This window comes from Diuraphis noxia, unplaced genomic scaffold, assembly GCF_037042655.1.
Source record: "Diuraphis noxia isolate RWA-SAM2 unplaced genomic scaffold, SU_Dnox_SAM2 contig0001, whole genome shotgun sequence".
Taxonomy (NCBI): Eukaryota; Metazoa; Arthropoda; class Insecta; order Hemiptera; family Aphididae; genus Diuraphis; species Diuraphis noxia.
The window spans coordinates 11,246,519-11,318,607 of record NW_028301711.1 but is presented as its reverse complement, the minus strand read 5'-3'; the positions used below and the strand labels follow the sequence as shown (position 1 = coordinate 11,318,607).

At 23.5% G+C, this 72,089-nt stretch overlaps 1 protein-coding gene across 1 annotated transcript; it reads right to left on the bottom strand.

The window, feature by feature from the left end:
• Window positions 1-58,305: 58,305 nt before the first annotated feature.
• On the bottom strand, window positions 58,306-67,368 carry jhamt (juvenile hormone acid methyltransferase). The gene is made up of 4 exons (XM_089215028.1): window positions 67,007-67,368; window positions 66,602-66,904; window positions 64,741-64,876; window positions 58,306-58,586 (listed from the first exon to the last, which is right to left on the bottom strand). The coding sequence occupies exons 1-4, from the start codon at window positions 67,193-67,195 to the stop codon at window positions 58,411-58,413; spliced, it is 804 nt and encodes a 267-aa protein (XP_089071154.1). The 5' UTR covers window positions 67,196-67,368; the 3' UTR covers window positions 58,306-58,410.
• Between the last annotated feature and the right edge of the window lie 4,721 nt (window positions 67,369-72,089).

Here is a 72,089-nt window from a genome sequence, read left to right as displayed (position 1 = left end):
AAATTTGATCATTTGATCTAGTGCATCATTTATCAATAACTTAAAAGTTATTTATTTTAGTAAAGAATTGCTTTAGTTTTATATATTCTTATGTTATTTCACAAGTACCTATCAACTTTTCTTGAATAAATTCTCCATTTAGTCAATAAAGAATTGGTGTATTATTATATATAATTATGCTATAACCCGTGAAAGAGAAGATTTAAAATGTTGATGGATTTTAACCATAGTTCTGCTTCAATATTAAAAGGTCTATAATATTCCAATTTAAACAACAGAAACATCATTCATATATAAATGAATATATTTGAATGATTATTTTTTTTAAACATTGTTATACTTGTTGATTATTGTAGTATTATTTAATATTGTAAGTTCACAATAAAAATCATTTAGTCTGATCAGTAATCCTATCGTGCCTACCCATAAAATAACTTTTATTTGTATATGTTTATACCAACATAACGTTAATGTTATATATTTCTCATTATATCTAATGTTTTTTTTCTTTTTTTTTTTTTAGTTTAATCATCAAAAAATTCCTGAATATTTGATTCAAACATGAAGCATCAGACAGTAGACACATTTGATGTTAAATGAAAAGATTATACCTTGACCATGTATATTCCTAATGTCCATCAAGAAATTTGAACATACCGAGAGGTAATTACTCAAAACACAAACCTATGATTGCTATATGCCAAATGAGACATAAATTCTAGTATTAAATTATATTTTTAACAAACTTATTAATCTGTTGCTAGTGCAATGCCTATAACTATTAAATTATCCAATATCCTTTTAAGGTTTAAACTCTTTTGTCACACTAACAATTGAGGATAGTTAAATCTACAATTCAGCTATCGAAATCTATAGTTATTAAGTTTTTAAAAATGTTTAGACACTAGATGTATTATTTACATCAATGTTATTTTTTTATTGTAATATCATTTCATATTCATTGTACTTTATTAATTATTAAATTTGATCATTTGATCTAGTGCATCATTGTATCAATAACTTAAAAATTATTTATTTTAGTAAAGAATTGCTTTAGTTTTATATATTCTTATGTTATTTCACAAGTACCTATCAACTTTTCTTGAATAAATTCTCCATTTAGTCAATAAAGAATTGGTGTACTATTATATATAATTATGCTATGACCCGTGAAAGAGAAGATTTAAAATATTGATGGATTTTAACCATAGTTCTGCTGCAATATAATAAGGTCTATAATTTTTCAATTTAAACAACAGAAACATCATTCATATACAAATGAATATATGTGAATGATTATTTTTTTAAAACATTGTTTTACTTGTTGATTATTGTAGTATTATTTAATATTGTAAGTTCACAATAAAAATCATTTAGTCTGATCAGTAATCCTATTGTGCCAACCAAAAAAATTACTTTTATTTGTATATGTTTTTACCAACATAACGTTAATGTTATATATTTCTCATTATATCTAATGTTTTTTTCTTTTTTCTTTTTTTTTTAATTTAATCGTCAAAAAATTCCTGAATATTTGATTCAAACATGAAGTATCAGACAGTAGACACATTTGATGTTAAATGAAAAGATTATACCATGACCATGTATATTCCTAATGTCCATCAAGAAATTGAATCATTCCGAGAGGTAATTACTCAATACACAAACCTATGATTGCTATATGCCAAATGTGACATAATTTCTAGTATTAAATTATAATTTTAACAAACTTATTAATCTGTTCCTAGTGCAATGCCTATGATTATTAAAGTATCCAATATCCTTTTAAGGTTTAAACTCTTTTTTCACACTAACAATTGAGGATAGTTAACTCTACAATTCAGCTTTCAAAATCTATAGTTATTAAGTTTTTAAAAATGTTTAGACACTAGATGTATTATTTACATCAATGTTATTTTTTTATTGTAATATCATTTCAAATTCATTGTACTTTATTATTTATTAAATTTGATCATTTGATCTAGTGCATCATTGTAACAATAACTTAAAAATTATTTATTTTAGTAAAGAATTGATTTAGTTTTATATATTCTTATGTTATTTCACAAGTACCTATCAAATTTTCTTGAATAAATTCTCCATTTAGTCAATAAAGAATTGGTGTATTATTATATATAATTATTCTATAACCCATAAAAGAGAAGATTTAAAATGTTGATGGATTTTAACCATAGTTATGCTGCAATAGTAAAAGGTCTATAATTTTCCAATTTAAACAACAGAATCCTCATTCGTATGTAAATGAATATATTTGAATGATTATTTTTTTTAAACATTGTTTTACTTGTTGATTATTGTAGTATTATTTAATATTGTAAGTTCACAATAAAAATCATTTAGTCTGATCACTAATCCTATTGTGCCAACCCATAAAATAACTTTTTTTGTATATGTTTATACCAACATAACGTTAATGTTATATATTTCTCATTATATCTAATGTTTTTTTCTTTTTTCTTTTTTTTAGTTTAATCATCAAAAAATTCCTGAATATTTGATTCAATCATGAAGCATCAGACAGTAGACACATTTGATGTTAAATGAAAAGATTATACCATGACCATGTATATTCCTAATGTCCTTCAAGAAATTGAATCATTCCGAGAGGTAATTACTCAATACACAAACCTATGATTGCTATATGCCAAATGTGACATAAATTTAGTATTAAATTATAATTTTAACAAACTTATTAATCTGTTGCTAGTGCAATGCCTATGAATATTAAAGTATCCAATATCCTTTTAAGGTTTAAACTCTTTTTTCACACTAACAATTGAGGATAGTTAACTCTACAATTCAGCTATCAAAATCTATAGTTATTAAGTTTTTAAAAATGTTTAGACACTAAATGTATTATTTACATTAATGTTATTTTTTTATTGTAATATCATTACATATACATTGTACATTATTATTTATTAAATTTGATCATTTGATCTAGTGCATCATTGTATCAATAACTTAAAAATTATTTATTTTAGTAAAGAATTGCTTTAGTTTTATATATTCTTATGTTATTTCACAAGTACCTATCAACTTTTCTTGAATAAATTCTCCATTTAGTCAATAAAGAATTGGTGTAATATTATATATAATTATGCTATAACCCGTGAATGAGAAGATTTAAAATGTTGATGGATTTTAACCATAGTTCTGCTGCAAATTTTTAAAAGGTCTATAATATTCCAATTTAAACAACAGAAACATCATTCATATATAAATGAATATATTTGAATGATTATTTTTTTTAAACATTGTTTTACTTGTTGATTATTGTAGTATTATTTAATATTGTAAGTTCACAATAAAAATCATTTAGTCTGATCACTAATCCTATTGTGCCAACCCATAAAATAACTTTTTTTGTATATGTTTATACCAACATAACGTTAATGTTATATATTTCTCATTATATCTAATGTTTTTTTCTTTTTTCTTTTTTTTAGTTTAATCATCAAAAAATTCCTGAATATTTGATTCAAACATGAAGCATCAGACAGTAGACACATTTGATGTTAAATGAAAAGATTATACCATGACCATGTATATTCCTAATGTCCTTCAAGAAATTGAATCATTCCGAGAGGTAATTACTCAATACACAAACCTATGATTGCTATATGCCAAATGTGACATAAATTTAGTATTAAATTATAATTTTAACAAACTTATTAATCTGTTGCTAGTGCAATGCCTATGAATATTAAAGTATCCAATATCCTTTTAAGGTTTAAACTCTTTTTTCACACTAACAATTGAGGATAGTTAACTCTACAATTCAGCTTTCAAAATCTATAGTTATTAAGTTTTTAAAAATGTTTAGACACTAGATGTATTATTTACATCAATGTTATTTTTTTTATTGTAATATCATTTCATATTCACTGTACTTTATTATTTATTGAATATGATCATTTGATCTAGTGCATCAATATATCAATAACTTAAAAATTATTTATTTTGGTACAGAATTGCTTTAGTTTTATATATTCTTATGTTATTTCACAAGTACCTATCAACTTTTCTTGAATAAATTCTCCATTTAGTCAATAAAGAATTGGTGTACTATTATATATAATTATGCTATGACCCGTGAAAGAGAAGATTTAAAATATTGATGGATTTTAACCATAGTTCTGCTGCAATATAATAAGGTCTATAATTTTTCAATTTAAACAACAGAAACATCATTCATATACAAATGAATATATGTGAATTATTATTTTTTTAAAACATTGTTTTACTTGTTGATTATTGTAGTATTATTTAATATTGTAAGTTCACAATAAAAATCATTTAGTCTGATCAGTAATCCTATTGTGCCAACCAAAAAAATTACTTTTATTTGTATATGTTTTTACCAACATAACGTTAATGTTATATATTTCTCATTATATCTAATGTTTTTTTCTTTTTTCTTTTTTTTTTAATTTAATCGTCAAAAAATTCCTGAATATTTGATTCAAACATGAAGTATCAGACAGTAGACACATTTGATGTTAAATGAAAAGATTATACCATGACCATGTATATTCCTAATGTCCATCAAGAAATTGAGTCATTCCGAGAGGTAATTACTCAATACACAAACCTATGATTGCTATATGCCAAATGTGACATAAATTTAGTATTAAATTATAATTTTAACAAACTTATTAATCTGTTGCTAGTGCAATGCCTATGAATATTAAAGTATCCAATATCCTTTTAAGGTTTAAACTCTTTTTTCACACTAACAATTGAGGATAGTTAACTCTACAATTCAGCTATGAAAATCTATAGTTATTAAGTTTTTAAAAATGTTTAGACACTAAATGTATTATTTACATCAATGTTATTTTTTTATTGTAATATCATTACATATACATTGTACATTATTATTTATTAAATTTGATCATTTGATCTAGTGCATCATTGTATCAATAACTTAAAAATTATTTATTTTAGTAAAGAATTGCTTTAGTTTTATATATTCTTATGTTATTTCACAAGTACCTATCAACTTTTCTTGAATAAATTCTCCATTTAGTCAATAAAGAATTGGTGTAATATTATATATAATTATGCTATAACCCGTGAATGAGAAGATTTAAAATGTTGATGGATTTTAACCATAGTTCTGCTGCAAATTTTTAAAAGGTCTATAATATTCCAATTTAAACAACAGAAACATCATTCATATATAAATGAATATATTTGAATGATTATTTTTTTTAAACATTGTTTTAATTGTTGATTATTGTAGTATTATTTAATATTGTAAGTTCACAATAAAAATCATTTAGTCTGATCACTAATCCTATTGTGCCAACCCATAAAATAAATTTTATTTGTATATGTTTATACCAACATAACGCTAATGTTATATATTTCTCATTATATCTAATGTTTTTTCTTTTTTCTTTTTTTTTAGTTTTATCATCAAAAAATTCCTGAATATTTGATTTAAACATGAAGTTTCAGACAGTAGACACATTTGATGTTAAATGAAAATATTATACCTTGACCATGTATATTCCTAATGTCCATCAAGACATTTGAACATACCGAGAGGTAATTACTCATTACACAAACCTATGATTGCTGTATGCCAAATGAGACATAATTTCTAGTATTAAATTATAATTTTAACAAACTTATTAATCTGTTGCTAGTACAATGCCTATAACTATTAAATTTTCCAATATCCTTTTAAGGTTTAAACTCTTTTGTCACACTAACAATTGAGGATAGTTAAATCTACAATTCAGCTATCAAAATCTATAGTTATTAAGTTTTTAAAAATGTTTAGACACTATATGTATTATTTACATCAATGTTATTTTTTTATTGTAATATCATTACATATTCATTGTACTTTATATTTATTAAATTTGATCATTTGATCTAGTGCATCATTGTATCAATAACTTAAAAATTATTTATTTTAGTAAAGAATTGCTTTAGTTTTATATATTCTTATGTTGTTTCACAAGTACCTATCAACTTTTCTTGAATAAATTCTCCATTTAGTCAATAAAGAATTGGTGTAAAATTATATATAATTATGCTATAACCCGTGAAAGAGAAGATTTAAAATGTTAATGGATTTTAACCATAGTTCTGCTGCAAATTATTAAAAGGTCTATAATATTCCAATTTAAACAACAGAAACATCATTCATATATAAATGAATATATTTGAATGATTATTTTTTTTAAACATTGTTATACTTGTTGATTATTGTAGTATTATTTAATATTGTAAGTTCACAATAAAAATCATTTAGTCTGATCAGTAATCCTATTGTGCCTACCCATAAAATAACTTTTATTTGTATATGTTTATACCAACATAACGTTAATGTTATATATTTCTCATTATATCTAATGATTTTTTCTTTTTTCTTTTTTTTTAGTTTAATCATCAAAATATTCCTGAATATTTGATTTAAACATGAAGCATCAGACAGTAGACACATTTGATGTTAAATGAAAATATTATACCATGACCATGTATATTCCTAATGTCCATCAAGAAATTGAATCATTCCGAGAGGTAATTACTCAATACACAAACCTATGATTGCTATATGCCAAATGAGACATAATTTCTAGTATTAAATTATAATTTTATCAAACTTATTAATCTGTTGCTAGTGCAATGCCTATGACTATTAAATTATCCAATATCCTTTTAAGGTTTAAACTCTTTTATCACACTAACAATTGAGGATAGTTAACTCTACAATTCAGCTTTCAAAATCTATAGTTATTAAGTTTTTAAAAATGTTTAGACACTAGATGTATTATTTACATCAATGTTATTTTTTTATTGTAATATCATTTCAAATTCATTGTACTTTATTATTTATTAAATTTGATCATTTGATCTAGTGCATCATTGTAACAATAACTTAAAAATTATTTATTTTAGTAAAGAATTGATTTAGTTTTATATATTCTTATGTTATTTCACAAGTACCTATCAAATTTTCTTGAATAAATTCTCCATTTAGTCAATAAAGAATTGGTGTATTATTATATATAATTATTCTATAACCCATAAAAGAGAAGATTTAAAATGTTGATGGATTTTAACCATAGTTATGCTGCAATAGTAAAAGGTCTATAATTTTCCAATTTAAACAACAGAATCCTCATTTGTATATAAATGAATATATTTGAATGATTATTTTTTTTAAACATTGTTTTAATTGTTGATTATTGTAGTATTATTTAATATTGTAAGTTCACAATAAAAATCATTTAGTCTGATCACTAATCCTATTGTGCCAACCCATAAAATAAATTTTATTTGTATATGTTTATACCAACATAACGCTAATGTTATATATTTCTCATTATATCTAATGTTTTTTCTTTTTTCTTTTTTTTTAGTTTTATCATCAAAAAATTCCTGAATATTTGATTTAAACATGAAGTTTCAGACAGTAGACACATTTGATGTTAAATGAAAATATTATACCTTGACCATGTATATTCCTAATGTCCATCAAGACATTTGAACATACCGAGAGGTAATTACTCATTACACAAACCTATGATTGCTGTATGCCAAATGAGACATAATTTCTAGTATTAAATTATAATTTTAACAAACTTATTAATCTGTTGCTAGTACAATGCCTATAACTATTAAATTTTCCAATATCCTTTTAAGGTTTAAACTCTTTTGTCACACTAACAATTGAGGATAGTTAAATCTACAATTCAGCTATCAAAATCTATAGTTATTAAGTTTTTAAAAATGTTTAGACACTATATGTATTATTTACATCAATGTTATTTTTTTATTGTAATATCATTACATATTCATTGTACTTTATATTTATTAACTTTGATCATTTGATCTAGTGCATCATTGTATCAATAACTTAAAAATTATTTATTTTAGTAAAGAATTGCTTTAGTTTTATATATTCTTATGTTGTTTCACAAGTACCTATCAACTTTTCTTGAATAAATTCTCCATTTAGTCAATAAAGAATTGGTGTAAAATTATATATAATTATGCTATAACCCGTGAAAGAGAAGATTTAAAATGTTAATGGATTTTAACCATAGTTCTGCTGCAAATTATTAAAAGGTCTATAATATTCCAATTTAAACAACAGAAACATCATTCATATATAAATGAATATATTTGAATGATTATTTTTTTTAAACATTGTTATACTTGTTGATTATTGTAGTATTATTTAATATTGTAAGTTCACAATAAAAATCATTTAGTCTGATCAGTAATCCTATTGTGCCTACCCATAAAATAACTTTTATTTGTATATGTTTATACCAACATAACGTTAATGTTATATATTTCTCATTATATCTAATGATTTTTTCTTTTTTCTTTTTTTTTAGTTTAATCATCAAAATATTCCTGAATATTTGATTTAAACATGAAGCATCAGACAGTAGACACATTTGATGTTAAATGAAAATATTATACCTTGACCATGTATATTCCTAATGTCCATCAAGACATTTGAACATACCGAGAGGTAATTACTCATTACACAAACCTATGATTGCTGTATGCCAAATGAGACATAATTTCTAGTATTAAATTATAATTTTAACAAACTTATTAATCTGTTGCTAGTACAATGCCTATAACTATTAAATTTTCCAATATCCTTTTAAGGTTTAAACTCTTTTGTCACACTAACAATTGAGGATAGTTAAATCTACAATTCAGCTATCAAAATCTATAGTTATTAAGTTTTTAAAAATGTTTAGACACTATATGTATTATTTACATCAATGTTATTTTTTTATTGTAATATCATTACATATTCATTGTACTTTATATTTATTAAATTTGATCATTTGATCTAGTGCATCATTGTATCAATAACTTAAAAATTATTTATTTTAGTAAAGAATTGCTTTAGTTTTATATATTCTTATGTTGTTTCACAAGTACCTATCAACTTTTCTTGAATAAATTCTCCATTTAGTCAATAAAGAATTGGTGTAAAATTATATATAATTATGCTATAACCCGTGAAAGAGAAGATTTAAAATGTTAATGGATTTTAACCATAGTTCTGCTGCAAATTATTAAAAGGTCTATAATATTCCAATTTAAACAACAGAAACATCATTCATATATAAATGAATATATTTGAATGATTATTTTTTTAAAACATTGTTTTACTTGTTGATTATTGTAGTATTATTTAATATTGTAAGTTCACAATAAAAATCATTTAGTCTGATCAGTAATCCTATTGTGCCTACCCATAAAATAACTTTTATTTGTATATGTTTATACCAACATAACGTTAATGTTATATATTTCTCATTATATCTAATGATTTTTTCTTTTTTCTTTTTTTTTAGTTTAATCATCAAAATATTCCTGAATATTTGATTTAAACATGAAGCATCAGACAGTAGACACATTTGATGTTAAATGAAAATATTATACCATGACCATGTATATTCCTAATGTCCATCAAGAAATTGAATCATTCCGAGAGGTAATTACTCAATACACAAACCTATGATTGCTATATGCCAAATGAGACATAATTTCTAGTATTAAATTATAATTTTATCAAACTTATTAATCTGTTGCTAATGCAATGCCTATGACTATTAAATTATCCAATATCCTTTTAAGGTTTAAACTCTTTTATCACACTAACAATTGAGGATAGTTAACTCTACAATTCAGCTTTCAAAATCTATAGTTATTAAGTTTTTAAAAATGTTTAGACACTAGATGTATTATTTACATCAATGTTATTTTTTTATTGTAATATCATTTCAAATTCATTGTACTTTATTATTTATTAAATTTGATCATTTGATCTAGTGCATCATTGTAACAATAACTTAAAAATTATTTATTTTAGTAAAGAATTGATTTAGTTTTATATATTCTTATGTTATTTCACAAGTACCTATCAAATTTTCTTGAATAAATTCTCCATTTAGTCAATAAAGAATTGGTGTATTATTATATATAATTATTCTATAACCCATAAAAGAGAAGATTTAAAATGTTGATGGATTTTAACCATAGTTATGCTGCAATAGTAAAAGGTCTATAATTTTCCAATTTAAACAACAGAATCCTCATTTGTATATAAATGAATATATTTGAATGATTATTTTTTTTAAACATTGTTTTAATTGTTGATTATTGTAGTATTATTTAATATTGTAAGTTCACAATAAAAATCATTTAGTCTGATCACTAATCCTATTGTGCCAACCCATAAAATAAATTTTATTTGTATATGTTTATACCAACATAACGCTAATGTTATATATTTCTCATTATATCTAATGTTTTTTCTTTTTTCTTTTTTTTTAGTTTTATCATCAAAAAATTCCTGAATATTTGATTTAAACATGAAGTTTCAGACAGTAGACACATTTGATGTTAAATGAAAATATTATACCTTGACCATGTATATTCCTAATGTCCATCAAGAAATTTGAACATACCGAGAGGTAATTACTCATTACACAAACCTATGATTGCTGTATGCCAAATGAGACATAATTTCTAGTATTAAATTATAATTTTAACAAACTTATTAATCTGTTGCTAGTACAATGCCTACAACTATTAAATTTTCCAATATCCTTTTAAGGTTTAAACGCTTTTGTCACACTAACAATTGAGGATAGTTAAATCTACAATTCAGCTATCAAAATCTATAGTTATTAAGTTTTTAAAAATGTTTAGACACTATATGTATTATTTACATCAATGTTATTTTTTTATTGTAATATCATTTCATATTCATTGTACTTTATTATTTATTGAATTTGATCATTTGATCTAGTGCATCATTATATCAAATAACTTAAAAATTATTTATTTTGGTACAGAATTGCTTTAGTTTTATATATTCTTATGTTATTTCACAAGTACCTATCAACATTTCTTGAATAAATTCTCCATTTAGTCAATAATGAATTGGTGTAAAATTATATATAATTATGCTATAACCCGTGAAAGAGAAGATTTAAAATGTTAATGGATTTTAACCATAGTTCTGCTGCAAATTATTAAAAGGTCTATAATATTCCAATTTAAACAACAGAAACATCATTCATATATAAATGAATATATTTGAATGATTATTTTTTTTAAACATTGTTATACTTGTTGATTATTGTAGTATTATTTAATATTGTAAGTTCACAATAAAAATCATTTAGTCTGATCAGTAATCCTATTGTGCCTACCCATAAAATAACTTTTATTTGTATATGTTTATACCAACATAACGTTAATGTTATATATTTCTCATTATATCTAATGATTTTTTCTTTTTTCTTTTTTTTTAGTTTAATCATCAAAATATTCCTGAATATTTGATTCAAACATGAACCATCAGACAGTAGACACATTTGATGTTAAATGAAAAGATTATACCTTGACCATGTATATTCCTAATGTCCATCAAGAAATTTGAACATACCGAGAGGTAATTACTCAATACACAAACCTATGATTGCTATATGCCAAATGAGACATAATTTCTAGACTTAAATTATAATTTTAACAAACTTAATAATCTGTTGCTAGTGCAATGCCTATGAATATTAAAGTATCCAATATCCTTTTAAGGTTTAAACTCTTTTTTCACACTAACAATTAAGGATAGTTAACTATACAATTCAGCTTTCAAAATCTATAGTTATTAAGTTTTTAAAAATGTTTAGACACTAGATGTATTATTTACATCAATGTTATTTTTTTATTGTAATATCATTTCATATTCATTGTACTTTATTATTTATTAAATTTGATCATTTGATCTAGTGCATCATTGTATCAATAACTTAAAAATTATTTATTTTGGTACAGAATTGCTTGAGTTTTATATATTCTTATGCTATTTCACAAGTACCTATCAACTTTTCTTGAATAAATTCTCCATTTAATCAATAAAGAATTGGTGTATTATTATATATAATTATGCTATTACCTGTGAAAGAGAAGATTTAAAATGTTGATGGATTTTAACCATAATTCTGCTGCAATATAAAAAGGTCTATAATTTTCCAATTTAAACAACAGAAACATCATTCATATATAAATGAATATATTTGAATGATTATTTTTTTAAAACATTGTTTTACTTGTTGATTATTGTAGTATTATTTAATATTGTAAGTTCACAATAAAAATCATTTAGTCTGATCAGTAATCCTATTGTGCCAACCCATAAAATAACTTTTATTTGTATATGTTTATACCAACATAACATTAATGTTATATATTTCTCATTATATCTAATGTTTTTTTCTTTTTTCTTTTTTTTTTAGTTTAATCATCAAAAAATTCCTGAATATTTGATTCAAACATGAACCATCAGACAGTAGACACATTTGATATTAAATGAAAAGATTAAACCTTGACCATGTATATTCCTAATGTCCATCAAGAAATTTGAACATACCGAGAGGTAATTACTCAATACACAAACCAATCATTGCTATATGCCAAATGAGACATAATTTCTAGTATTAAATTATAATTTTAACAAACTTATTAATCTGTTGCTAGTGCAATGCCTATGAATATTAAATTGTCCAATTTCCTTTTAAGGTTTAAACTCTTTTGTCACACTAACAATTGAGGATAGTTAACTCTACAATTCAGCTTTCAAAATCTATAGTTATTAAGTTTTTAAAAATGTTTAGACACTAGATGTATTATTTACATCAATGTTATTTTTTTATTGTAATATCATTTCAAATTCATTGTACTTTATTATTTATTAAATTTGATCATTTGATGTAGTGCATCATTGTATCAATAACTTAAAAATTATTTATTTTGGTACAGAATTGCTTGAGTTTTATATATTCTTATGTTATTTCACAAGTACCTATCAACTTTTCTTGAATAAATTCTCCATTTAGTCAATAAATAATTGGTGTATTATTATATATAATTATGCTATTACCTGTGAAAGAGAAGATTTAAAATATTGATGGATTTTAACCATAATTCTGCTGCAATATAAAAAGGTCTATAATTTTCCAATTTAAACAACAGAAACATCATTCATATATAAATGAATATATTTGAATGATTATTTTTTTAAAACATTGTTTTACTTGTTGATTATTGTAGTATTATTTAATATTGTAAGTTCACAATAAAAATCATTTAGTCTGATCAGTAATCCTATTGTGCCAACCCATAAAATAACTTTTATTTGTATATGTTTATACCAACATAACGTTAATGTTATATATTTCTCATTATATCTAATGTTTTTTTCTTTTTTCTTTTTTTTTTAGTTTAATCATCAAAAAATTCCTGAATATTTGATTCAAACATGAACCATCAGACAGTAGACACATTTGATGTTAAATGATAAGATTATACCTTGACCATGTATATTCCTAATGTCCATCAAGAAATTTGAACATACCGAGAGGTAATTACTCAATACACAAACCTATGATTGCTATATGCCAAATGAGACATAATTTCTAGACTTAAATTATAATTTTAACAAACTTATTAATCTGTTGCTAGTGCAATGCCTATGAATATTAAAGTATCCAATATCCTTTTAAGGTTTAAACTCTTTTGTCACACTAACAATTGAGGATAGTTAACTCTACAATTCAGCTTTCAAAATCTATAGTTATTAAGTTTTTAAAAATGTTTAGACACTAGATGTATTATTTACATCAATGTTATTTTTTTATTGTAATATCATTTCATATTCATTGTACTTTATTATTTATTAAATTTGATCATTTGATCTAGTGCATCATTGTATCAATAACTTAAAAATTATTTATTTTGGTACAGAATTGCTTGAGTTTTATATATTCTTATGTTATTTCACAAGTACCTATCAACTTTTCTTGAATAAATTCTCCATTTATTCAATAAAGAATTGGTGTATTATTTTATATAATTATGCTATAACCCGTGAAAGAGAAGATTTAAAATTTTGATGGATTTTAACCATAGTTCTACTGCAATATAAAAATGTCTATAATTTTCCAATTTAAACAACAGAAACATCATTCATATATAAATGAGTATATTTGAATGATTATTTTATTAAAACATTGTTTTACTTGTTGATTATTGTAGTTTTATTTAATATTGTAAGTTCACAATAAAAATCATTTAGTCTGATCACTAATCCTATTGTGCCAAACCAATAAAATAACGTTTATTTGTATATGTTTATACCAACATAACGTTAATGTTATATATTTCTCATTATTTCTAATGTTTTTTTCTTTTTTCTTTTTTTTAGTTTAATCATCAAAAAATTCCTGAATATTTGATTCAAACATGAACCATCAGACAGTAGACACATTTGATGTTAAATGAAAAGATTATACCTTGACCATGTATATTCCTAATGTCCATCAAGAAATTTGAACATACCGAGAGGTAATTACTCAATACACAAACCTATGATTGCTATATGCCAAATGAGACATAATTTCTAGACTTAAATTATAATTTTAACAAAATTAATAATCTGTTGCTAGTGCAATGCCTATGAATATTAAAGTATCCAATATCCTTTTAAGGTTTAAACTCTTTTTTCACACTAACAATTAAGGATAGTTAACTATACAATTCAGCTTTCAAAATCTATAGTTATTAAGTTTTTAAAAATGTTTAGACACTAGATGTATTATTTACATCAATGTTATTTTTTTATTGTAATATCATTTCATATTCATTGTACTTTATTATTTATTAAATTTGATCATTTGATCTAGTGCATCATTGTATCAATAACTTAAAAATTATTTATTTTGGTACAGAATTGCTTGAGTTTTATATATTCTTATGTTATTTCACAAGTACCTATCAACTTTTCTTGAATAAATTCTCCATTTAGTCAATAAAGAATTGGTGTATTATTATATATAATTATGCTGTTACCTGTGAAAGAGAAGATTTAAAATGTTGATGGATTTTAACCATAATTCTGCTGCAATATAAAAAGGTCTATAATTTTCCAATTTAAACAACAGAAACATCATTCATATATAAATGAGTATATTTGAATGATTATTTTATTAAAACATTGTTTTACTTGTTGATTATTGTAGTTTTATTTAATATTGTAAGTTCACAATAAAAATCATTTAGTCTGATCACTAATCCTATTGTGCCAACCCATAAAATAACTTTTATTTGTATATGTTTATACCAACATAACGTAAATGTTATATATTTCTCATTATATCTAATGTTTTTTTCTTTTTTCTTTTTTTTTTAGTTTAATCATCAAAAAATTCCTGAATATTTGATTCAAACATGAACCATCAGACAGTAGACACATTTGATGTTAAATGAAAAGATTATACCTTGACCATGTATATTCCTAATGTCCATCAAGAAATTTGAACATACCGAGAGGTAATTACTCAATACACAAACCTATGATTGCTATATGCCAAATGAGACATAATTTCTAGACTTAAATTATAATTTTAACAAACTTATTAATCTGTTGCTAGTGCAATGCCTATGAATATTAAAGTATCCAATATCCTTTTAAGGTTTAAACTCTTTTGTCACACTAACAATTGAGGATAGTTAACTCTACAATTCAGCTTTCAAAATCTATAGTTATTAAGTTTTTAAAAATGTTTAGACACTAGATGTATTATTTACATCAATGTTATTTTTTTATTGTAATATCATTTCATATTCATTGTACTTTATTATTTATTAAATTTGATCATTTGATCTAGTGCATCATTGTATCAATAACTTAAAAATTATTTATTTTGGTACAGAATTGCTTGAGTTTTATATATTCTTATGTTATTTCACAAGTACCTATCAACTTTTCTTGAATAAATTCTCCATTTATTCAATAAAGAATTGGTGTATTATTTTATATAATTATGCTATAACCCGTGAAAGAGAAGATTTAAAATTTTGATGGATTTTAACCATAGTTCTACTGCAATATAAAAATGTCTATAATTTTCCAATTTAAACAACAGAAACATCATTCATATATAAATGAGTATATTTGAATGATTATTTTATTAAAACATTGTTTTACTTGTTGATTATTGTAGTTTTATTTAATATTGTAAGTTCACAATAAAAATCATTTAGTCTGATCACTAATCCTATTGTGCCAAACCAATAAAATAACGTTTATTTGTATATGTTTATACCAACATAACGTTAATGTTATATATTTCTCATTATTTCTAATGTTTTTTTCTTTTTTCTTTTTTTTAGTTTAATCATCAAAAAATTCCTGAATATTTGATTCAAACATGAACCATCAGACAGTAGACACATTTGATGTTAAATGAAAAGATTATACCTTGACCATGTATATTCCTAATGTCCATCAAGAAATTTGAACATACCGAGAGGTAATTACTCAATACACAAACCTATGATTGCTATATGCCAAATGAGACATAATTTCTAGACTTAAATTATAATTTTAACAAACTTAATAATCTGTTGCTAGTGCAATGCCTATGAATATTAAAGTATCCAATATCCTTTTAAGGTTTAAACTCTTTTTTCACACTAACAATTAAGGAGAGTTAACTATACAATTCAGCTTTCAAAATCTATAGTTATTAAGTTTTTAAAAATGTTTAGACACTAGATGTATTATTTACATCAATGTTATTTTTTTATTGTAATATCATTTCATATTCATTGTACTTTATTATTTATTAAATTTGATCATTTGATCTAGTGCATCATTGTATCAATAACTTAAAAATTATTTATTTTGGTACAGAATTGCTTGAGTTTTATATATTCTTATGCTATTTCACAAGTACCTATCAACTTTTCTTGAATAAATTCTCCATTTAGTCAATAAAGAATTGGTGTATTATTATATATAATTATGCTATTACCCGTGAAAGAGAAGATTTAAAATGTTGATGGATTTTAACCATAATTCTGCTGCAATATAATAAGGTCTATAATTTTCCAATTTAAACATCAGAAACATCATTCATATATAAATGAGTATATTTGAATGATTATTTTATTAAAACTTTGTTTTACTTGTTGTTTATTGTAGTTTTATTTAATATTGTAAGTTCACAATTAAAATCATTTAGTCTGATCACTAATCCTATTGTGCCAACCCATAAAATAACGTTTATTTGTATATGTTTATACCAACATAACGTTAATGTTATAAATTTCTCATTATATCTAATCTTTTTTTCTTTTTTTTTTTTAGTTGAATCATCAAAAAATTCCTGAATATTTGATTCAAACATGAACCATCAGACAGTAGACACATTTGATGTTAAATGAAAAGATTATACCTTGACCATGTATATTCCTAATGTCCATCAAGAAATTTGAACATACCGAGAGGTAATTACTCAATACACAATCCTATGATTGCTATATGCCAAATGAGACATAATTTCTAGACTTAAATTATAATTTTAACAAACTTAATAATCTGTTGCTAGTGCAATGCCTATGAATATTAAAGTATCCAATATCCTTTTAAGGTTTAAACTCTTTTTTCACACTAACAATTAAGGATAGTTAACTATACAATTCAGCTTTCAAAATCTATAGTTATTAAGTTTTTAAAAATGTTTAGACACTAGATGTATTATTTACATCAATGTTATTTTTTTATTGTAATATCATTTCATATTCATTGTACTTTATTATTTATTAAATTTGATCATTTGATCTAGTGCATCATTGTATCAATAACTTAAAAATTATTTATTTTGGTACAGAATTGCTTGAGTTTTATATATTCTTATGTTATTTCACAAGTACCTATCAACTTTTCTTGAATAAATTCTCCATTTAGTCAATAAAGAATTGGTGTATTATTATATATAATTATGCTGTTACCTGTGAAAGAGAAGATTTAAAATGTTGATGGATTTTAACCATAATTCTGCTGCAATATAAAAAGGTCTATAATTTTCCAATTTAAACAACAGAAACATCATTCATATATAAATGAGTATATTTGAATGATTATTTTATTAAAACATTGTTTTACTTGTTGATTATTGTAGTTTTATTTAATATTGTAAGTTCACAATAAAAATCATTTAGTCTGATCACTAATCCTATTGTGCCAACCCATAAAATAACTTTTATTTGTATATGTTTATACCAACATAACGTAAATGTTATATATTTCTCATTATATCTAATGTTTTTTTCTTTTTTCTTTTTTTTTTAGTTTAATCATCAAAAAATTCCTGAATATTTGATTCAAACATGAACCATCAGACAGTAGACACATTTGATGTTAAATGAAAAGATTATACCTTGACCATGTATATTCCTAATGTCCATCAAGAAATTTGAACATACCGAGAGGTAATTACTCAATACACAAACCTATGATTGCTATATGCCAAATGAGACATAATTTCTAGACTTAAATTATAATTTTAACAAACTTATTAATCTGTTGCTAGTGCAATGCCTATGAATATTAAAGTATCCAATATCCTTTTAAGGTTTAAACTCTTTTGTCACACTAACAATTGAGGATAGTTAACTCTACAATTCAGCTTTCAAAATCTATAGTTATTAAGTTTTTAAAAATGTTTAGACACTAGATGTATTATTTACATCAATGTTATTTTTTTATTGTAATATCATTTCATATTCATTGTACTTTATTATTTATTAAATTTGATCATTTGATCTAGTGCATCATTGTATCAATAACTTAAAAATTATTTATTTTGGTACAGAATTGCTTGAGTTTTATATATTCTTATGTTATTTCACAAGTACCTATCAACTTTTCTTGAATAAATTCTCCATTTATTCAATAAAGAATTGGTGTATTATTTTATATAATTATGCTATAACCCGTGAAAGAGAAGATTTAAAATTTTGATGGATTTTAACCATAGTTCTACTGCAATATAAAAATGTCTATAATTTTCCAATTTAAACAACAGAAACATCATTCATATATAAATGAGTATATTTGAATGATTATTTTATTAAAACATTGTTTTACTTGTTGATTATTGTAGTTTTATTTAATATTGTAAGTTCACAATAAAAATCATTTAGTCTGATCACTAATCCTATTGTGCCAAACCAATAAAATAACGTTTATTTGTATATGTTTATACCAACATAACGTTAATGTTATATATTTCTCATTATTTCTAATGTTTTTTTCTTTTTTCTTTTTTTTAGTTTAATCATCAAAAAATTCCTGAATATTTGATTCAAACATGAACCATCAGACAGTAGACACATTTGATGTTAAATGAAAAGATTATACCTTGACCATGTATATTCCTAATGTCCATCAAGAAATTTGAACATACCGAGAGGTAATTACTCAATACACAAACCTATGATTGCTATATGCCAAATGAGACATAATTTCTAGACTTAAATTATAATTTTAACAAACTTAATAATCTGTTGCTAGTGCAATGCCTATGAATATTAAAGTATCCAATATCCTTTAAAGGTTTAAACTCTTTTTTCACACTAACAATTAAGGATAGTTAACTATACAATTCAGCTTTCAAAATCTATAGTTATTAAGTTTTTAAAAATGTTTAGACACTAGATGTATTATTTACATCAATGTTATTTTTTTATTGTAATATCATTTCATATTCATTGTACTTTATTATTTATTAAATTTGATCATTTGATCTAGTGCATCATTGTATCAATAACTTAAAAATTATTTATTTTGGTACAGAATTGCTTGAGTTTTATATATTCTTATGTTATTTCACAAGTACCTATCAACTTTTCTTGAATAAATTCTCCATTTAGTCAATAAAGAATTGGTGTATTATTATATATAATTATGCTGTTACCTGTGAAAGAGAAGATTTAAAATGTTGATGGATTTTAACCATAATTCTGCTGCAATATAAAAAGGTCTATAATTTTCCAATTTAAACAACAGAAACATCATTCATATATAAATGAGTATATTTGAATGATTATTTTATTAAAACATTGTTTTACTTGTTGATTATTGTAGTTTTATTTAATATTGTAAGTTCACAATAAAAATCATTTAGTCTGATCACTAATCCTATTGTGCCAAACCAATAAAATAACGTTTATTTGTATATGTTTATACCAACATAACGTTAATGTTATATATTTCTCATTATTTCTAATGTTTTTTCTTTTTTCTTTTTTTTAGTTTAATCATCAAAAAATTCCTGAATATTTGATTCAAACATGAACCATCAGACAGTAGACACATTTGATGTTAAATGAAAAGATTATACCTTGACCATGTATATTCCTAATGTCCATCAAGAAATTTGAACATACCGAGAGGTAATTACTCAATACACAAACCTATGATTGCTATATGCCAAATGAGACATAATTTCTAGACTTAAATTATAATTTTAACAAACTTAATAATCTGTTGCTAGTGCAATGCCTATGAATATTAAAGTATCCAATATCCTTTTAAGGTTTAAACTCTTTTTTCACACTAACAATTAAGGAGAGTTAACTATACAATTCAGCTTTCAAAATCTATAGTTATTAAGTTTTTAAAAATGTTTAGACACTAGATGTATTATTTACATCAATGTTATTTTTTTATTGTAATATCATTTCATATTCATTGTACTTTATTATTTATTAAATTTGATCATTTGATCTAGTGCATCATTGTATCAATAACTTAAAAATTATTTATTTTGGTACAGAATTGCTTGAGTTTTATATATTCTTATGCTATTTCACAAGTACCTATCAACTTTTCTTGAATAAATTCTCCATTTAGTCAATAAAGAATTGGTGTATTATTATATATAATTATGCTATTACCCGTGAAAGAGAAGATTTAAAATGTTGATGGATTTTAACCATAATTCTGCTGCAATATAATAAGGTCTATAATTTTCCAATTTAAACATCAGAAACATCATTCATATATAAATGAGTATATTTGAATGATTATTTTATTAAAACTTTGTTTTACTTGTTGTTTATTGTAGTTTTATTTAATATTGTAAGTTCACAATTAAAATCATTTAGTCTGATCACTAATCCTATTGTGCCAACCCATAAAATAACGTTTATTTGTATATGTTTATACCAACATAACGTTAATGTTATAAATTTCTCATTATATCTAATCTTTTTTTCTTTTTTTTTTTTAGTTGAATCATCAAAAAATTCCTGAATATTTGATTCAAACATGAACCATCAGACAGTAGACACATTTGATGTTAAATGAAAAGATTATACCTTGACCATGTATATTCCTAATGTCCATCAAGAAATTTGAACATACCGAGAGGTAATTACTCAATACACAAACCTATGATTGCTATATGCCAAATGAGACATAATTTCTAGACTTAAATTATAATTTTAACAAACTTAATAATCTGTTGCTAGTGCAATGCCTATGAATATTAAAGTATCCAATATCCTTTTAAGGTTTAAACTCTTTTTTCACACTAACAATTAAGGAGAGTTAACTATACAATTCAGCTTTCAAAATCTATAGTTATTAAGTTTTTAAAAATGTTTAGACACTAGATGTATTATTTACATCAATGTTATTTTTTTATTGTAATATCATTTCATATTCATTGTACTTTATTATTTATTAAATTTGATCATTTGATCTAGTGCATCATTGTATCAATAACTTAAAAATTATTTATTTTGGTACAGAATTGCTTGAGTTTTATATATTCTTATGCTATTTCACAAGTACCTATCAACTTTTCTTGAATAAATTCTCCATTTAATCAATAAAGAATTGGTGTATTATTATATATAATTATGCTATTACCTGTGAAAGAGAAGATTTAAAATGTTGATGGATTTTAACCATAATTCTGCTGCAATATAAAAAGGTCTATAATTTTCCAATTTAAACAACAGAAACATCATTCATATATAAATGAATATATTTGAATGATTATTTTTTTAAAACATTGTTTTACTTGTTGATTATTGTAGTATTATTTAATATTGTAAGTTCACAATAAAAATCATTTAGTCTGATCAGTAATCCTATTGTGCCAACCCATAAAATAACTTTTATTTGTATATGTTTATACCAACATAACATTAATGTTATATATTTCTCATTATATCTAATGTTTTTTTCTTTTTTCTTTTTTTTTTAGTTTAATCATCAAAAAATTCCTGAATATTTGATTCAAACATGAACCATCAGACAGTAGACACATTTGATATTAAATGAAAAGATTAAACCTTGACCATGTATATTTCTAATGTCCATCAAGAAATTTGAACATACCGAGAGGTAATTACTCAATACACAAACCAATCATTGCTATATGCCAAATGAGACATAATTTCTAGTATTAAATTATAATTTTAACAAACTTATTAATCTGTTGCTAGTGCAATGCCTATGAATATTAAATTGTCCAATTTCCTTTTAAGGTTTAAACTCTTTTGTCACACTAACAATTGAGGATAGTTAACTCTACAATTCAGCTTTCAAAATCTATAGTTATTAAGTTTTTAAAAATGTTTAGACACTAGATGTATTATTTACATCAATGTTATTTTTTTATTGTAATATCATTTCAAATTCATTGTACTTTATTATTTATTAAATTTGATCATTTGATCTAGTGCATCATTGTATCAATAACTTAAAAATTATTTATTTTGGTACAGAATTGCTTGAGTTTTATATATTCTTATGTTATTTCACAAGTACCTATCAACTTTTCTTGAATAAATTCTCCATTTAGTCAATAAATAATTGGTGTATTATTATATATAATTATGCTATTACCTGTGAAAGAGAAGATTTAAAATATTGATGGATTTTAACCATAATTCTGCTGCAATATAAAAAGGTCTATAATTTTCCAATTTAAACAACAGAAACATCATTCATATATAAATGAATATATTTGAATGATTATTTTTTTAAAACATTGTTTTACTTGTTGATTATTGTAGTATTATTTAATATTGTAAGTTCACAATAAAAATAATTTAGTCTGATCAGTAATCCTATTGTGCCAACCCATAAAATAACTTTTATTTGTATATGTTTATACCAACATAACATTAATGTTATATATTTCTCATTATATCTAATGCTTTTTTTCTTTTTTCTTTTTTTTTTAGTTTAATCATCAAAAAATTCCTGAATATTTGATTCAAACATGAACCATCAGACAGTAGACACATTTGATGTTAAATGAAAAGATTATACCTTGACCATGTATATTCCTAATGTCCATCAAGAAATTTGAACATACCGAGAGGTAATTACTCAATACACAAACCTATCATTGCTATATGCCAAATGAGACATAATTTCTAGACTTAAATTATAATTTTAACAAACTTAATAATCTGTTGCTAGTGCAATGCCTATGAATATTAAAGTATCCAATATCCTTTTAAGGTTTAAAATCTTTTTTCACACTAACAATTGAGGATAGTTAACTCTACAATTCAGCTTTCAAAATCTATAGTTATTAAGTTTTTAAAAATGTTTAGACACTAGATGTATTATTTACATCAATGTTATTTTTTTATTGTAATATCATTTCATATTCATTGTACTTTATTATTTATTAAATTTGATCATTTGATCTAGTGCATCATTGTATCAATAACTTAAAAATTATTTATTTTGGTACAGAATTGCTTGAGTTTTATATATTCTCATGTTATTTCACAAGTTCCTATCAACTTTTCTTGAATAAATTCTCCATTTAGTCAATAAAGAATTGGTGTATTATTATATATAATTATGCTATTACCCGTGAAAGAGAAGATTTAAAATTTTGATGGATTTTAACCATAGTTCTACTGCAATATAAAAATGTCTATAATTTTCCAATTTAAACAACAGAAACATCATTCATATATAAATGAATATATTTGAATGATTATTTTTTTAAAACATTGTTTTACTTGTTGATTATTGTAGTATTATTTAATATTGTAAGTTCATAATAAAAATCATTTAGTCTGATCAGTTATCCTATTGTGCCAACCCATAAAATAACTTTTATTTGTATATGTTTATACCAACATAACGTTAATGTTATATATTTCTCATTATATCTAATGTTTTTTTCTTTTTTCTTTTTTTTTTAGTTTAATCATCATAAAATTCCTGAATATTTGATTCAAACATGAACCATCAGACAGTAGACACATTTGATGTTAAATGAAAAGATTATACCTTGACCATGTATATTCCTAATGTCCATCAAGAAATTTGAACATACCGAGAGGTAATTACTCAATACACAAACCTATGATTGCTATATGCCAAATGAGACATAATTTCTAGACTTAAATTATAATTTTAACAAACTTAATAATCTGTTGCTAGTGCAATGCCTATGAATATTAAAGTATCCAATATCCTTTTAAGGTTTAAAATCTTTTTTCACACTAACAATTGAGGATAGTTAACTCTACAATTCAGCTTTCAAAATCTATAGTTATTAAGTTTTTAAAAATGTTTAGACACTAGATGTATTATTTACATCAATGTTATTTTTTTATTGTAATATCATTTCATATTCATTGTACTTTATTATTTATTTAATTTGATCATTTGATCTAGTGCATCATTGTATCAATAACTTAAAAATTATTTATTTTGGTACAGAATTGCTTGAGTTTTATATATTCTTATGTTATTTGACAAGTACCTATCAACTTTTCTTGAATAAATTCTCCATTTAGTCAATAAAGAATTGGTGTATTATTATATATAATTATGCTATTACCTGTGAAAGAGAAGATTTAAAATGTTGATGGATTTTAACCATAATTCTGCTGCAATATAATAAGGTCTATAATTTTCCAATTTAAACATCAGAAACATCATTCATATATAAATGAGTATATTTGAATGATTATTTTATTAAAACTTTGTTTTACTTGTTGATTATTGTAGTTTTATTTAATATTGTAAGTTCACAATAAAAATCATTTAGTCTGATCACTAATCCTATTGTGCCAACCCATAAAATAACGTTTATTTGTATATGTTTATACCAACATAACGTTAATGTTATATATTTCTCATTATATCTAATGTTTTTTTTTTTTTTTTAGTTGAATCATCAAAAAATTCCTGAATATTTGATTCAAACATGAACCATCAGACAGTAGACACATTTGATGTTAAATGAAAAGATTATACCTTGACCATGTATATTCCTAATGTCCATCAAGAAATTTGAACATACCGAGAGGTAATTACTCAATACACAAACCTATGATTACTATATGCCAAATGAGACATAATTTCTAGACTTGAATTATAATTTTAACAAACTTAATAATCTGTTGCTAGTGCAATGCCTATGAATATTAAAGTATCCAATATCCTTTTAAGGTTTAAAATCTTTTTTCACACTAACAATTGAGGATAGTTAAATCTACAATTCAGCTATCAAAATCTATAGTTATTAAGTTTTTAAAAATGTTTAGACACTAGATGTATTATTTACATCAATGTTATTTTTTTATTGTAATATCATTTCATATTCATTGTACTTTATTATTTATTAAATATGATCATTTGATCTAGTGCATCATTGTATCAATAACTTAAAAATTATTTATTTTGGTACAGAATTGCTTGAGTTTTATATATTCTTATGCAATTTCACAAGTACCTATCAACGTTTCTTGAATAAATTCTCCATTTAATCAATAAAGAATTGGTGTATTATTATATATAATTATATGCTATAACTTGTGAAAGAGAGGATTTAAAATGTTGATGGATTTTAACCATAATTCTGCTGCAATATAATAAGGTCTATAATTTTCCAATTTAAACATCAGAAACATCATTCATATATAAATGAGTATATTTGAATGATTATTTTATTAAAACATTGTTTTACTTGTTGATTATTGTAGTTTTATTTAATATTGTAAGTTCACAATAAAAATCATTTAGTCTGATCACTAATCCTATTGTGCAAACCCATAAAATAACGTTTATTTGTATATGTTTATACCAACATAACGTTAATGCTATAAATTTCTCATTATATCTAATCTTTTTTTCTTTATTTTTTTTAGTTGAATCACCAAAAAATTCCTGAATATTTGATTCAAACATGAAGCATCAGACAGAAAACACATTTGATGTTAAATGAAAAGATTATACCTTGACCATGTATGTTCCTAATGTCCATCAAGCAATTTGAACATACCGAGAGGTAATTACTCAATACACAAACCTATGATTGCTATATGCCAAATGAGACATAATTTCTAGTATTAAATTATATTTATAACAAACTTATTAATCTGTTGCTAGTGCAATGCCTATAACTATTAAATTATCCAATATCCTTTTAAGGTTTAAACTCTTTTTTCACACTAACAATTGAGGATAGTTAACTCTACAATTCAGCTGTCAAAATCCTTAGTTATTATGCTTTTAAAAATGTTTAGACACTAGATGTATTATTTACATCAATGTTATTTTTTTATTGTTATATCATTTCATATTCATTGTACTTTATTATTTATTAAATTTGATCATTTGATCTTGTGCATCATTGTATCAATAACTTAAAAATTATTTATTTTAGTAAAGAATTGCTTTAGTTTTATATATTCTTATGATATTTCACAAGTACCTATCAACTTTTCAATAATAAATTCTCCATTTAATCAATAAAGAATTGGTGTATTATTATATATAATTATGTTATAACCCGTGAAAGAGAAGATTTAAAATGTTGATGGATTTTAACTATAGTTCTGCTGCAATATAATAAGGTCTATAATTTTCCAATCTAAACATCAGAAACATCATTCATATATAAATGAATATATTTGAATTATTACTTTTTTAAAACATTGTTTTACTTGTTGATTATTGTAGTGTTATTTAATATTGTAAGTTCACAATAAAAATCATTTAGTCTGATCAGTGATCCTGTTGTGCCAACCCATAAAATAACTTTTATTTGTATATGTTTATACCAACATAACCTTAATGTTATATATTTCTCATTATATCTAATGTTTTTTTCTTTTTTCTTTTTTTTTAGTTTAATCATAAAAAAATTCCTGAATATTTGATTCAAACATGAAGCATCCGACAGTAGACACATTTGATGTTAAATGAAAAGATTATACCTTGACCATGTATATTCCTAATGTCCATCAAGAAATTTGAACATACCGAGAGTTAATTACTCAATACACAAACCTATGATTGCTATATGCCAAATGAGACATAATTTCTAGTATTAAATTATAATTTTAACAAACTTATTAATCTGTTGCTAGTGCAATGCCTATGACTATTAAATTATCCAATATCCTTTTAAGGTTTAAACTCTTTTGTCACACTAACAATTGAGGATAGTTAAATCTACAATTCAGCTATCACAATCTATAGTTATTAAGTTTTTAAAAATGTATAGACACTAGATGTATTATTTACATCAATGTTATTTTTTTATTGTAATATCATTTCATATTCATTGTACTTTAGTATTTATTAAATTTGATCATTTGATCTAGTGCATCATTTATCAATAACTTAAAAATTATTTATTTTAGTAAAGAATTGCTTTAGTTTTATATATTCTTATGTTATTTCACAAGTACCTATCAACTTTTCTTGAATAAATTCTCTATTTAATCAATAAAGAATTGGTGTATTATTATATATATTTATACTATAACTTGTGAAAGAGAAGATTTAAAATGTTGATGGGTTTTAACCATAGTTCTGCTGCAATATGAAAAGGTCTATGATATTCCAATTTAAACAACAGAAACATCATTCATATACAAATGAATATATTTGAATGATTATTTTTTTAGAACATTGTTTTACTTGTTGATTATTGTAGTATTATTTAATATTGTAAGTTCACAATAGAAATCATTTAGTCTGATCAGTAATCCTTTTGTGCCAACCAATAAAATAACTTTTATTTGTATATGTTTATACCAACATAACGTTAATGTTATATATTTCTCATTATATCTAATGTTTTTATCTTTTTTTTAAGATTATACCTTGACCATGTATATTCCTAATGTCCATCAAGAAATTTGAACATACCGAGAGGTAATTACTCAATACATAAACCTATGATTGCTATATGCCAAATGAGACATAATTTCTAGTATTAAATTATAATTTTAAAAAACTTATTAATCTGTTGCTAGTGCAATACCTATGAATATTAAATTATCCAATATCCTTTTAAGGTTTAAACTCTTTTATCACACTAACAATTGAGGATAGATTAATCTACAATTCAGCTATCAAAATCTATAGTTTTTAAGTTTTTAAAAATGTTTTGACACTAGATGTATTATTTACATCAATGTTATTTTTTTTATTGTAATATCATTTCATATTCATTGTACTTTATTATTTATTGAATATGATCATTTGATCTTGTGCATCAATATATCAATAACTTAAAAATTATTTATTTTGGTACAGAATTGCTTTAGTTTTATATATTCTTATGTTATTTCACAAGTACCTATCAACTTTTCTTGATTAAATTCTCCATTTACTCAATAAAGAATTGGTGTATTATTATATATAATTATGCTATTACCCGTGAAAGAGAGGATTTAAAATGTTGATGGATTTTAACCATAATTCTGCTGCAATATAATAAGGTCTATAATTTTCCAATTTAAACATCAGAAACATCATTCATATATAAATGAGTATATTTGAATGATTATTTTATTAAAACATTGTTTTACTTGTTGATTATTGTAGTTTTATTTAATATTGTAAGTTCACAATAAAAATCATTTAGTCTGATCACTAATCCTATTGTGCAAACCCATAAAATAACGTTTATTTGTATATGTTTAAACCAACATAACGTTAATGCTATATATTTCTCATTATATCTAATGTTTTTTTCTTTTTTCTTTTTTTTTAGTTTAATCATCAAAAAATTCCTGAATATTTGATTCAAACATGAACCATCAGACAGTAGACACATTTGATGTTAAATGAAAAGATTATACCTTGACCATGTATATTCCTAATGTCCATCAAGAAATTTGAACATACCGAGAGGTAATTACTCAATACACAAACCTATGATTGCTATATGCCAAATGAGACATAATTTCTAGACTTAAATTATAATTTTAACAAACTTAATAATCTGTTGCTAGTGCAATGCCTATGAATATTAAAGTATCCAATATCCTTTTAAGGTTTAAACTCTTTTTTCACACTAACAATTGAGGATAGTTAACTCTACAATTCAGCTATCAAAATCTATAGTTATTAAGTTTTTAAAAATGTTTAGACACTAGATGTATTATTTACATCAATGTTATTTTTTTTATTGTAATATCATTTCATATTCATTGTACATTATTATTTATTGAATTTGATCATTTGATCTAGTGCATCATTTATCAATAACTTAAAAATTATCTATATTAGTAAAGAATTGCTTTAGTTTTATATATTCTTATGTTATTTCACAAGTACCTATCAACTTTTCTTGAATAAATTCTCCATTTAGTCAATAAAGAATTGGTGTATTATTATATATAATTATGCTATAACCCGTGAAAGAGAAGATTTAAAATGTTAATAGGATTTAACCATAGTTCTGCTGCGATATTAAAAAGTCTATAATATTCCAATTTAAACAACAGAAACATCATTCATATATAAATGAATATATTTGAATGATTATTTTTTTAAAACATTGTTTTACTTGTTGATTATTGTAGTTTTATTTAATATCGTAAGTTCACAATAAAAATCATTTAGTCTGATCAGTAATCCTATTGTGCCAACCCATAAAATAACTTTTATTTGTATATGTTTATACCAACATAACGTTAATGTTATATATTTCTAATTATATCTAATGTTTTTATCATTTTTTTAAGATTATACCTTGACCATGTATATTCCTAATGTCCATCAAGAAATTTGAACATACAGAGAAGTAATTACTCAATACACAAACCTATGATTGCTATATGCCAAATGAGACATAATTTCTAGTATTAAATTATAATTTTAACAAACTTATTAATCTGTTGCTAGTGCAATGCCTATGACTATTAAATTATCCAATATCCTTTTAAGGTTTAAACTCTTTTGTCACACTAACAATTGAGGATAGTTAAATCTACAACTCAGATATCAAAATCTATAGTTATTAAGTTTTTAAAAATGTATAGACACTAGATGTATTATTTACATCAATGTTATTTTTTTATTGTAATATCATTTCATATTCATTGTACTTTAGTATTTATTAAATTTGATCATTTGATCTAGTGCATCATTTATCAATAACTTAAAAATTATTTATTTTAGTAAAGAATTGCTTTAGTTTTATATATTCTTATGTTATTTCACAAGTACCTATCAACTTTTCTTGAATAAAATCTCCATTTAGTCAATAATGAATTGGTGTATTATTAAATATAATTATGCTATAACCCGTGAAAGTGAAGATTTAAAATGTTGATGGATTTAAACCATAGTTCTGCTGCAATATTAAAAGGTCTATAATATTCCAATTTAAACAACAGAAACATCATTCATATATAAATGAATATATTTGAATGATTATTTTTTTTAAACATTGTTTTACTTGTTGATTATTGTAGTATTATTTAATATTGTAAGTTCACAATAATAATCATTTAGTCTGATCAGTAATCCTATTGTGCCAACCCATAAAATAACTTTTATTTGTATATGTTTATACCAACATAACGTTAATGTTATATATTTCTCATTCTACCTAATGTTTTTTTCTTTTTTCTTTTTTTTTAGTTTAATCATATAAAAATTCCTGAATATTTGATTCAAACATGAAGCATCAGACAGTAGACACATTTGATGTTAAATGAAAAGATTATACCTTGACCATGTATGTTCCTAATGTCCATCAAGCAATTTGAACATACCGAGAGGTAATTACTCAATACACAAACCTATGATTGCTATATGCCAAATGAGACATAATTTCTAGTATTAAATTATATTTATAACAAACTTATTAATCTGTTGCTAGTGCAATGCCTATAACTATTAAATTATCCAATATCCTTTTAAGGTTTAAACTCTTTTTTCACACTAACAATTGAGGATAGTTAACTCTACAATTCAGCTGTCAAAATCCTTAGTTATTATGCTTTTAAAAATGTTTAGACACTAGATGTATTATTTACATCAATGTTATTTTTTTATTGTTATATCATTTCATATTCATTGTACTTTATTATTTATTAAATTTGATCATTTGATCTTGTGCATCATTGTATCAATAACTTAAAAATTATTTATTTTAGTAAAGAATTGCTTTAGTTTTATATATTCTTATGTTATTTCACAAGTACCTATCAACTTTTCTTGAATAAATTCTCTATTTAATCAATAAAGAATTGGTGTATTATTATATATATTTATACTATAACTTGTGAAAGAGAAGATTTAAAATGTTGATGGGTTTTAACCATAGTTCTGCTGCAATATGAAAAGGTCTATGATATTCCAATTTAAACAACAGAAACATCATTCATATACAAATGAATATATTTGAATGATTATTTTTTTAGAACATTGTTTTACTTGTTGATTATTGTAGTATTATTTAATATTGTAAGTTCACAATAGAAATCATTTAGTCTGATCAGTAATCCTATTGTGCCAACCAATAAAATAACTTTTATTTGTATATGTTTATACCAACATAACGTTAATGTTATATATTTCTCATTATATCTAATGTTTTTATCTTTTTTTTAAGATTATACCTTGACCATGTATATTCCTAATGTCCATCAAGAAATTTGAACATACCGAGAGGTAATTACTCAATACATAAACCTATGATTGCTATATGCCAAATGAGACATAATTTCTAGTATTAAATTATAATTTTAAAAAACTTATTAATCTGTTGCTAGTGCAATACCTATGAATATTAAATTATCCAATATCCTTTTAAGGTTTAAACTCTTTTATCACACTAACAATTGAGGATAGATTAATCTACAATTCAGCTATCAAAATCTATAGTTTTTAAGTTTTTAAAAATGTTTTGACACTAGATGTATTATTTACATCAATGTTATTTTTTTTATTGTAATATCATTTCATATTCATTGTACTTTATTATTTATTGAATATGATCATTTGATCTTGTGCATCAATATATCAATAACTTAAAAATTATTTATTTTGGTACAGAATTGCTTTAGTTTTATATATTCTTATGTTATTTCACAAGTACCTATCAACTTTTCTTGAATAAAATCTCCATTTAGTCAATAATGAATTGGTGTATTATTAAATATAATTATGCTATAACCCGTGAAAGTGAAGATTTAAAATGTTGATGGATTTAAACCATAGTTCTGCTGCAATATTAAAAGGTCTATAATATTCCAATTTAAACAACAGAAACATCATTCATATATAAATGAATATATTTGAATGATTATTTTTTTTAAACATTGTTTTACTTGTTGATTATTGTAGTATTATTTAATATTGTAAGTTCACAATAATAATCATTTAGTCTGATCAGTAATCCTATTGTGCCAACCCATAAAATAACTTTTATTTGTATATGTTTATACCAACATAACGTTAATGTTATATATTTCTCATTCTACCTAATGTTTTTTTCTTTTTTCTTTTTTTTTAGTTTAATCATATAAAAATTCCTGAATATTTGATTCAAACATGAAGCATCAGACAGTAGACACATTTGATGTTAAATGAAAAGATTATACCTTGACCATGTATGTTCCTAATGTCCATCAAGCAATTTGAACATACCGAGAGGTAATTACTCAATACACAAACCTATGATTGCTATATGCCAAATGAGACATAATTTCTAGTATTAAATTATATTTATAACAAACTTATTAATCTGTTGCTAGTGCAATGCCTATAACTATTAAATTATCCAATATCCTTTTAAGGTTTAAACTCTTTTTTCACACTAACAATTGAGGATAGTTAACTCTACAATTCAGCTGTCAAAATCCTTAGTTATTATGCTTTTAAAAATGTTTAGACACTAGATGTATTATTTACATCAATGTTATTTTTTTATTGTTATATCATTTCATATTCATTGTACTTTATTATTTATTAAATTTGATCATTTGATCTTGTGCATCATTGTATCAATAACTTAAAAATTATTTATTTTAGTAAAGAATTGCTTTAGTTTTATATATTCTTATGATATTTCACAAGTACCTATCAACTTTTCAATAATAAATTCTCCATTTAATCAATAAAGAATTGGTGTATTATTATATATAATTATGTTATAACCCGTGAAAGAGAAGATTTAAAATGTTGATGGATTTTAACTATAGTTCTGCTGCAATATAATAAGGTCTATAATTTTCCAATCTAAACATCAGAAACATCATTCATATATAAATGAATATATTTGAATTATTACTTTTTTAAAACATTGTTTTACTTGTTGATTATTGTAGTGTTATTTAATATTGTAAGTTCACAATAAAAATCATTTAGTCTGATCAGTGATCCTGTTGTGCCAACCCATAAAATAACTTTTATTTGTATATGTTTATACCAACATAACCTTAATGTTATATATTTCTCATTATATCTAATGTTTTTTTCTTTTTTCTTTTTTTTTAGTTTAATCATAAAAAAATTCCTGAATATTTGATTCAAACATGAAGCATCCGACAGTAGACACATTTGATGTTAAATGAAAAGATTATACCTTGACCATGTATATTCCTAATGTCCATCAAGAAATTTGAACATACCGAGAGTTAATTACTCAATACACAAACCTATGATTGCTATATGCCAAATGAGACATAATTTCTAGTATTAAATTATAATTTTAACAAACTTATTAATCTGTTGCTAGTGCAATGCCTATGACTATTAAATTATCCAATATCCTTTTAAGGTTTAAACTCTTTTGTCACACTAACAATTGAGGATAGTTAAATCTACAATTCAGCTATCAAAATCTATAGTTATTAAGTTTTTAAAAATGTATAGACACTAGATGTATTATTTACATCAATGTTATTTTTTTATTGTAATATCATTTCATATTCATTGTACTTTAGTATTTATTAAATTTGATCATTTGATCTAGTGCATCATTTATCAATAACTTAAAAATTATTTATTTTAGTAAAGAATTGCTTTAGTTTTATATATTCTTATGTTATTTCACAAGTACCTATCAACTTTTCTTGAATAAATTCTCTATTTAATCAATAAAGAATTGGTGTATTATTATATATATTTATACTATAACTTGTGAAAGAGAAGATTTAAAATGTTGATGGGTTTTAACCATAGTTCTGCTGCAATATGAAAAGGTCTATGATATTCCAATTTAAACAACAGAAACATCATTCATATACAAATGAATATATTTGAATGATTATTTTTTTAGAACATTGTTTTACTTGTTGATTATTGTAGTATTATTTAATATTGTAAGTTCACAATAGAAATCATTTAGTCTGATCAGTAATCCTATTGTGCCAACCAATAAAATAACTTTTATTTGTATATGTTTATACCAACATAACGTTAATGTTATATATTTCTCATTATATCTAATGTTTTTATCTTTTTTTTAAGATTATACCTTGACCATGTATATTCCTAATGTCCATCAAGAAATTTGAACATACCGAGAGGTAATTACTCAATACATAAACCTATGATTGCTATATGCCAAATGAGACATAATTTCTAGTATTAAATTATAATTTTAAAAAACTTATTAATCTGTTGCTAGTGCAATACCTATGAATATTAAATTATCCAATATCCTTTTAAGGTTTAAACTCTTTTATCACACTAACAATTGAGGATAGATTAATCTACAATTCAGCTATCAAAATCTATAGTTTTTAAGTTTTTAAAAATGTTTTGACACTAGATGTATTATTTACATCAATGTTATTTTTTTTATTGTAATATCATTTCATATTCATTGTACTTTATTATTTATTGAATATGATCATTTGATCTTGTGCATCAATATATCAATAACTTAAAAATTATTTATTTTGGTACAGAATTGCTTTAGTTTTATATATTCTTATGTTATTTCACAAGTACCTATCAACTTTTCTTGATTAAATTCTCCATTTACTCAATAAAGAATTGGTGTATTATTATATATAATTATGCTATTACCCGTGAAAGAGAGGATTTAAAATGTTGATGGATTTTAACCATAATTCTGCTGCAATATAATAAGGTCTATAATTTTCCAATTTAAACATCAGAAACATCATTCATATATAAATAAGTATATTTGAATGATTATTTTATTAAAACATTGTTTTACTTGTTGATTATTGTAGTTTTATTTAATATTGTAAGTTCACAATAAAAATCATTTAGTCTGATCACTAATCCTATTGTGCAAACCCATAAAATAACGTTTATTTGTATATGTTTAAACCAACATAACGTTAATGCTATATATTTCTCATTATATCTAATGTTTTTTTCTTTTTTCTTTTTTTTTAGTTTAATCATCAAAAAATTCCTGAATATTTGATTCAAACATGAACCATCAGACAGTAGACACATTTGATGTTAAATGAAAAGATTATACCTTGACCATGTATATTCCTAATGTCCATCAAGAAATTTGAACATACCGAGAGGTAATTACTCAATACACAAACCTATGATTGCTATATGCCAAATGAGACATAATTTCTAGACTTAAATTATAATTTTAACAAACTTAATAATCTGTTGCTAGTGCAATGCCTATGAATATTAAAGTATCCAATATCCTTTTAAGGTTTAAACTCTTTTTTCACACTAACAATTGAGGATAGTTAACTCTACAATTCAGCTATCAAAATCTATAGTTATTAAGTTTTTAAAAATGTTTAGACACTAGATGTATTATTTACATCAATGTTATTTTTTTTATTGTAATATCATTTCATATTCATTGTACATTATTATTTATTGAATTTGATCATTTGATCTAGTGCATCATTTATCAATAACTTAAAAATTATCTATATTAGTAAAGAATTGCTTTAGTTTTATATATTCTTATGTTATTTCACAAGTACCTATCAACTTTTCTTGAATAAATTCTCCATTTAGTCAATAAAGAATTGGTGTATTATTATATATAATTATGCTATAACCCGTGAAAGAGAAGATTTAAAATGTTAATAGGATTTAACCATAGTTCTGCTGCGATATTAAAAAGTCTATAATATTCCAATTTAAACAACAGAAACATCATTCATATATAAATGAATATATTTGAATGATTATTTTTTTAAAACATTGTTTTACTTGTTGATTATTGTAGTTTTATTTAATATCGTAAGTTCACAATAAAAATCATTTAGTCTGATCAGTAATCCTATTGTGCCAACCCATAAAATAACTTTTATTTGTATATGTTTATACCAACATAACGTTAATGTTATATATTTCTAATTATATCTAATGTTTTTATCATTTTTTTAAGATTATACCTTGACCATGTATATTCCTAATGTCCATCAAGAAATTTGAACATACAGAGAAGTAATTACTCAATACACAAACCTATGATTGCTAAATGCCAAATGAGACATAATTTCTAGTATTAAATTATAATTTTATCAAACTTATTAATCTGTTGCTAGTGCAATGCCTATGACTATTAAATTATCCAATATCCTTTTAAGGTTTAAACTCTTTTATCACACTAACAATTGAGGATAGATTAATCTACAATTCAGCTATCAAAATCTATAGTTTTTAAGTTTTTAAAAATGTTTTGACACTAGATGTATTATTTACATCAATGTTATTTTTTTTATTGTAATATCATTTCATATTCATTGTACTTTATTATTTATTGAATATGATCATTTGATCTTGTGCATCAATATATCAATAACTTAAAAATTATTTATTTTGGTACAGAATTGCTTTAGTTTTATATATTCTTATGTTATTTCACAAGTACCTATCAACTTTTCTTGAATAAATTCTCCATTTAGTCAATAAAGAATTGGTGTACTATTATATATAATTATGCTATGATCCGTGAAAGAGAAGATTTAAAATATTGATGGATTTTAACCATAGTTCTGCTGCAATATAATAAGGTCTATAATTTTTCAATTTAAACAACAGAAACATCATTCATATACAAATGAATATATTTGAATGATTATTTTTTTAAAACATTGTTTTACTTGTTGATTATTGTAGTATTATTTAATATTGTAAGTTCACAATAAAAATCATTTAGTCTGATCACTAATCCTATTGTGCCAACCCATAAAATAACTTTTATTTGTATATGTTTATACCAACATAACGTTAATGTTATATATTCCTCATTATATCTAATGTTTTTATCTTTTTTTTAAGATTATACCTTGACCATGTATATTCCTAATGTCCATCAAGAAATTTGAACATACCGAGAGGTAATTACTCAATACACAAACCTATGATTGCTATATGCCAAATGAGACATAATTTATAGTATTAAATTATAATTTTAAAAAACTTATTAATCTATTGCTAGTGCAATGCCTATGAATATTAAAGTATCCAATATCCTTTTAAGGTTTAAACTCTTTTGTCACACTAACAATTGAGGATAGTTAACTCTACAATTCAGCTTTCAAAATCTGTAGTTATTAAGTTTTTAAAAATGTTTAGACACTAGATGTATTATTTACATCAATGTTATTTTTTTATTGTAATATCATTTCATATTCATTGTACTTTATTATTTATTAAATTTGATCATTTGATCTAGTGTATCATTATATCAATAACTTAAAAATTATTTATTTTGGTAAAGAATTGATTGAGTTTTATATATTCTTATGTTATTTCACAATTACCTATCAACTTTTCTTGAATAAATTCTCCATTTAGTCAATAAAGAATTGGTGTATTATTATATATAATTATGCTATTACCCGTGAAAGAGAAGATTTAAAATGTTGATGGATTTTAACCATATTTCTGCTGCAATATGAAAAGGTCTATGATATTCCAATTTAAACAACAGAAACATCATTCATATACAAATGAATATATTTGAATGATTATTTTTTTAAAACATTGTTTTATTTGTTGATTATTGTAGTATTATTTAATATTGGAAGTTCACAATAAAAATCATTTAGTCTGATCAGTAATCCTATTGTGCCAACCCATAAAATAACTTGTATTTGTATATGTTAATACCAACATAACGTTAATGTTATATATTTCTCATTATATCTAATGTTTTTTTCTTTTTTCTTTTTTTTAGTTTAATCATCAAAAAATTCCTGAATATTTGATTCAAACATGAAGCATCAGACAGTAGACACATTTGATGTTAAATGAAAAGATTATACCATGACCATGTATATTCCTAATGTCCTTCAAGAAATTGAATAATTCGAGAGGTAATTACTCAATACACAAACCTATGATTGCTATATGCCAAATGTGACATAAATTCTAGTATTAAATTATAATTTTAACAAGCTTATTAATCTGTTGCTAGTGCAATGCTTATGAATATTAAAGTATCCAATATCCTTTTAAGGTTTAAACTCTTTTTTCACACTAACAATTGAGGATAGTTAACTCTACAATTCAGCTATCGAAATCTGTAGTTATTAAGTTTTTAAAAATGTTTAGACACTAGATGTATTATTTACATCAATGTTATTTTTTTATTGTAATATCATTTCATATTCATTGTACTTTATTATTTATTTAATTTGATCATTTGATCTAGTGCATCATTGTACCAATAACTTAAAAATTATTTATTTTAGTAAAGAATTGCTTTAGTTTTATATATTCTTATGCAATTTCACAAGTACCTATCAACTTTTCTTGAATAAATTCTCCATTTAATCAATAAAGAATTGGTGTATTATTATATATAATTATATGCTATAACTTGTGAAAGAGAAGATTTAAAATGTTGATGGATTTTAACCATAGTTATGCTGCAATAGTAAAAGGTCTATAATTTTCCAATTTAAACATCAGAATCCTCATTTGTATATAAATGAATATATTTGAATGATTATTTTTTTTAAACATTGTTTTACTTGTTGATTATTGTAGTATTATTTAATATTGTAAGTTCACAATAAAAATCATTTAGTCTGATCACTAATCCTATTGTGCCAACCCATAAAATAACTTTTATTTGTATATGTTTATACCAACATAACGTAAATGTTATATATTTCTCATTATATCTAATGTTTTTATCTTTTTTTTAAGATTATACCTTGACCATGTATATTCCTAATGTCCATCAAGAAATTTGAACATACCGAGAGGTAATTACTCAATACACAAACCTATGATTGCTATATGCCAAATGAGACATAATTTATAGTATTAAATTATAATTTTAAAAAAATTTTATTAATCTATTGCTAGTGCAATGCCTATGAATATTAAAGTATCGAATATCCTTTTAAGGTTTAAACTCTTTTGTCACACTAACAATTGAGGATAGTTAACTCTACAATTCAGCTTTCAAAATCTGTAGTTATTAAGTTTTTAAAAATGTTTAGACACTAGATGTATTATTTACATCAATGTTATTTTTTTATTGTAATATCATTTCATATTCATTGTACTTTATTATTTATTAAATTTGATCATTTGATCTAGTGTATCATTATATCAATAACTTAAAAATTATTTATTTTGGTAAAGAATTGCTTGTGTTTTATATATTCTTATGTTATTTCACAAGTTCCTATCAACTTTTCTTGAATAAATTCTCCATTTAGTCAATAAAGAATTGGTGTATTATTATATATAATTATGCTATTACCCGTGAAAGAGAAGATTTAAAATGTTGATGGATTTTAACCATAGTTCTGCTGCAATATGAAAAGGTCTATGATATTCCAATTTAAACAACAGAAACATCATTCACATACAAATGAATATATTTGAATGATTATTTTTTTAAAATATTGTTTTATTTGTTGATTATTGTAGTATTATTTAATATTGTAAGTTCACAATAAAAATCATTTAGTCTGATCAGTTATCCTATTGTGCCAACCCATAAAATAACTTGTATTTGTATATGTTAATACCAACATAATGTTAATGTTATATATTTCTCATTATATCTAATGTTTTTTTCTTTTTTCTTTTTTTTTAGTTTAATCATCAAAAAATTCCTGAATATTTGATTCAAACATGAACCATCAGACAGTAGACACATTTGATGTTAAATGAAAAGATTATACCTTGACCATGTATTTTCCTAATGTCCATCAAGAAATTTGAACATACCTAGAGGTAATTACTCAATACACAAACCTATAATTGCTATATGCCAAATGAGACATAATTTCTAGAATTAAATTATAATTTTAACAAACTTATTAATCTGTTGCTAGTGCAATGCCTATGAATATTAAAGTATCCAATATCCTTTTAAGGTTTAAACTCTTTTTTTACACTAACAATTGAGGATAATTAACTCTACAATTAAGCTATCGAAATCTATAGTTATTAAGTTTTTAAAAATGTTTAGACACTAGATGTATTATTTACATCAATGTTATTTTTTTATTGTAATATCATTTCATATTCATTGTACTTTATTAATTATTAAATTTGATCATTTGATCTAGTGCATCGTTGTATCAATAACTTAAAAATTATTTATTTTAGTAAAGAATTGCTTTAGTTTTATATATTCTTATGTTATTTCACAAGTACCTATCAACTTTTCTTGAATAAATTCTCCATTTAGTCAATAAAGAATTGGTGTATTATTATATATATAATTATTCTATAACCCATAAAAGAGAAGATTTAAAATGTTGATGGATTTTAACCATAGTTATGCTGCAATAGTAAAAGGTCTATAATTTTCCAATTTAAACAACAGAATCCTCATTTGTATATAAATGAATATATTTGAATGATTATTTTTTTTAAACATTGTTTTACTTGTTGATTATTGTAGTATTATTTAATATTGTCAGTTCACAATAAAAATCATTTAGTCTGATCACTAATCCTATTGTGCCAACCCATAAAATAACTTTTATTTGTATATGTTTATACCAACATAACGTTAATGTTATATATTCCTCATTATATCTAATGTTTTTATCTTTTTTTTAAGATTATACCTTGACCATGTATATTCCTAATGTCCATCAAGAAATTTGAACATACCGAGAGGTAATTACTCATTACACAAACCTATGATTGCTATATGCCAAATAAGACATAATTTCTAGTATTAAATTATAATTTTAACAAACTTATTAATCTGTTCTAGTGCAATGCATATGAATATTAAATTATCCAATATCCGTTTAAGGTTTAAACTCTTTTGTCATACTAACAATTGAAGATTGTTAACTCTACAATTCAGCTATCAAAATCTATAGTAATTAAGTTTTTAAAAATGTTTAGACACTATATGTATATTTACATCAATGTTATTTTTTTTATTGTAATATAATTTCATATTCATTGTACTTTGTTATTTATTGAATATGATCATTTGATCTAGTGCATCATTGTATCAATAACTTAAAAATTATTTATTTTAGTAAAGAATTGCTTTAGTTTTATATATTCTTATGATATTTCACAAGTACCTATCAACTTTTCATTAATAAATTCTCCATTTAATCAATAAAGAATTGGTGTATTATTACATATAATTATGCTATTACCCGTGAAACAGAAGATTTAAAATGTTGATGGATTTTAACCATAATTCTGCTGCAATATTAAAAGGTCTATAATTTTCCAATTAAAACAACAGAATCCTCATTCATATATAAATGAATATATTTGAATGATTATTTTTTTTAAACATTGTTTTACTTGTTGATTATTGTAGTATTATTTAATATTGTAAGTTCACAATAAAAATCATTTAGTCTGATCACTAATCCTATTGTGCCAACCCATAAAATAACGTTTATTTGTATATGTTTATACCAACATAACGTTAATGTTATAAATTTCTCATTATATCTAATCTTTTTTTCTTTTTCTTTTTTAGTTGAATCATCAAAAAATTCCTGAATATTTGATTCAAACATGAACCATCAGACAGTAGACACATTTGATGTTAAATGAAAAGATTATACCTTGACCATGTATATTCCTAATGTCCATCAAGAAATTTGAACATACCGAGAGGTAATTACTCAATACACAAACCTATAATTGCTATATGCCAAATGAGACATAATTTCTAGAATTAAATTATAATTTTAACAAACTTATTAATCTGTTGCTAGTGCAATGCCTATGAATATTAAAGTATCCAATATCCTTTTAAGGTTTAAACTCTTTTTTCACACTAACAATTGAGGATAGTTAACTCTACAATTCAGCTATCAAAATCTGTAGTTATTAAGTTTTTAAAAATGTTTAGACACTAGATGTATTATTTACATCAATGTTATTTTTTTATTGTAATATCATTTCATATTCATTGTACTTTATTATTTATTAAATTTGATCATTTGATCTAGTGCATCATTGTACCAATAACTTAAAAATTATTTATTTTAGTAAAGAATTGCTTTAGTTTTATATATTCTTATGCAATTTCACAAGTACCTATCAACTTTTCTTGAATAAATTCTCCATTTAATCAATAAAGAATTGGTGTATTATTATATATCATTATGCTATAACTTGTGAAAGAGAAGATTTAAAATGTTGATGGGTTTTAACCATAGTTCTGCTGCAACATTAAAAGGTCTATAATATTCCAATTTAAACAACAGAAACATCATTCATATATAAATGAAAATATTTGAATGATTATTTTTTTTAAATATTGTTTTACTTGTTGATTCTTGTGGTGTTATTTAATATTGTAAGTTCACAATAAAAATCATTTAGTCTGATCACTAATCCTATTGTGCCAACCCATAAAATAACTTTTATTTGTATATGTTTATACCAACATAACGTTAATGTTATATATTTCTCATTATATCTAATGTTTTTATCTTTTTTTTAAGATTATACCTTGACCATGTATATTCCTAATGTCCATCAAGAAATTTGAACATACCGAGAGGTAATTACTCATTACACAAACCTATGATTGCTATATGCCAAATAAGACATAATTTCTAGTATTAAATTATAATTTTAACAAACTTATTAATCTGTTCTAGTGCAATGCATATGAATATTAAATTATCCAATATCCGTTTAAGGTTTAAACTCTTTTGTCATACTAACAATTGAAGATTGTTAACTCTACAATTCAGCTATCAAAATCTATAGTTATTAAGTTTTTAAAAATGTTTAGACACTATATGTATATTTACATCAATGTTATTTTTTTTATTGTAATATCATTTCATATTCATTGTACTTTGTTATTTATTGAATATGATCATTTGATCTAGTGCATCATTGTATCAATAACTTAAAAATTATTTATTTTAGTAAAGAATTGCTTTAGTTTTATATATTCTTATGATATTTCACAAGTACCTATCAACTTTTCATTAATAAATTCTCCATTTAATCAATAAAGAATTGGTGTATTATTATATATAAATATGCTATTACCCGTGAAAGAGAAGATTTAAAATGTTGATGGATTTTAACCATAATTCTGCTGCAATATTAAAAGGTCTATAATTTTCCAATTAAAACAACAGAATCCTCATTCATATATAAATGAATATATTTGAATGATTATTTTTTTTAAACATTGTTTTACTTGTTGATTATTGTAGTATTATTTAATATTGTAAGTTCACAATAAAACCCATTTAGTCTGATCACTAATCCTATTGTGCCAACCCATAAAATAACGTTTATTTGTATATGTTTATACCAACATAACGTTAATGTTATAAATTTCTCATTATATCTAATCTTTTTTTCTTTTTCTTTTTTAGTTGAATCATCAAAAAATTCATGAATATTTGATTCAAACATGAACCATCAGACAGTAGACACATTTGATGTTAAATGAAAAGATTATACCTTGACCATGTATATTCCTAATGTCCATCAAGAAATTTGAACATACCGAGAGGTAATTACTCAATACACAAACCTATAATTGCTATATGCCAAATGAGACATAATTTCTAGAATTAAATTATAATTTTAACAAACTTATTAATCTGTTGCTAGTGCAATGCCTATGAATATTAAAGTATCCAATATCCTTTTAAGGTTTAAACTATTTTTTCACACTAACAATTGAGGATAGTTAACTCTACAATTCAGCTATCAAAATCTGTAGTTATTAAGTTTTTAAAAATGTTTAGACACTAGATGTATTATTTACATCAATGTTATTTTTTTTATTGTAATATCATTTCATATTCATTGTACTTTATTATTTATTAAATTTGATCATTTGATCTAGTGCATCATTTATCAATAACTTAAAAATTATCTATATTAGTAAAGAATTGCTTTAGTTTTATATAATATTATGTTATTTCACAAGTACCTATCAACTTTTCTTGAATAAATTCTCCATTTAGTCAATAAAGAATTGGTGTATTATTATATATAATTATTCTATAACCCATAAAAGAGAAGATTTAAAATGTTGATGGATTTTAACCATAGTTATGCTGCAATAGTAAAAGGTCTATAATTTTCCAATTTAAACAACAGAATCCTCATTTGTATATAAATGAATATATTTGAATGATTATTTTTTTTAAACATTGTTTTACTTGTTGATTATTGTAGTATTATTTAATATTGTAAGTTCACAATAAAAATCATTTAGTCTGATCACTAATCCTATTGTGCCAACCCATAAAATAACTTTTATTTGTATATGTTTATACCAACATAACGTTAATGTTATATATTTCTCATTATATCTAATGTTTTTATCTTTTTTTTAAGATTATACCTTGACCATGTATATTCCTAATGTCCATCAAGAAATTTGAACATACCGAGAGGTAATTACTCAATACACAAACCTATGATTGCCATATGCCAAATGAGACATAATTTCTAGTATTAAATTATAATTTTAACAAACTTATTAATCTGTTCTAGTGCAATGCCTATGAATATTAAATTATCCAATATCCTTTTAAGGTTTAAACACTTTTGTCATACTAACAATTGAAGATTGTTAACTCTACAATTCAGCTATCAAAATCTATAGTTATTAAGTTTTTAAAAATGTTTAGACACTATATGTATATTTACATCAATGTTATTTTTTTTATTGTAATATCATTTCATATTCATTGTACTTTATTATTTATTGAATTTGATCATTTGATCTAGTGCATCATTATATCAATAACTTAAAAATTATTTATTTTGGTACAGAATTGCTTGAGTTTTATATATTCTTATGTTATTTCACAAGTACCTATCAACTTTTCTTGAATAAATTCTCCATTTAGTCAATAAAGAATTGGTATATTATTATATATAATAATGCTATTACCCGTGAAAGAGAAGATTTAAAATGTTGATGGATTTTAACCATAATTCTGCTGCAATATAATAAGGTCTATAATTTTCCAATTTAAACATCAGAAACATCATTCATATATAAAAGAGTATATCTGAATGATTATTTTATTAAAACATTTTTTTACTTGTTGATTATTGTAGTTTTATTTAATATTGTAAGTTCACAATAAAAATCATTTAGTCTGATCACTAATCCTATTGTGCCAACCCATAAAATAACTTTTATTTGTTTATGTTTATACCAACATAACGTTAATGTTATATATTTCTCATCATATCTAATGTTTTTTTCTTTTTTTTAAGATAATACCTTGACCATGTATATTCCTAATGTCCATCAAGAAATTTGAACATACCGAGAGGTAATTACTCAATACACAAACCTATGATTGCTATATGCCAAATGAGACATAATTTATAGTATTAAATTATAATTTTAAAAAACTTATTAATCTGTTGCTAGTGCAATGCCTATGAATATTAAAGTATCCAATATCCTTTTAAGGTTTAAACTCTTTTGTCACACTAACAATTGAGGATAGTTAACTCTACAATTCAGCTTTCAAAATCTGTAGTTATTAAGTTTTTAAAAATGTTTAGACACTAGATGTATTATTTACATCAAAGTTATTTTTTTATTGTAATATCATTTCATATTCATTGTACTTTATTATTTATTAAATTTGATCATTTGATCTAGTGCATCATTGTACCAATAACTTAAAAATTATTTATTTTAGTAAAGAATTGCTTTAGTTTTATATATTCTTATGCAATTTCACAAGTACCTATCAACTTTTCTTGAATAAATTCTCCATTTAATCAATAAAGAATTGGTATATTATTATATATAATTATATGCTATAACTTGTGAAAGAGAAGATTTAAAATGTTGATGGGTTTTAACCATAGTTCTGCTGCAATATTAAAAGGACTATAATATTCCAATTTAAACAACAGAAACATCATTCATATATAAATGAAAATACTTGAATGATTATTTTTTTTAAATATTGTTTTACTTGTTGATTATTGTAGTGTTATTTAATATTGTAAGTTCACAATAAAAATCTGTTAGTCTGATCACTAATCCTATTGTGCTAACCCATAAAATAACTTTTATTTGTATATGTTTATACCAACATAACGTTAATGTTATATATTTCTCATTATATCTAATGTTTTTATCTTTTTTTTAAGATTATACCTTGACCATGTATATTCCTAATGTCCATTTAGAAATATGAACATACCGAGAGGTAATTACTCAATACACAAACCTATGATTGCTATATGCCAAATGAGACATAATTTATAGTATTAAATTATAATTTTAAAAAACTTATTAATCTGTTGCTAGTGCAATGCCTATGAATATTAAATTATCCAATATCCTTTTAAGGTTTAAACTCTTTTGTCACACTAACAATTGAGGATAATTAACTCAACAATTCAGCTATCAAAATCTATAGTTATTAAGTTTTTAAAAATGTTTAGACACTAGATGTATTATTTACATCAATGTTATTTTTTTATTGTAATATCATTTCATATTCATTGTACTTTATTAATTATTAAATTTGATCATTTGATCTAGTGCATCATTGTATCAATAACTTAAAAATTATTTATTTTAGTAAAGAAGTGCATTAGTTTTATATATTCTTATGTTATTTCACAAGTACCTATCAACTTTTCTTGAATAAATTCTCCATTTAGTCAATAAAGAATTGGTGTATTATTATATATAATTATGCTATTACCCGTAAAAGAGAAGATTTAAAATGTTGATGGATTTTAACCATAGTTCTGCTGCAATATTAAAAGGTCTATAATTTTCCAATTAAAACAACAGAATCCTCATTCATATATAAATGAATATATTTGAATGATTATTTTTTTTAAACATTGTTTTACTTGTTGATTATTGTAGTATTATTTAATATTGTAAGTTCACAATAAAAATCATTTAGTCTGATCACTAATCCTATTGTGCCAACCCACAAAATAACTTTTATTTGTATATGTTTATTCCAACATAACGTTAATGTTATATATTTCTCATTATATCTTATGTTTTTTTCTTTTTTCTTTTTTTTAGTTTAATCATCAAAAAATTCCTGAATATTTGATTCAAACATGATGCATCAGACAGTAGACACATTTGATGTTAAATGAAAAGATTATACCTTGACCGTGTATATTCCTAGTGTCCATCAAGAAATTTGAACATACCGAGAGGTAATTACTCAATACACAAACCTATGATTGCTATATGCCAAATGAGACATAATTTCTAGAATTAAATTATAATTTTAACAAACTTATTAATCTGTTGCTAGTGCAATGCCTATGAATATTAAAGTATCCAATATCCTTTTAAGGTTCAAACTCTGTTTTCACACTAACAATTGAGGATAGTTAACTCTACAATTCAGCTTTCAAAATCTATAGTTATTAAGTTTTTAAAAATGTTTAGACACTAGATGTATTATTTATATCAATGTTATTTTTTTATTGTGATATCATTTCATATTCATTGTACTTTATTATTTATTAAATTTGATCATTTGATCTAGTGCATCATTGTATCAATAATTTAAAAATTATTTATTTTAGTAAAGAATTAATTTAGTTTTATATATTCTTATGTTATTTCACAAGCACCTATCAAATTTTCTTGAATAAATTCTCCATTTAATCAATAAAGAATTGGTGTATTATTCTATATATATATATGCTATAACTTGTGAAAGAGAAGATTTAAAATGTTGATGGGTTTTAACCATAGTTCTGCTGCAATATTAAAAGGACTATAATATTCCAATTTAAACAACAGAAACATCATTCATATATAAATGAATATATTTGAATGATTACTTTTTTAAAACATTGTTTTACTTGTTGATTAATGTAGTTTTATTTAATATTGTAAGTTCACAATAAATATCATTTAGTCTGATCACTAATCCTATTGTGCCAATCCATAAAATAACTTTTATTTGTATATGTTTATACCAACATAACGTTAATGTTATATATTTCTCATTATATCTAATGTTTTTTTCTTTTTTCTTTTTTTTAGTTTAATCATCAAAAACTTCCTGAATATTTGATTCAAACATGAAACATCAGACAGTAGACACATTTGATGTTAAATGAAAAGATTATACCTTGACCATGTATATTCCTAATGTCCATCAAGAAATTTGAACATACCGAGAGGTAATTACTCAATACACAAACCTATGATTGCTATATGCCAAATGAGACATAATTTCTAGTATTAAATTATAATTTTAACAAACTTATTAATCTGTTGCTAGTGCAATGCCTATGAATATTAAATTGTCCAATTTCCATTTAAGGTTTAAACACTTTTGTCACACTAACAATTGAGGATAGTTAACTCTACAATTCAGCTATCAAAATCTATAGTTATTAAGTTTTAAAAAATGTTTAGACACTAGATGTATTATTTACATCAATGTTATTTTTTTTATTGTCATATCATTTCAAATTCATTGTAAATTATTATTTATTGAATTTGATCATTTGATCTAGTGCATCATTATATCAAATAACTTAAAAATTATTTATTTTGGTACAGAATTGCTTTAATTTTATATATTATTATGTTATTTCACAAGTACCTATCAACATTTCTTGAATAAATTCTCCATTTAGTCAATAATGATTTGGTGTATTATTTTATATAATTATGCTATAACCCATGAAAGAGAAGATTTAAAATTTTGATGGATTTTAACCATAGTTCTGCTGCAATATAAAAAGGTCTATAATTTTCCAATTTAAACAACAGAAACATCATTCATATACAAATGAATATATTTGAATGATTATTTTTTTAAAACATTGTTTTACTTGTTGATTATTGTAGTATTATTTAATATTGTAAGTTCACAATAAAAATCATTTAGTCTGATCAGTAATCCTATTGTGCCAACCCATAAAATAACTTTTATTTGTATATGTTTATACCAACATAACGTTAATGTTATATATTTCTCATTATATCTAATGTTTTTATCTTTTTTTTAAGATTATACCTTGACCATGTATATTCCTAATGTCCATCAAGAAATTTGAACATACCGAGAGGTAATTACTCAATACACAAACTTATGATTGCTATATGCCAAATGAGACATAATTTCTAGTATTAAATTATAATTTTAAAAAACTTATTAATCTGTTGCTAGTGCAATGCCTATGATTATTAAATTATCCAATATCCTTTTAAGGTTTAAACTCTTTTGTCACACTAACAATTGAGGATAGTTAACTCTACAATTCAGCTATCGAAATCTATAGTTATTAAGTTTTTAAAAATGTTTAGACACTAGATGTATTATTTACATCAATGTTATTTTTTTATTGTAATATCAATTCATATTCATTGTACTTTATTATATATTAAATTTGATCATTTGATCTAGTGCATCATTGTATCAATAATTTAAAAATTATTTATTTTAGTAAAGAATTGCTTTAGTTTTATATATTCTTATGTTATTTCACAAGTACCTATCAAATTTTCTTGAATAAATTTTCCATTTAATCAATAAAGAATTGGTGTATTATTATATATAATTATATGCTATAACTTGGGAAAGAGAAGATTTAAAATGTTGATGGGTTTTAACCATAGTTCTGCTGCAATATTAAAAGGTCTATAATTTTCCAATTAAAACAACAGAATCCTCATTCATATATAAATGAATATATTTGAATGATTATTTTTTTTAAACATTGTTTTACTTGTTGATTATTGTAGTATTATTTAATATTGTAAGTTCACAATAAAAATCATTTAGTCTGATCACTAATCCTATTGTGCCAACCCACAAAATAACTTTTATTTGTATATGTTTATACCAACATAACGTTAATGTTATATATTTCTCATTATATCTTATGTTTTTTTCTTTTTTCTTTTTTTTAGTTTAATCATCAAAAAATTCCTGAATATTTGATTCAAACATGAAGCATCAGACAGTAGACACATTTGATGTTAAATGAAAAGATTATACCTTGACCATGTATATTCCTAGTGTCCATCAAGAAATTTGAACATACCGAGAGGTAATTACTCAATACACAAACCTATGATTGCTATATGCCAAATGAGACATAATTTCTAGAATTAAATTATAATTTTAACAAACATATTAATCTGTTGCTAGTGCAATGCCTATGAATATTAAAGTATCCAATATCCTTTTAAGGTTCAAACTCTGTTTTCACACTAACAATTGAGGATAGTTAACTCTACAATTCAGCTTTCAAAATCTATAGTTATTAAGTTTTTAAAAATGTTTAGACACTAGATGTATTATTTATATCAATGTTATTTTTTTATTGTGATATCATTTCATATTCATTGTACTTTATTATTTATTAAATTTGATCATTTGATCTAGTGCATCATTGTATCAATAATTTAAAAATTATTTATTTTAGTAAAGAATTAATTTAGTTTTATATATTCTTATGTTATTTCACAAGCACCTATCAAATTTTCTTGAATAAATTCTCCATTTAATCAATAAAGAATTGGTGTATTATTCTATATATATATATGCTATAACTTGTGAAAGAGAAGATTTAAAATGTTGATGGGTTTTAACCATAGTTCTGCTGCAATATTAAAAGGACTATAATATTCCAATTTAAACAACAGAAACATCATTCATATATAAATGAATATATTTGAATGATTACTTTTTTAAAACATTGTTTTACTTGTTGATTAATGTAGTTTTATTTAATATTGTAAGTTCACAATAAATATCATTTAGTCTGATCACTAATCCTATTGTGCCAATCCATAAAATAACTTTTATTTGTATATGTTTATACCAACATAACGTTAATGTTATATATTTCTCATTATATCTAATGTTTTTTTCTTTTTTCTTTTTTTTAGTTTAATCATCAAAAACTTCCTGAATATTTGATTCAAACATGAAACATCAGACAGTAGACACATTTGATGTTAAATGAAAAGATTATACCTTGACCATGTATATTCCTAATGTCCATCAAGAAATTTGAACATACCGAGAGGTAATTACTCAATACACAAACCTATGATTGCTATATGCCAAATGAGACATAATTTCTAGTATTAAATTATAATTTTAACAAACTTATTAATCTGTTGCTAGTGCAATGCCTATGAATATTAAATTGTCCAATTTCCATTTAAGGTTTAAACACTTTTGTCACACTAACAATTGAGGATAGTTAACTCTACAATTCAGCTATCAAAATCTATAGTTATTAAGTTTTAAAAAATGTTTAGACACTAGATGTATTATTTACATCAATGTTATTTTTTTTATTGTCATATCATTTCAAATTCATTGTAAATTATTATTTATTGAATTTGATCATTTGATCTAGTGCATCATTATATCAAATAACTTAAAAATTATTTATTTTGGTACAGAATTGCTTTAATTTTATATATTATTATGTTATTTCACAAGTACCTATCAACATTTCTTGAATAAATTCTCCATTTAGTCAATAATGATTTGGTGTATTATTTTATATAATTATGCTATAACCCATGAAAGAGAAGATTTAAAATTTTGATGGATTTTAACCATAGTTCTGCTGCAATATAAAAAGGTCTATAATTTTCCAATTTAAACAACAGAAACATCATTCATATACAAATGAATATATTTGAATGATTATTTTTTTAAAACATTGTTTTACTTGTTGATTATTGTAGTATTATTTAATATTGTAAGTTCACAATAAAAATCATTTAGTCTGATCAGTAATCCTATTGTGCCAACCCATAAAATAACTTTTATTTGTATATGTTTATACCAACATAACGTTAATGTTATATATTTCTCATTATATCTAATGTTTTTATCTTTTTTTTAAGATTATACCTTGACCATGTATATTCCTAATGTCCATCAAGAAATTTGAACATACCGAGAGGTAATTACTCAATACACAAACTTATGATTGCTATATGCCAAATGAGACATAATTTCTAGTATTAAATTATAATTTTAAAAAACTTATTAATCTGTTGCTAGTGCAATGCCTATGATTATTAAATTATCCAATATCCTTTTAAGGTTTAAACTCTTTTGTCACACTAACAATTGAGGATAGTTAACTCTACAATTCAGCTATCGAAATCTATAGTTATTAAGTTTTTAAAAATGTTTAGACACTAGATGTATTATTTACATCAATGTTATTTTTTTATTGTAATATCAATTCATATTCATTGTACTTTATTATATATTAAATTTGATCATTTGATCTAGTGCATCATTGTATCAATAATTTAAAAATTATTTATTTTAGTAAAGAATTGCTTTAGTTTTATATATTCTTATGTTATTTCACAAGTACCTATCAAATTTTCTTGAATAAATTTTCCATTTAATCAATAAAGAATTGGTGTATTATTATATATAATTATATGCTATAACTTGGGAAAGAGAAGATTTAAAATGTTGATGGGTTTTAACCATAGTTCTGCTGCAATATTAAAAGGTCTATAATTTTCCAATTAAAACAACAGAATCCTCATTCATATATAAATGAATATATTTGAATGATTATTTTTTTTAAACATTGTTTTACTTGTTGATTATTGTAGTATTATTTAATATTGTAAGTTCACAATAAAAATCATTTAGTCTGATCACTAATCCTATTGTGCCAACCCACAAAATAACTTTTATTTGTATATGTTTATACCAACATAACGTTAATGTTATATATTTCTCATTATATCTTATGTTTTTTTCTTTTTTCTTTTTTTTAGTTTAATCATCAAAAAATTCCTGAATATTTGATTCAAACATGAAGCATCAGACAGTAGACACATTTGATGTTAAATGAAAAGATTATACCTTGACCATGTATATTCCTAGTGTCCATCAAGAAATTTGAACATACCGAGAGGTAATTACTCAATACACAAACCTATGATTGCTATATGCCAAATGAGACATAATTTCTAGAATTAAATTATAATTTTAACAAACTTATTAATCTGTTGCTAGTGCAATGCCTATGAATATTAAAGTATCCAATATCCTTTTAAGGTTCAAACTCTGTTTTCACACTAACAATTGAGGATAGTTAACTCTACAATTCAGCTTTCAAAATCTATAGTTATTAAGTTTTTAAAAATGTTTAGACACTAGATGTATTATTTATATCAATGTTATTTTTTTATTGTGATATCATTTCATATTCATTGTACTTTATTATTTATTAAATTTGATCATTTGATCTAGTGCATCATTGTATCAATAATTTAAAAATTATTTATTTTAGTAAAGAATTAATTTAGTTTTATATATTCTTATGTTATTTCACAAGCACCTATCAAATTTTCTTGAATAAATTCTCCATTTAATCAATAAAGAATTGGTGTATTATTCTATATATATATATGCTATAACTTGTGAAAGAGAAGATTTAAAATGTTGATGGGTTTTAACCATAGTTCTGCTGCAATATTAAAAGGACTATAATATTCCAATTTAAACAACAGAAACATCATTCATATATAAATGAATATATTTGAATGATTACTTTTTTAAAACATTGTTTTACTTGTTGATTAATGTAGTTTTATTTAATATTGTAAGTTCACAATAAAAATCATTAAGTCTGATCACTAATCCTATTGTGCCAATCCATAAAATAACTTTTATTTGTATATGTTTATACCAACATAACGTTAATGTTATATATTTCTCATTATATCTAATGTTTTTTTCTTTTTTCTTTTTTTTAGTTTAATCATCAAAAACTTCCTGAATATTTGATTCAAACATGAAACATCAGACAGTAGACACATTTGATGTTAAATGAAAAGATTATACCTTGACCATGTATATTCCTAATGTCCATCAAGAAATTTGAACATACCGAGAGGTAATTACTCAATACACAAACCTATGATTGCTATATGCCAAATGAGACATAATTTCTAGTATTAAATTATAATTTTAACAAACTTATTAATCTGTTGCTAGTGCAATGCCTATGAATATTAAATTGTCCAATTTCCATTTAAGGTTTAAACACTTTTGTCACACTAACAATTGAGGATAGTTAACTCTACAATTCAGCTATCAAAATCTATAGTTATTAAGTTTTAAAAAATGTTTAGACACTAGATGTATTATTTACATCAATGTTATTTTTTTTATTGTCATATCATTTCAAATTCATTGTAAATTATTATTTATTGAATTTGATCATTTGATCTAGTGCATCATTATATCAAATAACTTAAAAATTATTTATTTTGGTACAGAATTGCTTTAATTTTATATATTATTATGTTATTTCACAAGTACCTATCAACATTTCTTGAATAAATTCTCCATTTAGTCAATAATGATTTGGTGTATTATTTTATATAATTATGCTATAACCCATGAAAGAGAAGATTTAAAATTTTGATGGATTTTAACCATAGTTCTGCTGCAATATAAAAAGGTCTATAATTTTCCAATTTAAACAACAGAAACATCATTCATATACAAATGAATATATTTGAATGATTATTTTTTTAAAACATTGTTTTACTTGTTGATTATTGTAGTATTATTTAATATTGTAAGTTCACAATAAAAATCATTTAGTCTGATCAGTAATCCTATTGTGCCAACCCATAAAATAACTTTTATTTGTATATGTTTATACCAACATAACGTTAATGTTATATATTTCTCATTATATCTAATGTTTTTATCTTTTTTTTTAAGATTATACCTTGACCATGTATATTCCTAATGTCCATCAAGAAATTTGAACATACCGAGAGGTAATTACTCAATACACAAACTTATGATTGCTATATGCCAAATGAGACATAATTTCTAGTATTAAATTATAATTTTAAAAAACTTATTAATCTGTTGCTAGTGCAATGCCTATGATTATTAAATTATCCAATATCCTTTTAAGGTTTAAACTCTTTTGTCACACTAACAATTGAGGATAGTTAACTCTACAATTCAGCTATCGAAATCTATAGTTATTAAGTTTTTAAAAATGTTTAGACACTAGATGTATTATTTACATTAATGTTATTTTTTTATTGTAATATCAATTCATATTCATTGTACTTTATTAATTATTAAATTTGATCATTTGATCTAGTGCATCATTGTATCAATAATTTAAAAATTATTTATTTTAGTAAAGAATTGCTTTAGTTTTATATATTCTTATGTTATTTCACAAGTACCTATCAACATTTCTTGAATAAATTCTCCATTTAGTCAATAATGAATTGGTGTATTATTTTATATAATTATGCTATAACCCATGAAAGAGAAGATTTAAAATTTTGATGGATTTTAACCATAGTTCTGCTGCAATATAAAAAGGTCTATAATTTTCCAATTTAAACAACAGAAACATCATTCATATACAAATGAATATATTTGAATGATTATTTTTTTAAAACATTGTTTTACTTGTTGATTATTGTAGTATTATTTAATATTGTAAGTTCACAATAAAAATCATTTAGTCTGATCAGTAATCCTATTGTGCCAACCCATAAAATAACTTTTATTTGTATATGTTTATACCAACATAACGTTAATGTTATATATTTCTCATTATATCTAATGTTTTTATCTTTTTTTTAAGATTATTCCTTGACCATGTATATTCCTAATGTCCATCAAGAAATTTGAACATACCGAGAGGTAATTACTCAATACACAAACGTATGATTGCTATATGCCAAATGAGACATAATTTCTAGTATTAAATTATAATTTTAAAAAACTTATTAATCTGTTGCTAGTGCAATGCCTATGATTATTAAATTATCCAATATCCTTTTAAGGTTTAAACTCTTTTGTCACACTAACAATTGAGGATAGTTAACTCTACAATTCAGCTATCGAAATCTATAGTTATTAAGTTTTTAAAAATGTTTAGACACTAGATGTATTATTTACATCAATGTTATTTTTTTATTGTAATATCAATTCATATTCATTGTACTTTATTATATATTAAATTTGATCATTTGATCTAGTGCATCATTGTATCAATAATTTAAAAATTATTTATTTTAGTAAAGAATTGCTTTAGTTTTATATATTCTTATGTTATTTCACAAGTACCTATCAAATTTTCTTGAATAAATTTTCCATTTAATCAATAAAGAATTGGTGTATTATTATATATAATTATATGCTATAACTTGGGAAAGAGAAGATTTAAAATGTTGATGGGTTTTAACCATAGTTCTGCTGCAATATTAAAAGGTCTATAATATTCCAATTTAAACAACAGAAACATCATTCATATATAAATGAATATATTTGAATGATTACTTTTTTAAAACATTGTTTTACTTGTTGATTATTGTAGTATTATTTAATATTGTAAGTTCACAATAGAAATCATTTAGTCTGATTACTAATCCTATTGTGCCAACCCATAAAATAACTTTTATTTGTATATGTTTATACCAACATAACGTTAATGTTATATATTTCTCATTATATCTAATGTTTTTTTCTTTTTTCTTTTTTTTTTAGTTTAATCATCAAAAAATTCCTGAATATTTGATTCAAACATGAACCATCAGACAGTAGACACATTTGATGTTAAATGAAAAGATTATACCTTGACCATGTATATTCCTAATGTCCATCAAGAAATTTGAACATACCGAGAGGTAATTACTCAATACACAAACCTATGATTGCTATATGCCAAATGAGACATAATTTCTAGTATTAAATTATAATTTTAACAAACTTATTAATCTGTTGCTAGTGCAATGCCTATGAATATTAAATTATCCAATATCCTTTTAAGGTTTAAACTCTTTTGTCACACTAACAATTGAGGATAGTTAACTCTACAATTCAGCTATCAAAATCTATAGTTATTAAGTTTTTAAAAATGTTTAGACACTAGATGTATTATTTACATCATTGTTATTTTTTTTTATTGTAATATGATATTAATAATATCATTTCATATTCATTGTACTTTATTATTTATTAAATTTGATCATTTAATCTACTGCATCATTGTATCAATAACTTAAACATTATATTTTATACTACACAATTGCTTTAGTTTTATATATTCTTATGTTATTTCACATGTACCAATCAACTTTTCTTGAATAAATTCTCCATTTAATCGTTAATGAATTGGTGTATTATTATATATCATTATGCTATATCCTGTGAAAGAGAAGATTTAAAATGTTGATGGATTGTAACCAGAAGTTCTGCTGCAATTTTAAATGGTCTATAATTTTCCATATTAAACAACAGAAACATCATTCATATATGGTTGAATATATTTGAATGATTGTTTTTTTATAACATTGTTTTAATTGTATATTATTGCAGTATTATTTAATATTGTAAGTGCACAATAAAAATAATTTGGTCTCATCCTTAATCCTATTGTGCCAACCCATAAAATAACTTTTATTTTTATGTGTTTATACCAACATAACGTTACCTTTTTATTTTTATTTTTTTTTTATTTTAAATCTTTGTGTTTCTATTTTTTAGGATACACATCCAGAATTCCTGAATGTTTGTTTCCAATGTGAAGTTTAATGCTGTTACATATGATGTTAGATGAAAGGTTTATACCATTTCCTTGAATATTCAAAATGCCTGACAAAGTAAAAAAAAATCTTTATATAGGAACTCACATCATTAAGTTATTCATCGCTCCACTCATAATATAAAAATGTAATATATTAAGGATATTTTCTGTATTAATTTTAAAATTTTGTAATATAATAATCCTGTTATTTATAAAACATTATGATAATTATAAAATTAATATTCTGATTTTTAATTTTAATCTTTGGCTGCATGAACAGTAATAGGATGATATTTCATAAACGTTTTGCCAGTAATAGGACATATTTCAACCATTCGTCTTTCAACTATTTTATCCTTAACATGTATGGCGTATCTGTCATGTAAATGTTGTGGCAAATTATTGTACATGTTGTCTACAGCTCTTACAGCATCTAAAAACCACAAATGAAAATATAATTTATAATCATTTAAAAATTATAAATACTAAAATGTATATAGTGTATTATAGTGCTAACTGTTTTTAGGTATAGTATTTTTGTATAGTACTTCATGAAGTGTTTCGTCTCTAAAAACATCCAATTCACACTGATTTACTTGTCTTAAAATGTTTAGATTTTAAAACTAATTTAATTGATAATAACAATAATATATACAAATTAAATTATCTAACCATTTAAAACAAAAATTTAATCATAATTTATTTCAGGAGAATATTAAAAAACTATCAATTCCAATGAGTAATTAAGTTAACAGAAGGCTAAAATTAATTACCTTTAAAGTAAAAAGTTTAAAATTAAAATAACTCGTAAATTATTTATACTATAATGTACAATTATGTTTACGAATTAAGTATTTGTATACTTTATAATTCACATTTTAAAATAGAGTATTTATTATTATTATTAAATTTCTAATGAAAAAACTTAAATAAATGCATTAAAACCTCATGATAAAATAGAAATAGAAATACAAAATTGGACCATGTCCCAGATATTGTAACACTAGTTTTTTGGAACCATAATTAGGTAGTTATTACTATATAAAAAAAAACTAACAACTAACATATTATATTTATTATTTAGGAAAATCTTTAATATATCGATTTAAATTCTTTATACAGTATGCTAGAGGTATCGCGTTAAGCTGTAGTGTTCATATTTTCCATTTCCATTACCTATAGCTAGGTATTCTGTAAAATGTTGAGCTTTTGGTTACCGTTTTCGATTTATAGATTTACTATTGGCAGGGATATTGGGTTGGTTTATTAGGTTACTATCTAATCTGGTTCTAGGTCACTTTGTATGATTGAGCATTAAAAGTGTGGACACTTAGTACGGCCAGGTAAAATTTTAAATTGCAGAATGCAAACACTTTGTACTATTATTATATATATTATATATATAAGGTATTAAAGTATATTTGTTTATACATATGTATATATTATATACAATATTTTATTTAAAATGTTATTAAGTTTAAATATTATTTATTAAATCTAAGTATCATATACATTCTAAATATACATATATTTCCCAAGCGTGATATCGGTGTTAATCAAATTATTGTTTGTGCTTATCGTTGAACTGCATTTCACTAAGAAGACGACTGTCACATTGTCACGATGGCAACAACAAAGTCTACTAAATTAAGACCAACACTTTTTCAAGATGGTTTTTACTACACAATATTAATAGAAATTGTAAATGATATAATATGTTGGAAATGTTCTGTCACTACGTGTATAGGAAAAATTTCTACAAATCGTATAATAGAACCATTAAGTAACTACTAGACTAATTAAGTACCTACTACAGTACTACCTTTTGTACTTTTGTACCTTTTACCATCTAGGTTGCTATAAATATGAATCGACAATAGTTAATTAGAAGTTACACAACGGGAGATCAAATATTGATTGTAACAAATCGGTATTCGAGTGGCAATTTTGAAAAATGAACTAGTGATCGAAAATGTGCCTGCAATTTAAATGTCCTAATAATTTTAAAAGTGTGAAAACATTGCTTTAATAACAAAAAATATTTTTTTCTGATAAATTTATCATCAAATTTTGATTAATAAATTAGAATGTTATGGTATCAGATGAAAAGCTTTGGACTTATTTACCTCATACCTAACAAATAGATCTCAGGTAGTAAAAATAAATTATGTAATAGTAATTCTTTAATAACAAAGCATGGAGTCTCTCAGGGTACAGTCGTAAGGCCAATTCTATTTATTATTTATGTCAATGACTTATTAAATCTTAAAATAAATGGATCTATTATTTCATATGCTGATGATATAGTAATTTTGGTTAAGGTAAAAAGTGAAAATAAATTATATAAATTGTCTACTTTGTGTTTAAAAATAGTCAAAACCTGGTTAGATAATAATATGTTACAGATTAACTTGAATAAATCTAGGTATATGTTTTTTCGTTTGTCAAATGCAACTCAACATTTTTCAAAACCATTAATTATACATAGATTTGGCTGTTTAAATTCAGATAATTATTGTTCATGTATAGGCATTAAAAATGTAAGTGTAATAAAGTATCTGGGAATAATAGTTGATGAAAAATTTAAATAGTCCTTTCACATAAGTACAACATATAACTGCTGTATTAATTTGAAAACTATTTCATGTGTTTAAAAATCTGAGACAAATAATGAGTCCTCTGTTATTAAGAATGATCTATTTTTCACTTGCACAATCGATTTTTAATTATGGTATTGAAATCTGGGGCGGAACATACAGCACTCCTCTTGTTAATCTTCTTATAATACAAGATTAAAAACATTAAGTAATTTAAATTGTATAAAAGTAACAAAACATTTCGGAAAATTGAATACCTACTGTTAACTTAGGGATCGATTTATGTAGACAATTAAATATTGATATCACAAATTTTTAAACAAAACAAATGTTGATTAATTACTTAAATACTATAGACCTAATTAATTTCAATCTGTAAACAATTTCTCAATTTTCTTATTTTTTTCATTTATGTACCTACTGATTATAAAATTGAGCAATAACATTTGAGTTAAGTTATTTTTATTATGTTTATAAGTAAATATAATTGTACTATAATTCTCATTTAACTGACTGTTTTGAACTCACCCATCCCAAGCACAAGCTCTGCTTTTTTTTGGGGGGGGGGGGGGGTTGTCAGAATTCATTATTGTATACTTTATAGTATAAACCTATTATTTTAATCTATGTTAATTTGTTATAACAAAAATAAACTATTATTATTATTATTATTATTTACTATATATTAAGACATGTTTTAAAATTACTAGACAGTAATGATATATTGATATCTAAGACAGACATGATATCTAAAAATTAAACTAACAACCGTCTGTTATAGAAAATAAAACATGGCGATATATATTCTAAGTGCAATAACAATTTACTACCCTTGAGTTAATTTGTGGATGACTTTGCCTATTTAAAATGTTAACTTCTAAAACAAATTACCGTAGATACATGACATTTTCACTGAATGTTTATACTGGCATTTTCTATACTTATTCCAAATATTTTGAAGTTATTTATAGAGATTTGAAATTTTCAATACTTTTAGTTTGTTGTTAAAGATGACAATATAATTGTATTCGTTGGTTAAAAAGCTAAACAATTTAATATAATGTTACAACGGTAATTCAAAAATATTAAAAAAATATAGTTACATGTTTCTTAGCTAACCTAACTAAAGAAACTTGAAATTCACATCATATGTTTATTTTATAAATTCCTATACGTGATAATAAAATATTTCAACAATTTTTAAAATATTTATAGACATTTGAATTTGTCCGTTTTTTTAATTATTTATTCTTTAAATGTTTATAAAATTTTATTCATTGGACCAAAAATCATAAAAATTTAATTCAAGGTTCCCCACAAGTTTATAAAGTAACAGTTGGGAAATATCAAAAAAAAAAAAAAAATAGGCTTTTTTATAACCTTTTAAAGTTCAAATTTTGACGATATCTATTTAATTGAAAATTTACAAATGATTTATTTGTTAATATGTATAAAACATTTATTTTAACTTTAATAGCTAAGAAATTATACTTAATATTAGAATTAATTTTAATAGTTTATACTTCGTTAATGACTTTTATTAACACTTTATAATAAATTGTAGATACTTAGAATGACTGAGAGTGAGTAGGGTACATAATGAAACTGATTTTTTTTTGTTTCTATCTTCAAGTTTTGGGGCAGTAAAAATGCTTCGACTTTCGACCTCAGTACCTCGTTCGATCAGAAAGTGAATCATGTTGATATTTTTCTAAATAATCGGGATAAAAAAACTAAAAATTATGGGGAAAAGGAGAAATTTTACGCACAATCAGTTTTCAACAAAATCGATTTTGGTTTTTGATGTAACTTTAAACAAATGACCATAGATAGGTACATGAAATTTTCACCGAATGTTTATATTTTCAAAAATTGTTGACCTAAGTTGAACTATTTATAGGCATATGCAATTTATTTTCGATCATTATTAGTTTTTTTTATATTAATATCGATAAAAATGTATTTGTTGGGTAGAAATGCTTGAAAATTTAATACAAGGCTCTTAACATATTGTTACAATAGAAGAGTTAAAAAATAATTTTAAGTCTATACATTTTTTTTATAAGCATTCAAAGTTAGAATTTTGACAACATATTATGTAAAAATCACGAAAATTCGTAAATTATTTTATGCTAGAAATTCATAAAAAATTTTCCTTTTATATCCAAGATTTAAAAATTTAATACAAGGCTCCTAAAATATTTTTACAATAGCAGTTGAAAAATAAAAGAAGTACATAGTCACATTTTTTTTTTTACAATCAACCAAATTTTAATTTTGACAACATACGTAAAATTCAAGAAAATTCTCAAATTTTTTTAAGCTAGAAAATTCATTCAAATTTTTCTTTTTAAATCTAAGATTTGAAAATTTTTAATAATCTATAATATATCCTAGACAGATAAACCGTTTCCGCTCAGAATCGTTTTTCGTTTACAATGATGTAATATCATTGGATTCAAATTTAATTCCATCCATTACAGTAACCCACTTGTAACCTACTGTACAGCAGAGCGACATCCACGACTTGCCCGCTTTTTTTGATATTATGCTCTTATACATTTAAGCAGTTTTCATCGAAGAATATTCTTATTTTGTTATTATTCAAAAACTATAATAATCGTAAATAATTAAGAGTTTTCACTAAATGTTCATTTCATCATTTCCTTTATAATATGAAATATGATAGTAATGTAAAACTACAATTATTTTTGACTACCAAAATCATCATATTGTATTTTTTTTAAACATAATATATTTTCATAAAATTAAAATAATTTTTATTCCTTTAAAAAATAGACCAAAATTATGAATTAGATACACAAAAACTAAGATTGAACACATATTGAATTAGACACATGGATTTAATAGGTACCGATTTTATGTAACTAGGTAGGTATATAAGAATTTACAGGCAAAATTAATAATATTACTCGTTTAATCTTTATTCACGTTTTACATTCAATGTTCGTTAATCATTACCAATTGGACACCGACTGAATTCTTAATAATTACCCATAGAAATGTATTATATATATTGGATAAAAATTAAAAACTAATAAATATCGCTCACCTATATAAGCATGTGACAGTATATTATACTCGTATGATAAATGAAACCTCGATTAGTGTTTTGACTGTTTTGAGTATTTAAGGATATATTTCTGAACATGATTTATATTTTATCCTACCAAATTGATTGAAACCTTCAGTCTTCTAAAAGATACTTTTGAAATTGTATTTAAATACAGAATATAGTTAACGAAAAAATATCGTTTGATATATATCCTATATTATTATAGTATACAGCCTTAGGTAGCCAATATAGCTAAAAATATAAAATTATCGGTTGATCGATTAAGATTATTTTCGTGGGATTTATTGTTATTAATTTTGAATCAATTTCTGAATTTGTTTTTTATATCTTCATTCAATTATGAATTAAAAACAAAATAAAAATCATGAACTGATGAATATAATTAGGTATTTAAATATTTCAAGTATTTTTTTTTATATGTAACAAAACTATATTCTGTGTGGCTATATATAGGTATAGTTCTAGTCCCTACTTCCTACCCTACTGACTACAAATAGGTATTCAATTATTATCATTGCATTTAAAAAGTTACGTCATATTATACTATAGCATACACCTATATAAATGTATATATTTATATAATTTGAATAGAAATATTATTAAAATGTTTGATGTAGGTATACAAAAGAACGCATGAAAATGGATTAAAATAGGGGTTAGAGGCCTAGAGCCTATGGTAATGTTTTAATTCGGGCCTATATTCAAGTGTTTTTTAGTGCATGAATTCAGAATTATTAGCCCCGTTTATACGATATTTAAAGTCCACTTAATAATTTTAAATGTGTATGTACCTATAGGTAACTAAAATCATTGTCGTTGTAACTTGTGAGTTTTGATCGAATAAAAGATATGATAATAATAAAAATAATAAAAACAAAATTTATCGTAATTACTTAAAAGTGACGAGAAGTCTGGATATGTATATTTTTTGACTCTTGATTCTACGTTGATAACTCGAAATCCAGCCTCGATGAACATTCCTCTCAATTCATCACGTGAAAACGAATCTTGCGACATCTGCTTTATATCCTGCAGAGCATTAAATCAATTTATATCAATAGTTATATATTATAGAAATTTTAGATTTAAAATTTAAAAGAAACTGATTTTAAATTCATAATTAAATAATAACCAATAAGTATATAAAGTTCATTTTTTATTTTTTAGGACCGTTCCACAACCTTGCGTAATCCTCATCTACACTTAAATAGAAAATGAATCAAGATTAAAATCGTAAAAATGTAAAACTGATTAAAAATGTCTAAAATCCAAGTAAGAATCCGAATTAATTAAATAGATATTAACTAGATACTGTGCAACAAGATAGAAATCATGAAACTATGAAATCGATAAACCGTTTTTATTTTAAATCATAAAAAGCGGGTAAGTGGGTATCGCTCTGCTGTACATTGGGGGCGGGGTGGAACTCTGACTAGGGTAGGTTAAATTTGAATGAAATGATAGGTATCATTGTATACGAAAAACGATTCTGAAAGGAGACGATTTATCTGTCTAGGATATATTATAGATTATTAAAAATTTTCAAATCTTAGATTTAAAAAGGAATTTGTTTATGAATTTCTAGCTTAAAATAATTTGCGAATTTTCGTGATCTTTACGTATGTTGTCAAAATTTAAATTTAAACGCTTGTAAAAAAAAATGTGACTACCTATGCATTTCTTTTATTTTTCAACTACTATTGTAAAAATATTTTAGGAACCTTGTATTAAATTTTCAAAGCTTAGATATAAAAGGAAATTTTTTTTTAATTTCTAGGATAAAATAATTTACAAATTTTTGTGATTTTTACGTAAGTTGTCAAAATTAAAATTTGAATGCATGTAAAAAAAATTGCGGCTATATATTTCTTTTATTTTTCAACTGCTATTGTAAAAATATGTTAAGAGCCTTGTATTAAATTTTCAAATCTTAGATCTAAAAAGAAAAACTTTTATGAATTTCTATCTAAGATAATTTGAAAATTGCCGTAATTTTTACGTATTAAGTCAATATTTGAATTTCAAATGCTAATAAAAAAAAATTGTGCCTATGTATTTTTATAATTTTTTAATCACTATAAGAATAACTTATGAGGAACTTTGTATTAAATTTTCAAGTATTTTGATGGGGCCAAAAAAATTTTATCGACACTTCTGATGAAGAAAATTTTCAGAAAAATTGAAACTTTTAGTTGTCTATAAAAAAGTCAAAATATTTTGAAGATTAAATCATCTAAAGAAAATGCCAATCTAAATAACTGATAAATTTTCAAGTATCTACGACTTATACTTTTTGAATAATAACAAATATTTAAAATCGTTATCGTTATGCTATTTCGTAAAAATTTTAAATTCAAACGCACTTAAAATTTTTCCTATAATGATGTTTCGAGTTTTCTCTATAGCTACTTGAAGGAAAATTAATAGAAAACTTAATGTTGTATTTTTAATCCTTAGTTATAAACACAAACAATTTTATGATTTTTGAACTTAAAAATTACTTTCAAATTTTCGCGTTTTCGACAGATTTCGTAAAAATTTGAACTGTTTGAAAAGTTCAAATGTTTACTTTTGACCTGTATAATGCCCCAAGGATATTCCCTTTTACATCGGAAACCACCCCTAAACTTTGAAATCGAAGCATTATTTCGACTAGTTATGCTGTACACTGACACAAAAACAAAAAAAAAATGGTATGTTATTACTTTATTCAAATAACCTAAAATAAAAAATTAAATTAAAATAAGAACTCACCTTAATATACTTTTGCCATTCTTCGTCCATACATTTATACAATTCAACCAACGGATTGATTAACAAAAAGTTAATCAAAATTTCTCCACCACTTTTCAACATCAAGTGCATATTAAACAAAGAATCGATTTTATTATGAATCCAATGGAAGCAGAAAAATGAAAAAATTTTATTGAATTTGCGTGAATAAATAGAACTGCAGTCTATGGCGTTTTCGATATCCAGAGCTTTGAAATCCATTTGAGAGCGTCCAAAGTTTTTGTTAGCATATTCTACCATTTCTATGGATTTGTCAACGCCAACCTATAAAATCGATATCAAATACAAATAAACAGATACGATATTCCATCATACAAAATATTTACAAAAGTTACAGATTATTCCAAACAACATTTAAATACACACCAACTGCTTAATTTTATTTTTCAAAAAAGGATAAAGAATATCCGATGTCACGTCACCGGGTCCGCATCCTATGTCCAAAACTATTTCGTTTGACGTCCACACCATTTTCTCGATGTATGCAGTCAAGGCATCCTTGGCTTCCCTCTGTTGTATACCGTTGTCTTTGACGTACCGCTCTGGGCAATGCATTTTGACAGACTAAAATCGTTCGCTATTGAAACGTGTTCTCTTTATAGCATATAGGTATTTGGTTTTCAAACACGAGCACACACCGGGGTCCGAGGTGTTATTGTAATACCCACTAAACTGAGCTTCTTAAAAAATCGTGCGTGATTTCCATAACAAACACGACATTATTGTAAAGCAATATGTCGAGCTGTTATATTTATGTATGAAAGAATCGCTGTCCAGGTAGGTAGGTAGGTAGTTATTATTCTTTACATAAAGGACCTGATTTAAATATTTTGTATTAGGAGACCTTTTCACAAAACGACAAGTCAGACGTCGTCAATGTGATCAGAAATAGATTCTTTAGTGTACCTATGTAAATTAGTACTGCCTTCTTACTTATTTGTAGTCTACCCTATATATACTTATTTATTATAATACATAAATATTATATTATGCGAGTGAGTATTATTATCGCCTGTTATTTTCTCCGGCCTATACTTATTTTAATTTTATTGTTACGCTATAGTCATGCACTAAACATTTACATACATTTTGTGTAAATAATATTGTAATAGAATAAATAATAATACATTTTCCAGCGTATACAAATACAAATGCAAAATACAAATAGGTACTTATGATTATAATATCGTTATATTCATTAATTTTTTTTTTTTTTAAGTCTTAATAATATAGGTATTAGCAATATTATTAGTATTATTTACTTAATAGATTTTAAATATTTTTCAACAACAATAAGTTGAATAATAAACTAATATTATTATTACCTATTCCATATAGGTTATTAATAATTTTTAAATCACTTCTTCGGTGGTGGCGAATAACAGCAGGTACCATAAAAAATTGAAATTAAGAATTCCTTAATTCCTTATATTTTATTCATTGATACCTAATATAATAATAACACTTGAGTAGATATAAAATAATAATCATCTATTATTTCAATATAAAATATTTTATTGAAGATCACCTGGTGTCAACGTATAATATTGTTGTCCAAAAAATTACACTGTAAGGAAATTATAAAAACCGTAGGATCTACTAAATTTGATAGATTATATATTATATATAACTCATAAAGTCATAAATAGTAATATTCTTTAAGCTGCATTGAACTCCGTTTTTCAATATTTTAATCTCAAACTTAATAAAACATATAAATTAATTAATTAAAATTTTTTCACAAGCTATTTTATACTAGCTATTACATTAGAAACCGTTTATAATAACACCAGTAGTAGAAACATATAGGGATTATATATATTATAGTTATATAACCTTAGTTAGAAGGTCCTGGCAAAACTCCTTAATTGTATATTTGTATATGTACTAATTTGTACTGATTATTATGATATAAGTATAATAATGACTATAGTGTATATGGGATTTTATGATTGTTATTTTTGGTTTTATTGGAAAAATCTTATATATATATATATGTGTGTGTGTGTGTGTGTGTAAATATAATGTCTGTATTAAACTTTTTAAAAGATAATATAACAATCCATAATACTAAGTAGGTACTAAAAACATATTTTGAGGAAATTGAAAAAAATACTGCATGATTTTTGAATATACAATGCAAACTAAAGTAACAGATTTTTAATCCTTACAGTATATAAAATTAATTTTAAAATAATAAAACAAATTTTTCAGCAGACTGATGACTGTATTTATTTTATAATGTGTTTTTGTTTTTTTTTTCTGTACGCGATAATTTGTCGAAATAATGCTTCGATTTACAACTTCAGTAGCTTTTCCGGTTGGAAATAGTATTTAGTTGGTGTATTGAGGAGGTCAACATTTAAAATTCCTTGTAGTTTTCAAAAGCGCCCAGAAAAATTAAAAACAAAAATAAAGAAAAACTGGAATTTGTACGCAAAATCCTAAAAACTTTTTCGTTTGGTCAAAAAGCTTGAACATTTAATACAAGGCCCCCCTTACGTTTACATAATAGAAGTTGGAAATATTTTTTTTAAATAGGAATTTTTGTTTTTTTCTTATCCGTTTAAAATTCAAATTGTGACAACATTTCTTGAATTGAAAATTTACAAATCATTTATAGTTGTTAGAAATGTATAAAAGGTTCAACTTTTATAGGCTTATAACTAAGGATTAAAAATTTAAAATAAGGTTTCGCGTAAGTAGTATATATATTCTATAACGAAAAATCTAAAAACTATACTAATACAGTATTTTAGATTCTGAGCGGAGCGATGAATGTATTGATTTTACCATGATGTGTGTTTTTATTTTTTTTTGTGTCTGTCATCACGTTTTGTGGCAGTAAAAGTGCTTTGATTTTTGACTTCAGTACCTCATTCGATCAAAAAGTGAATCTAGTTGGTACTTTGTGGGGGGGGGGGGGGGGGGTCGAAAGTGAAAATACTTAATATTTTTCTAAATAATCGGGATAAACAAACTAAAAATTAAGGGAAAAACGGGAAATTTTACGCACAATAATTTTTCGACAAAATCGATTTTGATTATTGATGTAACTTTAAAACAAATGATCATTGATACATGAAATTTTCACCGAATGTTTTTATAAGTATATTCTATCCGCCATGAAATTTTCAAAATTTTTTGACTTATGTTGTACTATTCATAGGTATATGCAATTTTCGATCATTATTAGTTTTTTTTTAAATTAATATCGATAAAAATTTATTTTTTGGGTAGAAAATATTGAAGATTTAATACAAGGCTCTTAATATATTGTTACAATAGCAGTTGAAAAATAAAAGAAATTCATAGTTACAATTTTTTTTTATAAGCATTCAAAGTTTGAATATTGACAAAATACGTAAAAATCACGAAAATTCACAAATTATTTTAAGCAAGAAATTCATAAAAAAAATCTAAGATTTGAAAATTTAATACAAGATTCCTTACAAGTTTTTCAATCTTTATCAAAAATAAAAATTCCACCGGAAATTCAAATTAAATTTTTATTAGCATTTGAAATTTAAATTTTTACAACATTGGATTTTCACTTTTAGCGATTTGCTTATTTTGGTGTAACTCTAAAACAAATGACCGCAGATACTTGAAATTTTCACTGAATATTTATATAGGCATTTTATATATTTGATAAAATTTTCAAAATATATAGATTTGTTTTGAGCTGTTTAGTGACATTTTAATTTTTCAACTTTTTTAGTGTTTTTTTCTATAAATATCGATAAAAATTTATTTGTTCGGTAGAAAAGCTTGAAAGTTTAATACAAGGCTTCTAACGCATTGTAACAATAGCAGTTAAAAAATATTAAAAATTCATTGGCATGATTTTTTTTATAAGCATTTAAAGTTCAAATTTTGACTAAATATGTAAAAATTACGGCTATGTTCAAATTATCTTAGATAGAAATTCATATAAGTTTTTCTTTTTAATTCTAAGATTTGAAAATTTAATAGAAGGTTCCTAACATATTTTTACAATAGCAGTTGCAAAATAAAAGGAATAAATAGTCACAATTTTTATTTATAAGCATTTAAATTTCAAATGTTGACAACATATTATGTAAAAATCACGAAAATTCGTATATTATTTTATGCTAGATATTCATAAAAAATTTTCCTTTTATATCTAAGATTTCAAAATTTAATACAAGGCTCATAATATATTTTTACATAAGCAATTGAAAACTAAAAGAAATATATAGTCACAATTTTTATTTATAAGTATTTAAAGTTCAAATTTTGACTAAATACGTAAAAATTACGGCAATGTTCAAATTATCTTAGATAGAAATTCATAAAAGTTTTTCTTTTTAATTCTAAGATTTGAAAATTTAATACATGCTCCTAACATATTTCAACACTAGCAGTTGAAAAATAAAATAAATTCATAGTCACAATTTTTTTTTATAAGCATTCAAATTTGAATTTTGACAACATACGTAAAAATCACGAAAATTCATAAATTATTTTATGCTAGAAATTCATAAAAAATTTTCCTTTTATATCCAAGATTTGAAAATTTAATACAAAGCATTTTTAATAGGTAATCTATAATATATCGACAGATAAACCGTCTTCGCTCAGAATCGTTTTTCGTATACAATGATATTGTTACGTACCCTATTAATATTCAAAACATAGTGAAAGTTTCTACTATGAGTAGTGATATAACTACCACAGTTGTTTTGTGATTAATCCCCGTCGACACTAGCTCTCATGATATTACTAATTAGTAATTTCACAGAATATTCTTAGGGATTTCCATGGGTTTATAGTGTATTGTAACAATGTTATAAAAATAAAACGAACAGAGCCTTGATTCACAAATCACAATAATATAAAATTCTTGTAATCTTATCTACGTTAAATACAAATAACAATAATTTTATATTATCTTTACTCTTTATTTTTATATTATATAGTATATATTATGTATAATGTATATACAAAGCAATTCACTCATATCTGTAAAAGTTTAATATAGGTATATCATATATAAATTTAATTAAATACCAAGCAGAAACATTGAATGGGTAATAAATTTATATTACGAAGGTTGACAGTTTGACACATGATGGTATACTTATATTTTATAATTTTATTACTTATTAGTTGTCTTTATTATAGGCTTCACCAATAACATGTCAAAACAATTATTTATTAAATTATGCATTTTATCTGTGTTGTGACTTGTTATAATGCCGGAAATTATGGTTGAACCAAATTCGGACTAGCCGATTATTGCATTTATTTAATAATGGAAAAACGTTCACGACAACAATCGACATCCACTTCAGGGAACCCATTTAAACGATAATCTGTATAACCTATCTTTGAAAATATTATTAATACAATTTATAATGATAAACATGTAGGTAGATATTATATAGCCCATAATATAATGACTATTAAAGTTATTTTTCATATT

What these genes read in the sequence shown, in the direction of transcription:
- jhamt (XM_089215028.1), bottom strand. Translation starts at nt 67,195, where the DNA reads ATGCATTGCCCAGAGCGGTACGTCAAAGACAACGGTATACAACAGAGG. An exon ending in AAAATAAAATTAAGCAGTTG is followed by an intron (nt 66,905 to 67,006) that starts GTGTGTATTTAA and finishes TCGATTTTATAG; the next exon opens with GTTGGCGTTGACAAATCCAT. An exon ending in AGACTTCTCGTCACTTTTAA is followed by an intron (nt 58,587 to 64,740) that starts GTAATTACGATA and finishes TGTGGTTTTTAG; the next exon opens with ATGCTGTAAGAGCTGTAGAC.